The 72,089-nt window shown below is 31.3% G+C and overlaps 1 protein-coding gene across 1 annotated transcript; it reads left to right on the forward strand.

Annotated features, from left to right (window-relative positions):
- Window positions 1-1,348: 1,348 nt before the first annotated feature.
- Window positions 1,349-8,341, forward strand: LOC107453331 (chitin deacetylase 7). Its single transcript, XM_016070110.4, has 4 exons — window positions 1,349-1,415; window positions 1,725-1,940; window positions 3,869-4,202; window positions 7,422-8,341. The coding sequence occupies exons 1-4, from the start codon at window positions 1,352-1,354 to the stop codon at window positions 8,260-8,262; spliced, it is 1,455 nt and encodes a 484-aa protein (XP_015925596.4). The 5' UTR covers window positions 1,349-1,351; the 3' UTR covers window positions 8,263-8,341.
- The last annotated feature ends 63,748 nt before the right edge of the window (window positions 8,342-72,089 follow it).

Consider the following 72,089-nt stretch of genomic DNA (forward strand, 5'->3'; position numbering starts at 1 on the left):
GTGACCACTTTTATCTGCCTGCAGAAACGTCGAGGGTCTGCCGTTTAGGATCTCGTTAAGCTGTTCGAACGGTTAGAGCTCGACTCCACTCGCAAGTCGTCTGGCAATCAAAGAGAGAGATATCCCCTCTGGAGAGGATCAAAACTGTAAGGGCCGGACCATCGCCAATTGCCCATTGTGCAACTCTATATAGTGAGGCGTAAATAAATCACAACTACTAATTATACTACTGCTACAAAAATATTAAAGAAATGAGTGGCTCAGGCATTGAGGTCCAAACTACAGCAAATCAATACCCACAGGTTTAAGTTTCGAAATCCCTGAGAAGTCTGAGTGTTGACAAGTGAACCGTATACAGATGTATAGTTATAATAATGATAGGTCAAGGTCATCCTGGTTATTACATGAACCAGGTTTTAGGTCATCCAGGTTCAATACATCTCATTCAAACGACAATGAAGTTGGTTTTAGTTCAAAACTCGTATATCGTGGTCTAGTAAGCTGCAAATTTCTTCGTTTATATCAGGGAATGAACTAATGATCTGCGGTTGCATTTCGAGACTTTAGTATCCAAGCCATTGTGACCATATTTAAAGTTAACAAGAGAAGGTCGCAGGTTCGCGCATCTAATGTTAATGAAGAACCTTTACGTTTACCTACCTAAATTGAGAACTTACATCAGAGAAGTTATTTTGAATGATTTTGGAGCATGAATGTACGACTCGGTGTATTGAAATTTTAGATCTTAGAGTTTTAGTGTCTGATATTTTGAATGCTTTCTTCATTGAATTTTTTTCTCATTCAGTGCTTCACATGTTTTGATGGATAAAGTTTTTGTTCACCAAGATTAGTGCTGAAATTTAATTCCTCGTGCTAAAGGTTGAGTGTCTAACCGATTTTAGAGCCAGAAAAATCGATAGTTTTCTGGGTGACAGGGAAGCAGATTTGGAAAACTCGTGATTACTATCACCATCTGCTTTTTTTCTAGTGTAGTGTACGCATGTCTTCACATTATCATGAAGATAGATATAATTTTTAGGCTCGTGTGCTCAATTTAGGCTTATAGACCTTCGTCAATTCAGATAGAAATTTGTCAGATAGAACAATTCAGAGAGGGACATCATACATACACCCAGGGTTACGGTGGGATTCGAACCCGCTACCTTCACGCTTTGCACGGCATTTGGTGGGTGATACCGCTTGACCAGGGTGGTCTTGTGTCACTTGGCTACCGTGGTATCTCATAAGTGGATTTTGAATGCGTGACAACTCAACGATGCGTGACAACTCAATCTCTGATAAAACCTATATAAGTTCAAAATTTCCTCATTTTGACAGAAGAGTATTCAAAATGAAGACTGTTAAGTGTTTCGTTTTGCTGTGCAGTGTTTTATTTGGGATAATTACTGTCAATGGTAATGAATTTTAATATTTGATTTCGTTTGTTCCTTTCGTTTGAATTTATCTTACATTAGTTATTTCCATTTTTATTTATTATATATTATTTATTAATTATTATTTTTAATTGATAAATTAATTGAAAAAATCGCAATATAATTGCCGAAAAGCCTTGTGTGGCCTATTCCTCAAGGTCTAGCTGCAAGCTAGGCCATGTCCGGAAGGTCACGAATCCTCGAAGTAATATACAATTAGAGATGCAGTTAAAGGTCCTCTTGCAAAGGTCAGCAGGGAGAGTCTGAAATATTTTTTTCTCTATTTACTAGCTTCTAAGACTAGCGGCAGATTCAAGAAAAAGAACACTTTTGAGTGCCCTATGGAATATGGAGTGTTTGCTAATCCTACTGACTGTCGGAGATTCTATACCTGCAACGGAGATGTAGCTTACGATACCCCCTGTCCCACTCCTCTCTATTTCGATGACTCTAAGAAACTCTGCGTTTACAAGACTAAAGATCTGCAGTGTGGTCCCGTTCCAATGAGTAAGTAAAGATTCCATTCTTAACTTTTCTGTTTTTCAGTACTTCTAAAATTTTAATTTTTTATCAAAATTTTAAAGTTTGTTTTATCTTAATTAAAGCATTTATTAGCCATTTGTGGTCGAGTGTCTCTATGTTTTGTTTTTGCCCAGTAAAATGTTTACATTAATTTCAAAATTTAGATTAAATGTAACTTTATGGCTACTATGGTGAATAACTGAACTATTGATTAACTAGAGCAGGTAAACTCTAGATTTAGTACGTTTTTTTGTTTAGCTTTTTAAATTTTTCTGATATGTATATCATGACAAAGATCCGGAAGTTTTCATTAATGTCACCTAAACTAGTTTTGAATGCTTTTTATTCTCTTTAAGTAGCATCTAGTTTTTTTTTGTCTTTACATATATAAACATAAACACCTTAAGTGCTTAACAACTCTAAGATTTTTTGCTAAGCTGAATGAAAAATGTAAATTTCAGATATTTTTAGGAGGAAGCTAGCTATTAAAATTTTAAAGCACTTTTCGAATTTTTTTTAAAAACAAAACTATGAAATTCTGTTATTTAATGTAATAACAGGAAAAAGCGCTAGAGATGATATCTGAATCTATTGTGTTCATAAGGTTCTGTACGTTACTTTCCTGTCCTACCTCTACGTCCGGGATTCATGTTTTATTGTATTTTAGAGTTTTTTGACACTCTATAATGGAGATTATAAAGCTATATAGTAGCTTAAAGGAATATTACATTATATAGGAAGCTGTGTAATACTCAAATGGATTACAATCTAGTTAGTATTTCTTTAAGTATAAACTAATCAAATTAAACTTGTAGTAGATAGAAAAACTTTAGATTTTGTAGTGTCAGGTTCCACGCATTATTTAAAACTGTTAAATTATGGCTTCTGACATCGGAAATGTTTTACATTGCTGAAGAGTGATTTTTTTTTTGTATGCCTAATCTTTAAATTTTCAGCGCTGATTTGTAGGTTTAAGATACTAAGTAAAACTTGAAACACAAGCTGAAAGTTAAAGCTCCCCCACGAATTGTCGGTTGAATCCTAATTACTTTAAAATCAGTTTAACTCTATAGAAACAATTTGGTACACTGAATTTATAGCCCTAATTGACTATTCTTGATCACTCTCTTGACTGCTTAGCAAGAGCCTCCATTGAAGACAAACTACTGATCACAAGAATACTCTAATATTTATCATATTTGAAGGTATTCAGGATCAAACCTTTTTATATTCTGCGCAATAAGTTTCAATGAGAGCTTCTGCAAGAATCCAGATTCTAAACGTACAAAATCAGTTTTTTTTTCAATTTTCCTCTTAGCTTGTTGTCTGAAAAGCACAAACTTTAAAATTTTCAACCAACGAGGAACTTAAATTGTGAAGAAGGAACCAGTTTTACCCTCTGCTTGCGATGCTCAGCATGGTAAAGCTTGTCATTCTGGTTGTTCACTTTTGGAATCGGATGCAAAAATTTAAACTAGATGTCAACGAGTTTCTAGTTTTATCTTAAATTTGATTGGGTTATGGTAATTGTCTCTTTCCCTTTAAATGCATAGAAACTTTGTTTTTTAGACTAAATATTGACCGATCAGTTGTTCAACAGGAAAGTGTCTATGGAATGTAATTTTAGGCGTATATTTTTAGAGTGCATTTGTCTGGGCTACTTTGATTGCGACAAGACTTTGATTAAACTTCAATAACATTTAAATCGTTATCTTTGTAAAATATTGAATGAATTTAAGACATTTAATACCTAGAGCATAAACTTTCACATAAGTTTTAAAATAGAATCTACTTTAATTTGAATAACTATTGTTCGCATGAACTTCAGTTCTAAAATTACTTAGCTTTTATAGTTAAGGGCGAACGGTTATTTGAGCAAAGGAAATAGTTATATAAATCAATCTTATTTATAGCAACTCCAGTTCCTACAACTCCTGATCCTAATGCGTCTCCAAGCTGCGAGCCGCAATCCTGTCGCTTGCCAGACTGCTTCTGTAGCGAAGATGGTACTCTTATTCCTGGTAACTTCTTGCCGAAGGACACTCCTCAGATGATCATCCTGACATTTAGTGGAGCTTTGAACGTTCTGAACGCCGAACCTTTCAGCTTCCTATTGAACGAGACTAGACTGAACCCAAATGGATGTCCCATCAAAGCCACGTTCTTTGTTCCTCACGAGTATACCAGTTACTTCTACGTCCAAAAGTTGTATGGCCTTGGTCACGAGATTGCAGCTCAGACTATAACGTGAGTAATTAAGGCTTTTTTTGATCTGTTCCAGAGTTCAGTTGAGTCACCTGTAAGTTAAAATATTGGAGTTTATAAACGTGTAATATCATTTTGAGTTTTTGCTGCTTATTTAACCCGATAAGGATTACGTATACGGTTCATAGGTGCCATCACATGTGGATATTTATGGTAACTAAAGAGCAGACAATTTTGCAAAAGGTTGCTGTTGAGACTTTTAATAGCTCCAGACAAGCATTCATGGAATTTTGTTCTGTCAAATCCGCTGTCGAGGACTGGCTACTGCCCCCGCCCCAGCCAAAAACTGGAACATGGCGACAGAACCAGGATTCTTTCCTTTTCAAGACAAATTAACTTTCCTATAGCTCCTAGCTAGCGGTCACCTGAAATATCAAAATCTCTGTAGTGAACTTTTCCCCATTGTCCTAACTTTTCTGTTGTCCTTCATCAGGCCACGCTCAAACATATCTTCTCGGCAGAGAAGAAATCCAGTAGCCTTCTGCTTGTCATTGATATGCTTAAAGTTAACTGTTTATTCGACCTGGTCTGACTAATAAGGAATACACACGTGATTGCGCTGTTCTCCCTTCATCGCCCATGATATCACCCATAAAAAGAGCCTTTTTGTCTCTAGCGGCTGTAGATTACACGGACATGGTCTCAATACGGTTCTCTCGTATTAAGAATCCAAGCTCCTTAGTTCGTATAAACTCTGAGTTTGAGCCGCGATAGATCAGGGGATAGAGCGTTTGCCTTTAAATGAGGCCAACCGTGTTCGATTCCCAGTCTATACGAATTCCGCATCCGGCTTGCACAGACCACAGTGCTAACGTACAATATCCTCAGTGGTAGATGGTTCATGGGTTAGTCCCCTTGCCGTAGGCTAACAGTGGGAGGTTTTCGTGGTCTTCCTCTCCATGTAACGCAAATGTGGGTTGGTTCCATCAAAAAGTCCTTCACGAAGGCAAATTTCTCCCAATACTCGATCCAGGAGTTCTCTTGACTTCTGGATTGGGTTCGAAATTACTAGGTTACGGAGTTTAACATTAGCAGCCGTAAACTCATTAATTTAGACTGGCTGTTCACCGACGGTTATTAAAAAAAAAAAAAATCGGAGTTTGCTGTTGGAAGCCGCCCTCGTATCTTCGGTCCTGATGGGGGTTAAGTAAACTGATTTCATGATTAGGAGTCAATATATTCTATTTCATTCAAAGTTTCTGTTTATAACTTTACTTCGAAATATTTGGTGCGTAATGCCGTTTACATTATACAGAATGGAACCTTGCGGTTCATGTGCCATCATCAAAATCCAATTAATCTTTGTTTGAAGAACTTATTGAGAGCCGTGTGATTATAAGCCATGTCTATATATTGAGTCTGAAAGCTAAAGCCTTATTAAAGCTATGTAATTAGTGACAACTAAAGCTTTAAGGATTGATTTAAGAGACTTAGTTGCGATAGACAGTTATTTTGAGTTGCAAAGCTAAAATCAAAATTAACTAAATCTGTAATCCTCTTAAGATTTTCAATCAATCTGGAATTTTTGTAAGAATTTAATCTTTTTGGCTTTAAGTAAATGTTTGATTATTTTGCTTTCGTAAATTAACATTAAATAATCAAACTTAAAAATATAATTTTAAACGTGATTGTTACTGCTATTTATAAATACTGTTCAGATTATGATTAAGCTTCCTTTTGTATTAAGATTTTCGAAGTTTTAAGTCTTCGCTTCTTGACCAGTTTTATTAAAGAGTTCTTAAAATGTATAATCGTGATGATTTTAGGCGAAACGTTTGCATTGCGTATTTAGAATTTTCTTTTTCAACCGTTAATTAATTATAAGCAATACTTAGACAGATGAAGTAATATTTTAGTTATACTGCCTTAATCTTATATCAATTTTAATAGAGTGGATAAGATAACAAATACTTTGCTAGCTCCATGTATTTCAGAGCTTGGATATATCACATTCTGTAAAATGACAACCTCACTAGGTTTAAAATTAAAATGCAAGGGTAATCCAATATGTATTAAAGAAAAGGGACTTGTTCTTGGGCGTGCAATAAACTGCAAATTTCAAATATTACATAAACATGATTGCTTAAAATTACTTTTATTTGATAAATTTTTTATTACCAACTAAACTATTTTCCACAGAACCTAAACTAATCCACTATTGTAAGATTTCTTTTGTTTATGGGCTAACAAATTGACTGCGGAATTATTGTAACCAATGTATCTTTTTGAAGGTTAATTCGAATTTTATGAAAGAGAATCTGAAGTAGGAAGCAGATTTAAAGGTTCTATAACAATAGGTGCAAATTTCCTATTAATGAAATTTTGATTGCAAGATACGGTGATTTAATTTTAAATCTGAAAACTTCGAAATGACAAATTTTTTAATAGAGGCAAATTTAAATTTTCTCATTGTAAGAATCCGAATGAAAAATTGAATGAGGGAGTATCCAACTCAGAAGTATTACTAAGTCTAAGCTTTTTGTTCATTTAATGAAAAGAACCAGGCACTCTAGATATTTTGAGTTTCATCCTTGCTACTGTTTATTTTCATATCATTTAGTTTAGTATAAATTCTTTTGGATTTAGTAAGTTTTTCTAAACTCAAACAATTAAAAGAAAATTTGCGGAATTCTGGCTAATTTTAGAATACTGAAATTTCCTCTTTACTCTCTCGGCTAAGACTCTTTATTTGCCAAAATTTAAATTCTTATATACGGGTGAGGTAAATGAAAATTCTTTTAAACTAAATCTACATGTTTGTATGGATTTTTTCCGACAAATTTGAGTACATTGTTTAAAGTTTTATTTTGAAATTTTAAAGAATGCATACTGTCTTTCTTTGCATTTTCAAACCAAACTGAGCAATTCATTTTTATTTTGACTTTATTTTTAAAATTTTCATTTAGAAGTTCGATTTGAAAATAATTTTATAGGTAAGTTTATTTAAAGTCTTTTTTTTTTTTTTTTTTTTAAAAAGCTATAGCACTTGAACTTTCTGCTTAAAACAAAATATTCTGTGTAAATATAAAATTAAGCAGTCTTGAGTTGTCGGACTATCTAACTCCTAAACAAAAGAAACTTGAAATTTTTTGTTCATTGAGACTACAGGTATAAGGTCCTGTTATGCTTACAGATTTAAATTTGGATAAAATGGAGATTGCTGGAACTATTAATTTCAATAATTAAAATCTTTACTTTCAGAAATCGCCAACCCGAAGAATTCTGGCCTAAAGCTACACACGAAGAATGGGTCGAGGAGGTCATTGGTCAAAAAGAAATACTACGTACTTTTGCAAATGTCTCCAGAGAAGATGTACTCGGCATGCGTGCCCCTTTCCTGAAACCTGGTGGCAATAACATGTTGAGCATGATCTACGACTATGGTCTGGATTACGACTCTTCCTTGGCAGCGCCTTTGTCAGAAGTACCCTTGTGGCCTTACACTCTGGATTACCACTTACCACACAAATGCATATCCGAAAATTGCCCTACTAGATCTTTTCCTGGAATCTGGGAATTTCCCCTCAATACTTATTCGACAGCTGACGAAACTGGAGCTACTTGTGTCTTTCTGGATCAATGCGTCTTTCCTGACGATCCCGAAGTAATCTTCGAGTTTTTAAGTTTCAATTTCTTACGCCACTACACTACAAACAAGGCACCTTTTGTCATGAATTTCCACGTCAATTGGGTCACAGATGACAGCAAGGTGGCAGCTCTAGATGTCTTCTTGGATCATGTTATGGAAACTTACCCCGACGTTTGGTTCGTGACCATGCAGCAGGCTTTAGAATGGTTGCGCAACCCTGTTCAAGCTGAGCAAGCGAAGGTCTTTGAGGCCTGGAAGTGTCCCAGGACGAGGATGCCCAGTTGCAACATTCCTCGCACTTGCAGAGTCAAGTTAATGGAGGGTGCACGGGCTGACGTAAGGTATTTACAACTCTGTGGGAAGTGCCCCGAAAGATATCCTTGGTTGAATAACATCAGGGGTACGAAGGAAGGCAAAAGTGTGAAAGATTTGGTCCAAAAAACTACTACATAATCTTGTTCTGGAACTGAGTTCATTTGTTATTGTTATACTTAAGTTGAATAAATTTTAATAAACTTGTTTAGAGCTTTAAGTGTTTAGTTTCCTTCTGATGCTAAAACTCTAAGTATTGTGTAATATGGTATCGCTTCTAAATAAGTACTTTAGTTTTCGATCTGTCTACTAGATGACACCGAGCTTTGCATAACAAAAATTGCTGGATTTTTCATCAGAATTATTTTTGTAAACTATTGAAAATGTTTCTTAACATTATCCTTCTCCTAGTTCTCAAGTTATTCGCAGAAATTTTTAAAGCGATAGAATTGGAAAATTATGTTATTTTGAATTATGAAGTATTTGAAAATTAACCAGGGCGTGTTTCTAAATTGAAAGGCTATTCTAATTTCAGCTTATCGGCGTGCTTCGATTGACTATTTAAGAGTTTAACTTCCAATTTCTAAAATAAAGATTTTGGTATCTAAATTAAATCTTAAGCATGTTCAAAGGCCATTTAAGATTGCCATTTAAGTACTTTCATTATTGGAAATTGTTTAGAAATGATAAAATTTAATCGCCAAATTAAATGAAGATGAAATTTCTTTTTTTTTTTTTACAAGTTAGCCGATCCCTAGTTACTATTTGATTATCACTTGCAAAGTTTTTCTTGTTTTAAAAGTAGAAAAGAGGGATTATTTCATTTTCAAGGAACCAGTGACTCAAGCTAGAGTGGCGTGGTCTGTGATGTAATTTTTTAGAAGCGTTTAAGTGATCAAGAAGCGTCAATTTTTTGTATTTGACGGTTTTAACATTTTTGATCTGTATGAAATTTTAGCGAACAGGCTTTAATTAGCAAAAACTTTAAATCTCAAGATCTTTGAAGTACCTCTTGATAGTTTTCATTGCGCTTTGATCACTAGCGTAAAGCAGAACTTTGATAAAGTGATAACTCTACAGCTGATAAAGCTTTGACAACTCTACAAAAGCTTTCCGGATGATAAAATACTTGAATGAGAAAGTTAAAATAGATAATACTTTGCTAAAAATTTCATTCGCTTCGAAAATACTCTAATTGGAAATATAGCAGTCTACATGTTTCAACCGCTAAAAAAATACGCACCCATTCTTGAGCCTTGCCAGACTTTAATAAGAAACAAAAGTGATTTGAAATACAAAACGAAAGTTTCATGCGAAAAACTAACAAATGTGGGAAAACTGGAAAAACCATAGTAACTGAGAGAAAAAAAAATTAAAAAACAGCAGAAAAACCACAGTGGCAGTCTGGCATTTGTATATTTTTTAAGCTCAAGATTTTTTAGTTCTAATATCTTACCGCTTCAGTTTCTTAGTTTATTTAAGTCAAAATCAGTTCAGTTTATTTAATGGTTTGCCTTATTCAGCTTAAGATAAAATTGATTTTAGGTTGATCTCTACTGCATGGGTAGACCTGGAATCCTTTTGCTCAATGAATGCAAAGGTTAATGTTCGTCTATAAATTACACTTTGCATAGCAAAATTGGTAAAACATATAACTTAAAGCATTTATTACCCTCTGTACTTACAAGATAATGATATAAATAGTAATAACAAAATTTATGAATTAAATTTTTTCCAAAGCACCAAAGCTTGCTTGTAAGCCAAAGCTTTTTTCCAAAGCATATATATGCCTTATTCAGCTTAAGATAAAATTGATTTTAGGTTGATCTCGACTGCATGGGTAGACCTGGAATCCTTTTGCTCAATGAATACAAAGGTTAATGTTCGTCTATAAATTACACTTTGCATAGCAAAATTGGTAAAACATATAACTTAAAGCATTTATTACCCTCTGTACTTACAAGATAATGATATAAATAGTAATAACAAAATTTATGAATTAAATTTTTTCCAAAGCACGCGATTATGAAGCATAGATGGCAGCAATTTTCTTCATCAAAGAAGCTCTAAAATTATGTATATATATATATATATATATATATATATATATGTATGTGTATATATGTATATATATATGTGTGTGTATGTATATATACACAAGCATATATATATATGCCTGTGTATGTATATATATATCTGTATGTACGTATAACAATTTTACAACCTTTATTAACTACTTTTAATTCTCGCCAACAATACTCCTTTTACCTTCCTTTCTGAGAATCGAAAGTACTAAGTATTTCACTATTCTTAAATCCAATCTGAGATTTAAAGACAATACTAATTATTTCGCTAGTCAATCCAACCAGAGAATCAAAGATAAAACTATATATTTCCACTAATTTTGAAAAAGTGAATGAATCAACATTTTTCTGATATATATTGTTTTCAAAGATTTATCTTTAAAAAGACGATTAGGCATTATCTTTTTTAATAAGATTTGTTCAAGATTTTTCCAATTGCGTTTATCAAATCATATATCTACAACGAGGAGGAATCATATTACAATACTACTAATTTTCAATAATGACAATAATTAGTTTAACCATCGCTAAAGGTGATCAATAAAAATAATAAACCGTAATTAATATTTTTTCCTCCTGTTTTCATTTCAGCCTTTGAACACATTATTCTCTCAAAGGTAACATTTTCAAGAACTTGGCTTTCGAGACAGTTTTCGAACGAAAATAACAGATGGGAAAAGCTACCCCCGATTAATTGATTAACTTAGCCCCAAGGGCTTTTCAATTTTTATCGAAGGAGGAACAATAATAATTTAGTAGGGATTTTCATTTAGTTGGGATATATTTACTCAGCATATATCAATTCAACTGACCCTTCACCCAAATCTATGCATCTCTCACCAATAAGAAGAGAACTACAACTCACAAAAAAATAGACTACCCTAGATAACTTTCGCTCCCATGATTGGATCTTTACCTTCTCCAGGACTCTATCTTAATGGCTCGAACGGGTAACCTCAAATATGCTAATTAATTAGTGCAGACGATATTTTAAATTAATAATCAGACACAAAAACGTACTTTCTTTGAATAAATATACTTCTTTTACAACTTATTCAGATTTCTGACCCTCAAAATATAGGGGATAACTGGTAACAATAGCAATACTACGTATTATTAAAAATACGACTTTTTTTTAAAATTCTATTTCCCAGGAACGATTCGACTAATTTTGTAAATTTTGTAATTTTCCATTTAAAATTGCCTTCTTTAAATCGATGTAAGAATTTATGCACCTTACAATTCAAATTTGTTTAGGGAAATAGGGAATTTGATAGCATTTTCAATTAGCCATGGGTAGAAGCGTCTGCAATATATTCGTGAAATGTTTCTGCGGTCATCGATTCATTTCACGAATCACTTTTTTCAACGAAATCTATAGCAGGAACTGATTCTGTAATACCCCGAGAAATTCTTCAGTAAGGAAAAACTACCATACGAGGTACTTTTTTCCACTAGCTGAAATGTCGGCGAAAACTTTTTAAAACCTTATAATTTCTAGGGGCGAAGATTTTTCCTGTTTAACCCCTTAAAGATCGGTCAATTTTCAAGAAAACGGTCATAAAAGTGCCTATTTTGTCAAATACACGTATTTGATTAGTGCTGACATCTAGTTTAAAACAGACTAACTATCTACAATTACCTTAAAAATATCCTTTTACTGCGATATGGTGTGTAAAATGAAAAATAAAATGTTTTCCGGGCAAAAGAAATGAATTAGTTTTATTCTTATTGGCGCGTTACTGCTAAACACTCCAGCCCGGAAATTTCACGGGAGCGAGAAATAGAGGGCGAAATCTCACCCCGTCATTTTCACGGGTGCGAGAAGGAAGGGGTTAAGGTCAGTAATCAACTCCTGTTTCGTTCGCATTGTAGATGCGATCACTTTCTAAAACGATGTCAGGGCTACTTTCCTCTTCAAGATTCCTCTAGTTCTTTAAACCATACTAGAATATTATTCTCAGTAAGGGAGGTTTTGCCTTTTAATATCATCTTCGCATTGCGCTCAGTTATCAGTGGATGTCGTCTTAATGTCGTTATGTTCTTTTTCACCCGTAAGATTGTCTTTAAATGGATTTTTCCTACCCGTTTTCTTCATGACCTTTAAGACCTCATTAGGATAATAATTTAGCTAATTATTGTCACAAAAGCCAGCAAAGAAATGTTCCGTTCAAGTTTTCATTATTATATTTATTTAGTTTTCGATGAGTAAACATAGTTTATTAAGCTGTCTAACGTAGGATGTAAGTAACCAATACATTTATAAAGATAAATTATAATTCTTTTCATAAATTTAGCAATTACATTAGCATCTTGAAATGAAATTATATTAGGATTTATTCCTGCAACATTTAACAGAATATTAGGCGTCCTCTATATAGCAGAACTACTAAATATCTTAGAGCCATGTATAATCATATTTAACCGATACTGTTCATTCACTGGGAAATCTATTCCCAGTGAAGGATCATGCCTGTACCTTCACTGGTTAGAAGTTGTTTTTTGTATTTTTAACAGAATTTTGATGTATAATATGACTAAAGGTACAGGGAAATACAAATTTTTCGTTTATTTTCATTAACTTGGAAAAATTCCAGTAAAGGAACACTTGTTCATTCATTGGTTTTTCATCATTTGGTAATCCAGTTAATAAACACCCCCTAATCTAAGTACTTGCTTATGCTATGATGCTTAAAATAAATAAAAGGTAACTTCAATAACCATATTTTGAATTTTTTTTTACACTCTTAAAATAAAACTATTACATAAATAAATAATGAAACTACTACATACTATTAAATGCACTTTAAATGGATAACTACAAGCACTGACCATATAATTTTGTAAAATAAACAAGGTGGTGCACATGCACAGATGCTAATAAATTCAAAATTTTTTTCTGAGAAGGCTATATGACCAGGTAACCCAATGCAATGTTTGATGTCTTCCTATTGTTTGGTAGTATGCTACTGTTACCAATCAATCTAAGTAAAAACTTTTAAAATCCTATTTTTAAAAAAATATCTGTGAGATGTTCCTTCATTGGTTGGTTTACCCTACATATCTAAAATTTTTTAATCCAATCAAAAAGAAGATAACGGATTTTTAGCGTTATTTTTTTCAAAAAAATATTGATAGTTGTATTGACACTGATTTTTATGAGTTGAAAACGAGCCTTTCAATTTAATTAGCTGCATTGTATATCGATTTGAAAATGCGTAAATCCTTTCCATTTCCTCCATTAAGAAGTGAAAGTACCGTCATTCGGGCTACTTTGTGCAGCGGGGGCTACTTTGTGCAAATTCGAATCTGGCATTTTTCAAGTGCTGCTATTCAGTATTATGTTTATTTCACGTTAAAAATGTGTGGAATTTGAAGATAGAAGTCTCTTCTATTACTACAAACATTTTTTCGAATTTTAAAACAATCTCAGAGTGTGTTTCGTTCATCCAATGTCAACAATTTTCCGAGGACGTCGGATGTCGAAAAGTGTGCGTGGAAACTTTAGCTGTGAAATGCAAAGACGTTGATAAAAAAATTGTCGTAAGTGCAAAATTTTTTATTTATATATTAATAAACAATTATATCATGTTAGCGTTAAAAAAAATTTGAAAATTAATAACAAATAAATGGAAAATGAAAAAAAATGCATTTTGGGGCTACTTTGTGCAAAGTTTCATTCGTTTTTTTTTCGACAGAAAAATGGTCAGACGTTATAAAAAAAAATACCTGGAACGAGAAACTACCGTGATTACACTTTAGAAAAGCTGCAACAATGTTTGCAAGCAGTTGTTGGTGGTATGTCGATTGCAGAAGCTTCTCGGAAGTACAAAATCCACAGAAATACTATCTCTAATAAAATTCACAAGAAACACGTGAAACTTCCTGGTAAACTATTATTTTTCTTCTACAAAGATTTTTCTAATGACTTAATCAAACGATTTAACACATAAAAATATATTTTATAGGGCATCGGGTAATTTTGACAGAAACTGAAAAGCAAGTTCTGTCATGTTCATTCAAGGATGTTATGTTCAAATTTAACAATATTATAAATTTTAATGAATATGTAATAATTATTATTTTTAAAATTTCATCCATTTCAATGTTTAAAAATGTATATGGTTTTCTTTTGTTTAAACTCAAATGTTTTGAAATAAACATTCTTTTTAAGAAAAAAATTCTTCAAAAAAAGGGTTTTTTTAACGCTGAAAATTATTTTCAAACTAATATCTTTACATATCTTGATGTTTTTGTCTTTAAAAATGTCAACAATTAACTTTTTTAACAATTTTATATCAATATTTTACTAAAAACATGATTATTAAACTGAATTCCTATCGCTGCACAAAGTAGCCCCATTTGGGGGCTACTTTGTGCAAGGTATGTTTTGACTTTTTATTCGTAAATATTACATACAAATAATGCCAATATTTATCAAATTCACTCGTCTGAGTCCAGTTATGAATATAATATCGATAAATTTTACTAAAGTTTGAATTAACATAGTTTTTTTACATGTCAAAGTTCAAAAACTGCGAAATCCTGCACAAAATAGCCCCGAATGACGGTACAATGCTTCTAATAGAAGACAAAATATGACCAAACATGAATTCTGCCCAGTTCAACCATAAATGCTAGGTCTATAGTGTCGTTAAAAATAGTGTAAGTATAGCTTCAACTCAGAAAAGAAATGAATTCAATATATCTTTTTACAATTCAAGTTCTGATCCAGAAACTTCTGGAAATGTTTTCCCATTCCGTGAAAAATAGGAGGAAATTTATTATATTGAAGGAGAAAAATATTGCAGGATCTTTAAAGTACGCCAGAACGATTCCATTCGAATATCATATTTCATACTAAGGCTGTTGAAATAATATGTTCTCCTTCCAGGAAATATTTGCATAAAACTCTTCAAATACCTTCTTCAATATATTAGACATTTTCCCAGAATGCATTCCGTATTTCATATAAATAGAATGCGAACTGATTTAAGTAAGCTATCGGAACTTAATATTTTAAATGCACTGTTGGGCACATAAATTGATGGAAAAATACTTTTCGAATAAAGAAAAAAATAAGTTTCAAATAAAAAAAAACGTATATAAGCTCTAAAAAGGAAATGGAAACGTCAAGAATTTCAATATGTTGCTAGTTTGCTTTCTTCACATAGTTGAGTAACTGGACGAGACGTATTTAATAAAAAAAAAGACTAACATCTCGTTTTTTTTTTAGAAAAATGAATGAGGAAGAAAAAGTAAACAACTTAAGTATAGAAACGAAGCATTCTAAGCTATTTACACAAAAGCTTATTGAACCTAAAATTTTAATAATTTGGAATAAATTTTAATGTTATGAATAGATAGAAAAATATATCAAAGTAATGAAGAAGAAATGCTAAATAATTAAGAAGAAAAGCAAAACTAAGTCATTTACACGAAAGTTGATGCAGAATTAAAGTAATTGGGTATTTTTGTTCAAGAAGAAGATCACGGATACCCACACATGTGATCTGTGACTTCAGTGCTATCTGATCACTTAGAAGAAAAATGGCGTGTTAAAATTGAGCTAAATTTCACCATATAAGTTTGAATGTTAATGGTCTTCCTCTTTTACGTCTTTTACTTAACTTAGATTTACTATTTGTTTATGTATTTTACTGTAACCGTGGTATATTTTTGTTTCCTGTAACTGGCAACTTCAATGCATAATTAGTTTGTTTATGTTCAACATGGTTTGCTCTACTCCCGCTTCGTTTTAAGTAAGAAATATATAGTGAAAGAATCTTCGTGAAAGAATATAGAATGTGTTACTTAAGAGAATTGATACTTGACGGGCTTGGCTAACTCGAAATAGAATGGAAGAAACAGTTGCTAACATACACAAATGCCACATTTCAACAATCAATCAGGATCGAGATACCCACACTATGTCGCTTGCAAATATACCATTGTTTAAAAAATACGAATGTTCCAGTTTTGAGCAACAACTTCATCACTTTTGCTTTTATTTTCATTGCATTTGTCTTTCTATATTTGTTTTAGTTCGAATAAGCGTTTGGGAAAAAATACAACTTTTAAATTTCTTTTGTAAGAATTTTAACTCTCCATATAAGACGCAGAATTTAAACTCTTACTTAGCCTTTTAAGAATTATACTAATAGGATGTATTAAAAGTCTACTTCAAGAATTTAAGATTTTAGATTCCTAGTTACTAGGGCTGAAATTTTTTAAATTTAATGATTATATAGTAGGGTTTATCTGTTATTTTTATAATTTAGAATAATAGAAATGGGGTGAGTTAATTCTCTCGGACAATTGCTTCTTGGACATTTTAATTCTACTTTATCTTGCTTCATGAATATCTTTCTAATTAAACTTTCATGAAACTCTCTGGTTAAGTTTCTGATAACAGCTCCAGTTCATAAATTCTATACTTATTCTTCGATAGCGAAAGAAGAACAAAAATAACTAAACTCCCATTGTGGGAGAAAACTTAAATAGAAATTTATCGTTTGCAACCTTAGAATTAACAAAAGTTTATAAAGATAGAAGAGACTGCAGGTTATAAATCTTGAAAAAGAGCTTTTAGGGTTATTACCTAGAATTTTGTAACTAATAAAAGCTGACCAGATGATCAGAAACCACTTCCTTTTTCGGCTTTCGTTATTAGTCTCGAACCCGGAGCGCAGTTTTTGTTGTTAATGGAATTTTTCAACCTTATTTTTACGAGAAAAGTGGAGATATTTTCTAGCTTTTATGGCTGACGGCCGAGCGGTCTTAATATCGAATAAATTGCGCTGTTAAGAGATAATTTATGCTTCTTTGGTCGATCCTTTTTAGCCAATGAGTTCTGGAATATCTGATGGTGGCGAAGAAGTCGTCCTCGTAAATAATTCTGTATCTATCTCTGATAGTCTAGGATTTGCGTGGCTACACGGAAGCTGCTGATGATTTATTCTATGCTTTGTGCCTGATTTTGGAAAAGAATGTACCTTAAGCCTACTTTTGTGTCTCATAAATATGACATTTTATCCGAGTCTTTTATTATCTTATTACATTTTAGGATTATTTAAGGTTTTAATACTTTATTTTATTAAAACGAATTATTTTTATTCTTTGAAGTTGCAAATAAGAGGGGATATACATAGAAAACGTTTTTATTTAGCCTTGTAGAAAAGTGTAAAGTCTACGTATTTTTTCTGGAATAAGTTATTTTGGCTATTGCTGTGTCTTTATAACCGTGGAAAGTTTATATGAAATCATATAATGTGATATGAAATAAAAAGAATACGTATTAAAGCTGTTAGGAAACATGTTGAGCTGTTAATGCTGTTAAAATGTTATCGGTTTGATTTCTGAAAGTTACAAACGGGAAACAAAACTGCACTTAATACAATAATAGTTCCCTGCTTGATGGAAAAAGAATCTTATTTATACCGTAATCACGAAAACAACTAAATGTTATTTTGATTTTGGATATCCTTTCAGAGGGTTTAGCTTTTTTTAGGTTAATTCATGTTCCACTACCCAGAAGCATTCTAGTGACTTTCTCTTCTTTATTTTGTTCTACATTTCTTTAAATTTTGAGAAAGATACAATTTACTTATTTTATTTAATTGAGTACGGTTCTTGTGCCGTTAAACTCTACATTGATCAAATTTTGAACAAAATGAAACTATTGATCAAATTAGGATAGCTTCAAGAGTTTTTAAAATTTTTTAATAAAATTTTTTTCAAAAGTATTTATCGTTAAAAATTAAAAATAGGAATTACAAATAAATCTCGAATATTTCAAAATATTCCAAAAGTATCTTTTTTCTTCTATATTTGAAATGGATTCTATATTCACAGAAAAAAAGACGCGCGAAAATTAAAACGAATTTATTACAACAATATATGCGTACAAACTCAATTATTTTTTAGCATAATTGCCTTAAAGACTCAGTTCATTTAGTTTGCAATCTTTGCGTCAAAAATTCTTTCTTTCTATGATGTCCTCTTCATGTGAGACGTGGTGATATGAGTCTCTGCTTTTAAGTTTTTAGGTGATCTAAAAGTTTTGCATTTTCATGACGAAGTTTTAAGGAACAGACAGAGCTTCTTCAGCAATAAAGAGCATGAAGGTTTATCTTAACTACCTCACATTAATTGGTTTCACGTTTTTCTAAGAGAAGACTTTAAAGATTCTTATTGAATATCTTTTTTTTTAATGTTTAACAAATAGTTGAAGAAATAGCGATTCTGAATAATCATTTAATGAGTTAATAGAAAAGCATCTGAGAGTAGGAATTGGAAAGCAATTAGAACAACTATTTATTTAACAGTTTTTGAAGAGTTAATAGAATTTCATCCTGATAGATTTATGGAAAAACTAAGCAAACAGCATTTTTGAGTAATTATTGAATATTAAGAAACATTACAAATAATAAACATCGAAAACAAGAACAATCACACCTCTTGCCTTAACACGTTGAATGCCACGCTAATTTTACATGGCTTGCCCGTATGGCCAAAATGATTTTTGTGTGTTCTATATTGCAATAATTTCTTCTTACCATTTTAGAAACGATAATAATATAAAAAAAAAATTAAAAGCATTCAAAATTTACTCGAATTATGTGTTTCTAATAATCTTGACTTCACCGGTCATCGGTGGTCCCCGTGGCGCTACGAACAAACTCAGTGCCGGCCACCGGTGACCCCATGGCATTCAACGTGTTAATAGGCTACGACAACAAAAATAACCAATAATTAATAAAACATTATGAGAATACCATCATCATTACCCACCAATGGTACAGCACATAGCACCATTTTAGGGCCTTTTCTTGTAATGGCCATGGTAGGAATGTCACGATATTTTGACCCTGGTCAGATGGCGTGAATAGCGTCCGAGCTGGTACACTTCTTTTCAAATTTCTGCACCGAAACCAACAAGAGGATTTTGAGCCATGACAGATTTAACGGGCCGCGCACCTTGCTGCGTATACAAGCATACCAGTTGTTTTGTCTGCCACTGGGATCAAACTCACTACTCTCTGCTTTCCAACGAGCGGTGTGAGCGATGCCTTGACTGACTGCGCCATCGGAGCAGAGAATACCATCATTAGAGAGGTTTTTTGTAAAAAATTTGAACTAGGTATCTCAAAATATTAAAATTCTTTCGCAATATTTGCATCACAAAGCATAATGCAATAAAAGTCCGTTATAAGGACAATACATAAAAAGCAGAGTAGAGTCTGGTTTGATTTGACCCTACTCCGCCCCTATAGGTGGCATCTGGAGAATACTGAAGTCTCTCAAAATGCCCACCTGTGTCCTATCAGTACAAGAAGAGGAATAGATTGTGATGAACGAAGGAGGCCTTGAAATGAAGCAATCCCGAGTGTGACCATGAGTTGCATGGTTGTAAATGTACAGATGTCCTGTTTACAGAGCTGCAACGGAAAAATAATCCAGAATATAAATTTACAGATGATACATGGGGGAGGACAATAAAATCTGGAACAATTTATAACGCAGATGGGACAGCAGTTATAGCTAACTTGTCATTATAAGAAAATACACATACTTAATGTTAAAATGGCAATAAAATACTACTCGAGAATAATAAATTGCAGTAACTCTTTGCGTCATTCGCAACAGTGAGTGTTGATTTTAATAGTGAGCTGTCGACAAGGGAAATAAAGGGACATGTTAGATATGAGGTTCGACGATATTTTATTTGGGGGGCTACCAAAAAATAACTGATGGATTTTTGTTTTGTGAGAGGGAAGATGGCTGGAGGTCTGACAAACATTTGCATTATAAACACAAAAAGTAAAGATTTTATGATGGAAAAAAGAAAAATTTTGTTCGTTTTTTATTTCTCTGTAAGGTACCAGAAGAAAATAGAATTTTCTTACATTGTACATTTTTTTAAAATCTTTTGTTGACCTCTGACGAGTTAACTCGTCATTTCATATCCAAAATGTTTATTGAACGATGATGAGTTAACTTGTTATCAGTCAACATCTTTAGGGTATTCAGGGGAAATTATTATTAGGGTAATTAGGGGAAATAGGCATTTAGAATATTTTTCTTTACTTCCATGTTCAAAATAATAGCCGGCGACATAACATAGTTTCTGTATTAAAATGCTAAATCAAAGTGCTAAAGTGTAATTAAGTGCTAAAAAGGTTCACTCAAACAGCAGGAAAATGTAACTCTCGAAAGCCGATTTCTCTCAATAGTGGAAGATTGGAAATTTTTACTTCGATATAAACTTATAATATTTGTATATTTTGATTCAGCATTTTGATAATGAGTTGGAAACTTACCGTAATATCGGGTTGCATCGACTTGAGCTCGAGAAACGAATTTCATTCAAATCAAATGAACCATCTAATTACTGAAAAAAACTTATACTGCAATCAGAAACATAGCACGCACCAGAACATAAATCCAAATCTATAATGGTACTCGGAAAAAATAATCAGGGAAAATTGCTGTACTTAGTGGTATAGATATTTCTGGTAAAAGAAACGTAATTCTGGTAACAAAACCGAAATTTACGGTATTTGAACCATTTATATGGTAACGGTTTCCATTCATATGGCAACGGTTTACTGGAAATTCTGGTTAACAAAATTATAGTTTTTATTATAACACATTGAGTAAAAAAATACAATAATAATAATTTAAAGGTAAAATAAATGGTTTTTATGTCATTCTTCAAGGTATTATGATAAAAATACCACATTTAACAAACTTTACCACATAATCTAAAACTCTATTTTATTGTTAATTTGACCAAAATCATTATCAAAGAATGAAGAAACTTCGATAAAAGATCATCGAGCTTTTTGGTGTTCCATTAGAGAAAGAAACACGGCCTACTATATTCTGTTAGTTTCGATCATATAGTGTACATATTTAATAACGCTGTGGTGATATTGATTTTTAATAGCTTGTGGTAAATTACTTCACTCTTTTGAAACATATATCATCGTTGTTTTAAAGAGGAGGTTACCGGAATTGACACATGACTTAAAGCAACTCAAAATATTGAATTTAATTAATTAAGCCTCTTCGATTTTGGTAAGGGGGTAACAAAAGCCTTTTTCAATAAATAACGCCTGACTCAGTGTACAAACCGTTAGTGCATTAAGACTTAGCGATATTTTTATCTGTTTTAAACAAAAGGAATAGTTGGAAGAAGGATTAAGAATCCATTCTGTAACTTAATCTTCAGAGTGGAACAAATTCTGTGAAGCAGAAGAAAAAAGGAACAGTTAATTGCGTTTGCCAAAAGACCTAACGTGCGAATTGGAGATAAGACCTAGATAACGAGGTCCCTAAATTAAAACGGGATTGTTTGGTCCCGGAAAAAGAAACGCCGTAAAATTCCGGGAAAGAAAACTTTTCGTCTTTTAAGGAGGTGGACTTAAAAATAACTTAAGTAGATTCAAGGAAGGTTTGTTTTCCAGTTTTCGGTTTCACGAAAATCTGTTATTCAATGGAATTAAATGAAATGAAGATTTGATTTGATCATATTTCTTGGCGTCGCTTTTTGTTTTTGGTGTTAACAATAGACTTGTTAGTTTTGTTGACTTTTAGGAGAATAATTGAAAGGTTGAAATATTTTATGTTATTTTTAAAAAAAAGTTGACTGGTCATTCATTTAAAAGGACAAAACAAATGTCAATTGTTACATAAAGACTGATAATCATGATGTGGAAAAAAAGCAGACAAATTAAATTAGAAGAACTACCTATTTAAAATAGTAAATATCGTTAGCTCGTTATTTCATCAATGGAATGAAGATTGGAATTGATCATATATCTGATGTTTAATGAAGATTGGTGTTAATCTTGATGATGGAATGAAGATTGGAATGGATCATATATCTGATGTTTAATGAAGATTGGTGTTAATCTTGATGATGGAATGAAGATTGGAATTGATCATATATCTGATGTTTAATGAAGATTGGTGTTAATCTTGATGATGGAATGAAGATTGGAATGGATCATATATCTTGATGTTGCTGAAGTTTTTAGCGTTAACAACAAACTTGTTACTTGATTAAAAACTTTATTCACCTCATAATTATACAAATTGAAAATAACAGTCGACATGCCTCGAGCACTCAAAAATAGGAGCTCACTTTCAAGACTTGTCAGAATTTTAAGACAAGTCAAGACTTGTCTGGCAAGTTTTGAAAATGGGTGCCTGTTTTTGAGCACTTGAAGCAATGTCGATTGTTATTTCCATTACGCATATTTTTGAAGCGGATTAAGTTTTTAATCACGTAAAAACCAATTCAACTTCTTGCGATTATTTATTAAACAGACTTGTTAACTTTGTAGAATTTTATAATGATGATGAGAAGAGTGAAATATTTGTTAACTTAAAAAAAAGTTTGCTGACTGGTTTTAAATTCATTCAAAAAGGAGAAAACTAATGCCAATTGCGATTACAAAAGCAGATAGATAACCATGATATATTTAAATAAACATGTGGATAATTAAAATAATAAAAAGTTTAAAAAAAAACAGACTAATAAAGCTAGATTTACAAGAATCTTTGATTTAAAATAATTAACATCGTCAGCTCAATATTTCATGGAAGGAATGAGGATTTGAATTGATCGTATTTTTCCTGATTAAACTTTTGGCTTTATTTTATATCTTGAAGCAACACATTTGCTAGCTTTGGGTAGACTTTTATGAGGCTAATGTAAAGGGTATGTATTTTATATTCCTTAAAGAAAAAAAGTTAAATGCTTTGAACGTCATTAGAAAGAACGGGACAAATATCAATTAAAGCGCATAGATAGCCGGAGAACTATGATATGAATATTTTAAATTGAGTAAATTAAAAAATTTATTTAAAAACTAGACATATGATTTAGCTAAATAATATAATAGAAAACATAACGATAAAACTGTATAAATTAGTAAACACCGAAAGGTGCGATTTTCAAATTGCTAATTATTTGAGTAATGTTTGTCATTTTCTAATAAGTTAATAAGTTTTAATTTTATTAGAACAAAACAAATATCAATTGTTGCACATGGATAGTAAGATGACCATGATGTGGAAAAAATTACAAAAAACAAAAAATAATAATAATAATTAAGCTAAATATTATAAGTAACTCTGATAGAAGTTAGCAAACACCAAAAGATACAATATTTCATCGATGGATTTTCAAATTACTAACTAATTATTTGAGTAATATTTGTCATTTTTAATGGGGAAGTGTTTTTAAGTGTTGATAATAAACGACACTTAAGTGTTAACAATTAGTCTGTTTATTAATTAGTTTTTTAGATTCCATTTCCGATAAATGCGGTAGAGATATCAAAAAGAAGTTGGTGCATAACCTCGTAGCTTAATTTAAAATATAATTTAAAATTTATAAAAAAGATTAGCTGAATAACATAAATGGTTACTATAAAATATTTAGTTGAAAAATACGTTAAAAGATAATTTATCTGAACATATCGAAGCGTATTAACGTTTTATGCTAATCGAATAAAAGTCCAATATATTAGAATTTTTTTCTCTAAAACAATTAAAAGTCTAATGTTGTTAACAATTTATCTTTTTGTCGAGAAAAAGCGTACCGTACAGGGTGTTCCCTAATCACTATCATTAATACATATTTTTCACAAATCAATATTTCAGCTTGAAGGAAATGAAAGCTTTATCATAAAACTTTAAGAATTACTGTTAATGTAACATCATATTGTATTGCTGGAGGAAATTTAAGAAAAAGTGAATGAGGAGTATAATAAGCTCGTTTGGGACTTTTTTTACTGAAAGAAACTTTTTAATACACTCTTTGAATAAAAAGATTGAAAACTCGTTTTTCGGTAGGAAAGATGGAAAGTTTCGGTTTCGTAAGTGTTTAGTTGATCAGAAACATCTTCAAGTTTCGTACGGCAATCAAACTGGTCTTAATGTTTTTACTCCAAACTTTCTTAATAGTGATTCGTCGGACTTTGAGATGGTTATTGTTTTTTTTCTTAGCTTAACCTTCATTTCTCAAACCCAAATTGCGCTGATTTTAGACAGATTTTTTAAAAGAATTTTAATACAATCGAACCTAAACCTATCGTTTCCGTGTCTTTAGTTTTCCTGTATGTATCCTCTTGTTTCAATGGTATTGTCTCAAATGTTATTATTATAATGTTAAGAATACCCGTTTAGGTCATTTTTGAAATTAGCTACAAAAAAACGTAACAGAAGGCTTTGCGAGAAATCGAATGAGCGCACTCAAAATCTCTCTATACAAACTGTAGATGTAAGGGTAGGTTACATGCGACCACACTCCTCGTTTTTCCATATGTATCGTTAGTAATGAATGGTCCCTTGAAAGATGACCGATCGAGGTTCTACTGTATATATATATATATATATATATATATATATATATATATATATATATATATATATATATATATATATATATATATATATATATATATATATATATATATATATATATATATATATATATATATATATATATATATATATGTATATATAAGTTCAAAATGAAGATAAAACAAAGAAAAATTATAGACATATGAAAAAAAAGGGGGGGGGGAATAATAAATAAAAAAATAACAAACAACAGTTTAAAAAAAATGTTGCGGATATAATAGTGTTGGCTGATGAAAAGATTATATCTTCTTTTTCCGGTTTTTTTAAATAAAATTTCATCCTTTTTTTTCTTCTTTTCTTAAACTGTTGCTCGTTATTTTTTTACTTATTATTTCCCCCCTTTTTTCATATGTCTATAATTTTTCTTTGTTTTATATTCATTTTGAACTTATCTAATATGTTCTGTTTACTTGCAGCTTAAGCGCAATAAATGAAACTTATTGTTTTTCTTAACTTTCTTCATGTTTTCTTGTATTTATTTTTTAATTATATATGTTACCGGCAAAGTATGAAACGCCGGCATTGAATAGAATGACTAGGCATTGTATAGAATGCCTGACGTTTTTAGGCAAAGTATGAAATGTCAGAAGTATTACATACTTTGACTAGGCATTGTATAGAATGCCTAGGCATTCTACGCAATCCCGGATGCTATTTAGGCAAAGTATGAAATAAACGTCCTGATGAGGTTTTTATGCAAATGATGTGCATCTTACTGTGAATGAGCGAAATCGGTGGTTGTTGACTTTCACCGGTGAATGTTGACAATCACACAGTCGCTTTGGTGAATGTCCGAAATATTTATTACATCCGATTTGATATTAATTTATTCATGGATATAATTACATTTATTCGATATTTTAATATTTACTGATGATAGATTAGAAAAAGCATCAGTGTTTGGAGTATCGGGCAATATATATATATATATATATATATATATATATATATATATATATATATATATATATATATATATATATATATATATATATATATATATATATATATATATATATATATATATATATATATATATATATATATATATATATATATATATATATATATATATGTAACATAAAAAGCTTCAATTAATCTTTTTATGTTAGTTTCTCTGCTATAAAACTTCTTCCTAATTAATTATTCTATTTGAAATACTTTCTCACACTTTTAAAAGCCACATCCTGTTCTTAAATCTATTTTTGGCTCAAGTATGCATTTAATTAAGAGCAGGACATTTTTCCCTTTGCTTTTGTGTGGGAAACGTTCGATCTATTTCATAAACCAATAGCAACTACTAAGATTTCCCTCTTTCCCTAAATTAAGACATTTTACGGATTTTACTTTGCAAGATTTTCCCTAACATATAACCAAGGAGCGCAACTTTTCATGTGCACTTTTACTCATTCTCATGACTGCTCTTGTCTAATAATTAATAAATAAATTTTGTACCCTCCTTCCCGACCTATGACCTGTTTTAATCCTTCCACTCGGCAACGACGTTATAAGTCGCCAGGATTGTACGGTCGGGAAGGGGTGCAGTTCGTACGGTACATTAAAGTTATTAAACATCTCATTTGAAAATAAATAAATCAACTTCGGAAGAGGGTACATCAAAAATATGGAATAACTTCAAATCATTTTTTCAAATGGACATTTGGTAAATAAGCAGTCAAATTCTTCTTCAACTTAAGGCAATAATTAATTCACCCAGTATCTTCATCAAAAAAATAAACTCTTCAAAACTTTTTGTTTATTATAAATGATACCTACGCACAGTGGAACAAAACGATCATCGGTTTTCCATATGTCTATGCTGCATATTTTGTCTACGTTCCTGAGTCTACTAGAAAGCTGAGCTTCAATTTCCTTCCTTGGACTGAAAAGAATAACTGCATCGAATTCCTGATAATTAAAATGTTTTATTGAAACTCTATCCCTTTGAGAAAGCGTTGATTTTACCACTCTTAAGTGCTGAGCTGGATCTTATCGTCGATGAATTGTTTTCACACCCCGGAATAATTTACGATGGTCTCCTTAGATGTTCGACATTCAAAAGAAAAATAAGCTTCAATTTCTCCGTCACTATTGGTGTTAATTTACGATTCATCTTAACGAAGAAACAAATTTTTTCCCTAGCAGCTCTCGTCTTTGGTTTTGGAATTGTGTTCACGGAATTTCAACGCACTCTCATCTCTGATGTTGTGATTTTCAAAATATCTTGGACTAATTCGAACTTTTTCACGTATCCTTTGAGTTTATTTTTTTTTTTTTTACAATTCTCATAAAACAATTTCTTAAATGATTATGATTTTAATTTTTTCCCATATTTGATGTTTCTAAGTGAAACTACTTTTGATATATTAATCGTATTTACTGTTGAAATTTTTTTTTCTTGAAATTTTTATTTTTAGTGAATTGATTGTCATAGGAAATGTTTCGAGAAATTATTTTCAAATTTATTGTTTTATGTGTTACAGCTTCTATGATTTATTGATTAGTTTAATTTATGTTTTTGTTTTACAGTGATTAGGGTTTAAATGAAAATGCCATTTAAATTTTTTTTCTCTTCGTACTGCAACTACAATAATTATTGAGATTCACTTTTAATATATAAATGCAATTACGGTGTGGCAAAAATTAAATCAATGAATAAAATACTTGTTGTTAGAATTTAAATTGAAGTACAACCAGACATTAATGCTTTAGTTCAACGTTGGTAAATAGTTCATAGCTCAGTTCTAGCTCAGACATTTCCATAGACAAACGACATAAAGATAGGAAAATGATCAAACAAAAATTGAAAAGTATTAGTAACCAAATTCACTTCAAAAACACGTAAGAAATAGAAATAAAAATATTTGAATTCCCTAACAATTGTGACAAATTAAATTATCAATTAAGATCTCTGCACAAAAATTACTTTAAAAAATATCCAAACTAAAATTTTGAAAAGAAAAAAAAATATTTATGTCCAAGAAAAAAGAAAGAAAGAAAGATAGAAATGAAAAAAAAAAAAAAAAAAGGTAATTTGCAAATTAACCAAACTTGCACTTCAGATTAAAAATAAGGATAATAGCTAGATCAGTCAAAAATTAAAAACTGATTTACCTTAATACCATATTGAATTTGAAAGTTTGTTTTGGATTTTAATTAACGATTGTGTTAAACAGGTTGTAATGCAAAATCTGAGAAGATTGATCACCTTTTCTGATTATAAAAGCAATTTGTCTTTACATATTTCCTGAAATCCGGGTTAATAATTGCAATAAAAATACCAATAAAGAAAAAGTATAAACAATATAGAAAGTAGAAAGAAAAGAAAAATAAAAGAGTGAAAAGAAGAAATGTTATAGAAGGCAAATTTTGGACATAAAAAAAAAAAATAATAATAATAATTATAATAACAATTCAAATAGCAAAATTTAAAATTATCTTGTGTTTTCTAATATTCTTGAGACTAAATATGATAATGGTGCGTAACATTGTCAAAATCATGTTGACAGAATTGTGCAAATCCAAGAAAATTAATAAATTCCTAACTTCAGGTGATTTTGTAAACAAATTTTCAAATATTTTGCTATTAAAGTGACAAAAAATGAAAGGTAAATAAAGTGAAATAAAGACAATATTGAAATCTTGGACTTCAGAATAACAACCACTGTGTCATTTTTTTTATTTTGTTTTCAAACAAAGTAAACAATACTCAAGTCTAATTCCAGATTGAAATTTTTCCTGTAAAAATGTTTTTTGTGTTTTACATTTTAAATTACACATTTCTAACAAATGTTTATAAATTTTTGTCATCATGATTGAAGAGTTAACTTAAATAGTGTTTTTATGAAGAATACTTCTTATAGTGAAAAAGCTGTGTTGTGATTTTTAAACAAAAGATTTTTGAAACTGAAAAAATTGTTAAGTCAAAAAAAAAAAACTGTTGAAAATGAAAATTTTAAATTTGCTGATAATGCTACTACAGATTTTTGATTGTGTTAAAATTTTTACAATGAGAACATATGCAAATGTTTTATAAGTTATATTACTTTTATATAATGTTAACATTACGAATTTGATTTTTTTTTCCATTTTATTTGTACTTCTACCATAGGGAAGATTTTGCAAATGAATAATTTTGAAATTTTTGGTTTGTAATTAAACATTATTGGCGAGGGGGGATGTAACATAAAAAGCTTCAATTAATCTTTTTATGTTAGTTTCTCTGCTATAAAACTTCTTCCTAATTAATTATTCTATTTGAAATACTTTCTCACACTTTTAAAAGCCACATCCTGTTCTTAAATCTATTTTTGGCTCAAGTATGCATTTAATTAAGAGCAGGACATTTTTCCCTTTGCTTTTGTGTGGGAAACGTTCGATCTATTTCATAAACCAATAGCAACTACTAAGATTTCCCTCTTTCCCTAAATTAAGACATTTTACGGATTTTACTTTGCAAGATTTTCCCTAACATATAACCAAGGAGCGCAACTTTTCATGTGCACTTTTACTCATTCTCATGACTGCTCTTGTCTAATAATTAATAAATAAATTTTGTACCCTCCTTCCCGACCTATGACCTGTTTTAATCCTTCCACTCGGCAACGACGTTATATATATATATATATATATATATATATATATATATATATATATATATATATATATATAAATATATATATATATATATATATATATATATATATATATATATATATATATATATATATATATATATATATATATATATATATATATATATATATTCATAAAATGTGTGTGTGGCGTGTGTAAAAGATGATTATGGAGCACACTGCACTTGCTTTTTCATTATATTCCAAAAACAAATATCACGTTTTTGCTCAGGATTCTTTAAATCGTGGAATTCCCAGGAGAGCTTATTTTAAATTCAGAACATCCCATGAAAAGGAATATTCTGATATAAAAGGAAACATTCCCATAAGACTATGGGGAGGAAAAAAAACTTTATACTGAATATTTTTTGTGGATTGTTCAGCGTTCGCTTTCAAGGCGAAAATAAGCTGGTTCAACAACAAACAATGCCTTCTGGCACATAGAACAAAAAATAGAATAAAAATAGGAAAAGAACCTTCACTGCGTAGTGAATTTCAGCAACAGGGGGTGACAGCTATCTTTCAGTTCAACGGTTCCTGACTCGGCCACATCTATCAAACAGTCATTTCGCCTAGTCTTCGCGAATTCTATTTCATTCTATGTTCTTCGCTATTCCCAGAAAAGAACAATTTCGAAGGAACAAGGGAATGGGTTTTCTATCGATTGGATTCTATATGTGGGAGGAAAAACAAAGAACCCGAGTGACAAATATTTCATAAAAATATAAGGTTCTCTATACATTTTGAAAGAAGATTATGAAAATTTTTGTATGCTTTTAAAAAATATAATTTTTTAGTTTAAACAAAAAATTTAATCTTATCATTTGCTTTAATTGTTATAACTCATAGTCTAATTGAAACTCTAAAAAATAGCCATCACCATTTTTCATAATGGTCATGGCTATAACCTATGTGATATCTATAACTAGCATAACCCTGTATAATCGGTAAAATCTTTCGTATTTTCTAATCAGCCTTAATTTTCTTAAGCTTATTGCATAGCCCTTATACCTTCAGGATAATGGGAAGATATTTAATTTGATGATTTATTTCAAGTTTGCAATAAGTTCAGAATAGCGAAGGTTTGTTTCATTCATCTGGTAACGTTTTAATCAAAGCGATTTGTTTATTTATTATTTTTACAGGGAATTGGCAGCGACGATATCATGTTCTGCACATGTTTCAACATAATGCCGATATTTCGCACATCGAGTTTTTTTTTAAAAAAAATATCACTTTTAAGTGTTCATAATAGTACAGTGTTTAGTAATAAATTGTAAAATATAAGGGAAGAACAACAGCCCAATGAAACATCAAAGTATTAAACATTACAAAAGTTTTGAGCTATGTAATGAAATTATCTATCGGATGGGATAATTAAGAGACAAAGAAAGCAAAAACTGAAATGTTATTAGACCAGATATCATTAGAAGGAAGATAAGTAATTACGCATACCATCAACTTATCCTCTAACTTTTGCACATGTTTGTATAACCATAAGAATGAATGCTCTTATCAGGGTCTAAAGTTTTGACTCCTCAATATTATTTTTACTTTTTGAGTATTTCGAGAACTTTTTAAAATCGAAAAAATTTTCTACGCCATTATAAAATTCGTTTATCATAGATTATCCAACGCAAAAAATAAATTTCAGTAGATATTTATAATTTTTTATTATTTTATTTAATAATAGACGAAAAAAAGTTGAATTGTAAGGTATAAAATTTTTTACATCATTTTAATGTACCGTCCGATGGGGTGATTTTGTGCAACGAGGGGGGACTTTGTGCAAAATGTCATTTTTTCAATTTTTGCGTCGTGCAATCTAGGGGTATTTTTTTAAAGCTCGGTATCGACTCATTTGAGTTGTCAACATAACGAAGTAATGGTTTACTGAGAACTGGCAATGTAAACATTATAGTTCTTGGAAAATTGTGAGCTCAAGTTACAAACAGTTTCAAATTTTTTAACGTAGCAAAATCGGAGGCTGGAAAGTCTGCTCGGTTGAAGAAGTTCTAGTTATCCTGACCAGGAAGGTTAGTTATACTTTAAGAGTCCGATCAATTGAGATTACAAACCATACATTATTTTTTGTTTTTAATTACTATAATGTTAGTAATTGAAGAAATGACAGTTTGCACCAAGTCACCCCTCGTTGCCCAAAGTCACCCCATCTGACGGTATCTAATTTCACTTTGAAAAATATAAAATTTGAAGGAAATCGGTTGAATATTTCCTGAGAAATCAAATTTTAAATATTTGTGGTTCGATTTGTACTTACTTTTGTGTTTCTTTTTTTCTTTGCACACTGTACATATTCATAAGCAAATTAGTGTTTGAACAAAAAAATCTGCCGAGTCACTAGTGAAGACGGAGCAATGAAAAACTTTAAACATATTGTTTCGCGGAACATGGTTTGATACCCTGGAATGGCTTCAAATAAAACACCTTGCAACGCTGTCTTCTCATGGAATAAAACAGGTTTTGATGTTTTTAGTTTCATCTCCTTTAGCTATAATTCTTTAGATTTCGATAACGTTTTTGATATCCCATCACTTAAATATTAATTTGCGTCTCTTACTGGGTATATTTTAATTGACTTCTCTTTTCTGATAAGAATTTTAAAAATGCATATTCAGGGTGATGATTGCTGAACAATTCGGATACTTTTTACTAAGATAATTATTTTTATGAGTATTATCTGACATTATTGTATATGAATGCAAATATTTTTTTTTTAATGGCGGGCACTTGAGGGTTGTCCTATTGGCCACAGGAATGCCAGAACTGCTACTCTCTTCTCGTTAGCACCTGTGGCGAAGCCACGCAACACCTCCTAGAAAGAACAGGCCTCAGCACGGGTTACCATAAATATCCCTTAGTAGTCCAAACGTAATGACATATTTTGTATTTTCAACCACTGCGCAGCTTTGTACCCCTAACGTAATGACATCTTTCTTATTTTTCCTCTACTGCGCAGTTAACTTCGTCACATCGAACTACTAAATTGATCCGTGCTGAGGCCTTGTTACTTCTAGGAGGTGTTGAGCCACGGCGGTGGAGCAGCGTCTCTCACGTCATACAAAAACAAACCCGTTTATAGGGCGGGTCACATTCACACAATCACACACAAAGGAGAACACAGAGAGAGAGAGAGAGAGAGAGAGAAAGATCCATGCCCTGAGCAGGATTCGAACCCGCGACCAGCGGCTCCGTAGTCAGGCACGCTAACCACTCGGCCACCAGATCAGCTGATTGCAAATATGATCTGAAACAAAAGTGAGAATTATTTGATCATTTAATTACATATGTTTTGGAAATACATGTTTTGTGCAATAAATTATTCAAACGATACATTTTTACTATTGATTTTCGAAACAATAAACCTTTTATTTTGATTTAGATCTTATGCAAAAAGATTAATTCTTTTTTGAACAATAATCATTAATCTTCAAGATTTAAAACAGAAAAAATAATTTATTTTACATTATTATTTTGCGACTTCCAATAAGAAAACAAGCTACTGAAACAACTAAGCTGAATAATTTTTTTTTTATCTCTTCTTCTAGTTAGGAAAACGGTAACTGATTATTCCTAAAACTTCTAAACAGATTCAGTTAATGGTTCTAAAGGGAATAGTAAACTATTTTTAATGAGTATTATTTTTTTGTTTTATGTACATTTTTTGTAGTTAATACTCATTTTTCTAAAGTAAACTTTCGATATTTTATAATAGGAACACATTATGCAATATAAAAATAAAATAAAATTGTTTATTCTCTATTTCTATCCAATTTTTCTTTAAAAAAGTTTTTCAATGCATTATTTGTTTATTTATATAATAAATTTTTATATATTTTAAAGTTATGCTGCTTCCAATTGGGAAAATGGTGGAATTATTCAAATGCGTTCGAAACAATATTGTGTAACATTTGTTTTTTGATATTAATGTTTATGCTATTGATTTGTATCTGAAACGAAAAACTACAAGGTAAAAAGTAATTTTTGAATTTATCTTTTAATTTCGTTAGTTGTAGTACGGCGTAGCGTACTAAATTGCAAAATTTGCAATTGCGTAGTGGCAAAGCGGTATTGCCTGTATGAAAATTTGCTCCAATAAATTTGATACCTCAGTTTCCTATTTAACGAGATTCTGTTTTGATAACACTGGGTAACTATTTTTTTTTCATTTTCTGTTGCACGAAATTTTTTTAAATGGATCTTGGGCATTGCGTCACTGACTTCAAATTACAGTGCATGTTCTCCGTAAATCTGTAACTCTGCTATGCGTAACTGTAACAACTCTGCAACTTCTAACTAAGCAGCTCTGTTTATGTACGGAGAAGATTCACATTTGTTTTTAAAAATTCTACTTAATATAAAACGACATACGCAATAAGTGTCTTAGGGGCCGTTCAAAAAGTACGTACACAAAAATGGAGAAATTTTAAACCCCTCCCCCCCTTCGTACATTACCGTACATAAGGTCTTACTCCCCCTCCCCCCTTAGAGTACGTACATTTTATTAGTCTACCCCCCTTTTTCATAAAAATTAAAATAATTATGTTTTAAATAAAATTAAATATTTACTTAAGGAGGGTGTAGGATAAAGTCAAATTTAAATTTGGTGTATGTTTATAAAGTACGTACTTTGTATAATACCTCCCCCCCTCCCCATCGTACAAAACCGTACATAATAGCAAATCCCCTCCCCCCTTCGGGATGTACGTACTTTTTGAACGGCCCCTTACTAGAAAAAAAGTAATAATGCTTTAAAATTATTTACACTTGTAGTAAGCTTCGTTTGCGCTATTGTACTAAAATATTATTATTATTAGGATAGCATACATTTGCAAGCTTGTGTGTTCATTTTAGGCTCATAAGGCTTTGCCAAATTGAAGGACAGATAGCAAAATACAGAGAAGAACTGCGAGAAAATACATCCAGGGTAACAGCGAGATTTGAACCCGCTACCTCCACGTTTTGCATAGCATTTGGCGGGTGATACCACTAGGCTAGGGAGACTTCTTACACTAAACTAATGCGAATACATTGTAACAAATTTCTGCCCGACCAGCAGAGGGCGCTGTCATTATTTATTGGCTCAGGGGATAGAGCGTTTTCCTTCCAATGAGGTGAACCGGGTTCGAATCCCAGCGATAACTGGTCGATACGATTTCCGCGTCAGGCTTGTGCCGACTACTCTGCTGACGTAAAATATCCTCAGTACTAGATAGATCATGGATTAGAGCAACACCTCCTAGAAAAGAGTAAGCCTCTGCACGGGTTACCATAAATATCCTTTAGTAGTCCAAACGTAATGACATCTTTCTTATTTTTCATCAACTGCGCAGTTAACTTCGTCACATCGGACTACTAAATTGATCCGTGCTGAGGTCTTCCTTATTCTAGGAGGTGTTGGCTAGAGTCCCCGTGTCGTCTGGCTAACCGTGGGAGGTTTTCGTGGTTTTCCTCTCCTTGAAACTCAAATACGTGATAGTTCTATCCAAAAGTCTGCCCAAAATTTCTCCCAATACTTGATCCAGGAGTTCCCTTGTCTTCTAGATTGGGTTCAAAATTGCAAGGCTACGGAGTTGAACGTTTCTGAACGTAAACCCAAAAAGTTGGGTCGGATATTCAACGCCGGCTATATAAAAAAATAATTCTGATTATGTATCGCTTGTGCTGCAGTCAACGGATTGGTATGGAGGGCTTATTGGGAAGCCTAACAAATATCACACTATCATGTTGTTTGTTTTTATTGTTTGCAATTAATAAATTTGATTGTTATTAAAAAAAAGACTTTTATTCGATATACCATTTTCCCCTGTATCATTCTGCAATGTACATCAAGCATCATTAAAAGTATTTTAAAACCATTATGTCATATAGCGTTGTTACATGGAAAAGTATCGAACAAAAAGGCTGAAATGTTCTATTTGAAATACTGTTAGATTGGATTATTTAGTTTCCTGCCAGATTTAACTATAACCCTATTTCGAATTTCTTCAACGAAACTGGAGAAACTCCTAACGTGACTATATGTTCTGTTTCCAACTAATCTTACGCTTCTCCTTACAAATTCGCTAACGTATCTAGACGAATTCCATTGAAAATTCTACACCACCTTAAGGTAAAGGGATGCTTCCTAGATACAGGGTAGGAGAAAAAAAGAAAGAGAATTGTCTCATTCTTTTTCACCATTATGGGACAGATTCGAAGATAAACGACTCTTTGATGGGTTCTGACGAGAGCATGCTGCCAGCGTTGTGGACAGTAACTTTGTCAAGAATCTTCTCGGGTTACTTGCAGAAACTTTTTTTCCCCCTTCGACTATTTCGTCTTTTTACTGCCAGTCACCAATTTTATTTCACCTTTTTATCCAGTACAGGCTATTGAATCTCAGCATTGATTCTCAGTAAGGTTCACTTTTTTTTCGCATTCTTTTTGCGGCCTTCGAACACTTTTTATTTCGCCTTTTTGCGTTCTGGAAGAGAAAAAAGTTGCATCAGAGTTTAATTTTTTTCCGTTCATATTTTTGTCATAAAAGTTTGAAAATAAAAGAGAAAAAACGGGTTAGCGGTTAGAATTCTAACTCTTAAAAAAATTAAAAAGCTTTAAAATGCAAGACAAAGAACATGTATGCTCAAAATCTAATATATTAAGCGATACCAAAACTTTTAAATTTTCTGTTTAAATACGAATAAATATATTTTCCCCGGACCTCAATTTTCTTAAGTGCGAAGTTACAGTTACGAGAAAAAGAAATATTATTTTTTCAAGAGTTATTTCAGTTATAATTAAATTGGAATAACGGGAAAAGTTTTAATTTTTTCATCCATTCATATCACATTTTAGCTATATGAAAAGGATTAAAGATAAATCATTTTTCTATATCTTGCAAAATCTGTTGATTTTGGGACATAACTATACCACCAGTACATTTGAGACATAATTATAACAAATCATTAAATATTGAATAAAAAATTAGAAATATTAATTGTAGTCATTTATAATTGAACATATCTATTCAATCACTTATTTTACTCAGTAAAATATTGGTTAATAACAATAAATATTTAACAAAAAATCAGAAATATTGATTGCAGTCATATATAATTTGGAATATCAATTCCATTTCTTCTCTTAGTCATTATCATGTAAATAATAGCTATAAAGACTAATTCAAATTCATTCGAAAATATTTTAATATTTTATCTATGAACATGAGTATTAGACAGCTTTTTTTAGGCCATGTACAACTATATATATAAACAAGTCCTTACTTATTCACTGCTCCACTTCTCAATTCAAGACAAAAATAGTACTTTAAAGCTTGAGGAGCTCCATACCATAAGGCGTAGAGGTGAAGAAAATAAAATTCCGAAGTTTGGCGATTGTGTGGAGTAACTACCACTAAAAATATTAAATACCAATTCACTAGTATTTAAAACATGTTTATTTGATTCAATCTTGATGTACCTTTTGACAGATGAACGAAGACGTATCAATATTACACTCGCCATATTGGCTATTTCCGAACGAGATATGAACTCGCCAACATCGATGGATGGCCCACGTTAAACAGTTTATTTGCTCACAAAATAGCTCAAAAATCCGGTGAAGTAAATACAATTCTCCCGGCCAAAAAAAAATAATAATGAGGGAAAAATAATAATGAATAAATAAAAAAACAGCATTAATCAACTAGTGGTATATGTTAATTGAATTTTATCACCGATAAAAGTCTGGAAGGGGAGTAATGTGGCGTAACTACCACTATAAATATTAAATAACAATTCACTAGTATATAAGACATGTTAATTTGATTCTATATCTTGAAGTACCTTTTGATAGATGAAGGTTGTCGTAGTCGTTAATACTTTCCCTTGAACTGTATGGAACCCGTGTTTAAAAAAACTTCACTTTGTAAGTGATTGGGCACTCTAAGTGTGTCGTTTCAAATATTCAAAGATAGATGCTAACAGTTCTGGTGAGATAAAATATTCAGTCGTTCTTAGTATTTTTGTCCTCGATGAGATTTCTTTAGCGCACGAAAAATGTCAACTGCAGTGACTTTTTGAAAATCTCCTGATTGCAGCAAACTATGTCTAGAGTATTACATAACGATTCACATGCAAATGATTTGAAATTAAAAAATATATATATCAAAACTTAACTCAAAAAAGAGCGTTTGAGTTTCGCCGAACTAAGTAACTAAGAGCTAAGTGCTTTAAGAAGATATGGTATGAAGGTATGACCATGGAGCTTGACGAACTTGAACACCGTAGGAAACCCAAGGACAATTTACCATGAAGTGAAACAAGATTCAAATGTTGAAAGAGGCAATACTCAAAGCTTGGAATGGTTTATCCTGTGACCTATTTTTGATCAAAACCACATCGCATATCATTTTTGTGACTATTCAACGCCAATGAGAATTCACACTTTAATAAATATGATTATTAATGTGTGAATCATTTTTAGAATAGACATGAAACTTAAAATCCTATTATTTTTTGCTTTCCTATAAAAGTTTGCTTTAACGAAAAATTTTGTAGTTTCATGAAAATACGCTCTGAGTATCATTAAATGCTTATTAATGGATTAAAAACTTCATTCGCTTCAAAAATATACAATTTGGATATAACAGTCTACGTGTTTCAAGCGCTAAAAAACAGGCGCCGATTCTCAAGACTTTCCAAACCTGAATGAAAAGAAACAAAAGTGATTTGAAATATAAACCTAAAGTTGCCAATGAAAAGTGAAAAATTTAGGGTGAGAAAAGGGATTGAGATTCATTTTAATAAAATAAGATTCCACAGCATCAAGATGAGCTATTGTGACAGGTGTGAAAATAATTTGGACAATGTCGAAGTATTCAAATTAATTTTGAAATCACTTTGATAGTTAAAATCACCTTTATTTCTTCTCATTCAAGTCAGGTAATATTTAAAAATGGACGACTGTTTTTGAGCGCTTGAAACATGTCTACTGTTATTTCCAATTTGTATATTTTTGAAGCGAATGAAGTTTTTAATCAGGTAATATTTTACCGCTTCAGTTCCGGGATTATTTATTTAATAAATGTGCATGTTTTAAACAGTCCTTGATGTTATTTATATATTCTTCAAAAACACATTTTATTTTATTTCTTCATGACAAAATATGAAGTTGTCGTATAATTAAGCCCAAATGTGTATGAATGATACTGCTCCAAAGGTTTCAACATAGGACTCAAAATTGGATTCAAAATCTTTAATCTCCTAAATGTTAAAAAATATTTTTTCGCGTCTTTCTTCTTAACCATTGTCTATCAGAATCATGAATTTACGAAAATTCAAAAAAGTATAACCTTGAACCATGGTGGTTCAGGGGATAGAGCGCTCGCCTCCTAATGAGATGACCCGGGTTCGAGCCCCAGCGAAGGCTGGTCGATACGAAGTCCGCACCCTGCTCGAAACAACCACAGTGCTGACGTAAAATATCCTCAGTGGTAGACGGATCAATGGCTAGAGTCCCCTTGCCGTCAGGCTTACCGTGGTTACCAAGTGATGCAAATTTGGGTTAGTTCCATAAAAAAAGGGTTCCAGGAAGTCAAATTTCTCCCAATACTTGATCCAAGAGTTCCCTCGTCTTTTGAATAATGTTTAAAATCACAAGGCTTTGGAGTTGAACATTGGTAGACGCAAGCTCAAAATTGGGCTATTCAACGACGGTTATAAAATGAATAGAGGCTCAAACTTTCAAATATATCATAATTTAAGTATGTATAAACGAATAATATTAAAATATTTTGCATGTAGATAGTATGTAAATTTGGGTTAACGATATAAGTAGAGGGACCCCCGTCAGTTCTCTCCCTATAGGCCCCCGATATTTATGTCTGGCTCTGGGTACTACGGTACCCCCCCGTAATTTGAGAGTCATGAAAACGAATCTGTTGGAAAAAATGCATGATAGTTGAGGGAAAGTACTGTTTTGTTTCTGATTTCATGACTGCAAAATCCTATGTACAAATATTTTAGAATACTTGAAATGTTTTTTTTTGTTGAACCGTTGATATTCCACCTTAATACTTGACCTCCCAACCATTTGACCGGTTTTCGTGCTTCAGCGTGGAAAATACCAAAGTGATTTTCGAATATGGCTGGTCACAAGGCGACTAAAAACACACAGAAAGTCAATTATCCAGCAAAAAAAAAAAAAAAAAAGAAGCAAAAAACAAAAAATACAAAAACTATGGCGGTTCAGGGGACAGAGCGTTCGCCTCCCAATTGGGTTGAACCAGGTTCGAGCTCCATCAAAGAATCTACCACGAAGACTAATTTGTCCCAATCGAGGAGTTCCCTTGTCCTCTAGGTTGACTTTGAAATTTATAAAGGCTATGGAGTTGAATATTGTAGTCATAAACTCAAAATTGGGTTGGCCTTTCAAAGCTGGGCATAAAGCAAAATAAAATCACCCAGAAAAAAAATTTAAAAGTTTCTTTTATTGGGCGTTTTTTGAAGTCTTTAGTTTCTCATTCTCTTAATTTTCTCCGAAAATCCAGAAGGTTTTAATGGTTTCAATCTCGCCTTCTTCTTTGATTTGTATGGTTTTGATAACACCTTTGTCTTTCTTTCTTTAAAATTATTTGCTGCTTCCAGTGTGTACAAATGTTTACTTCTCTTTTTGACAATGTTTCTGAAAATAAATATTAAGAGCAGTGATGGCAGAACACCCTGCATTTAAAGACAGCGAAATAAGAAAATATACATTCAAATATTCAAATGTTTGCTATTTAATTTGAATTTTATGAAGATAGTAAAGATTTAGAGAAATAAGGAGTTCTAGGATTTACTATTTGCAATTTTTTAATGATCCCCGAAACTCTCATGCTAAAATCTTTTTAAAAGCGTGAGTAATTGCACATAACATAGATAAAGTTGCATAATTATTTTTTAAGAGATGTAAAAATTGTCAAATCTCGTAAGTGCCCTTTAATTTCAGTCCAGATAATGTACTAATACAAATCGGGATTTTGAGGTTAGATTTGAAAAACCGTAACATAATTATAAATTCCACGTCTTATTTTTTTTAAACACTTTTAACACTAGGGATTTTTTTCTTCATTTTAGCATTTTGCTTTTACTTTTTCTATCTATGAATGTTACGAAATAAAGTAAAGCAAATAAAATTTTCATTTCTTACATAAAATTCAAACTCGAAATTGTTAGCATTAAAATATAACTTAAATCAAAATTCTAGAGTTAAAATTGAACAAGAAATAGAATTTTTTAAAAAACAATATTTAATTATTTTTAATAAACAAATATCTGCCTGCTTGAATCATTTTAACGAAGAATTTATTTGGATACTAATGTTTAAAATAAAACGTTCAACAAATCTTTATACAGTGTTTTCCTGCACGACTTCAACCTTTTATAAATAATTGAAATAATAATCAGGCGAAAATGAAATATGTTCGTTCTCCTAGAGAAAGCTCCTGTTTAAAAATTCATCATTATTTGTGGAATGAATTTTAAAACAATAATTTATTTTCATTTCACTAAATTATTTATTTTCTTTGAATCAAAAGTAATTTGAATTTTAAATATTCCTATTTTTGATGTTTCAATGATTTTAATTTTTGATATTATTTTATATCTTGAAATAACACATGTGCTAGTTTTGTGTAGACTTTTATAGGGTTAATGAAAAGGATAAAGTATTTTGTATTCCTTAAAACAAAATAAAGCAAACACTTTTAACGTCATTAGAAAGAATTAAACAAATATCAATTGTAGCGCATAGATAGACATATAACCAGGCTATGAATATTTTAAATTGAGAAAATTAAAAAATCTATTTAAAAACTAGACAAATAATTAAGTTAGATAATATAAGTTCCGATTTTAATTAGTAAATACCGAAAGGTGCGATTTTCAAATTACTAATTGAGCAATGTTCATCTTTTTTTAAGTTAACAAGTTTTAACTTCATTAGGAAGAACAAAACAAATACCTTATATTTAAGATAATTCATTTCTGATTCATACCTTATATTTAAGATAATTCATTTCTGATATTATGAATAAAAAGTGTAGCTAAAATTACCAGAAAGTGGTAAAATTTAACATGCTTCGTGTTCTAGGGGAACATCAGAAAGCACAGTAATTTTTATCAAAGAGCTTTGGTCATGATTTTGGTGAAATTAACAATAAAATAATGGTTTTATAATTAGTGACACGATTTGGTAAATGGCGTAAAATTCGGAATTTTATCACGATATTTTAGAGCATGGCATAAAAATTTATTCAGTAAATTGGTTTTCAGTTCTGTACTTTTTTTTGCTTTTGTATTTATTTCATGGCAATAAGAACTTACTAATTTTGAAACCGAACTAATTTTGAAAACCGAATTTTTGGCGAACAGTTATCAAATGAATGGATGAATTCCCAAATGAATAGTTTAAATATTTTGGTTTCATAATCGGAATTATGATATATTTTAACTGGAAATTTTATTACCACACAGTACGGTAATTTTTTCAGAATTTTTTTCTCGGAATTTCACTAATTTTATATCCCGGTTGATCATGCTCCTTAATTATTGCAGACATATTAAGAAAATATGTAATGCATAATTTCTCAATTTAAAGCAAGAACCATTCATTAAGACAGCGTTAAATACAATTTGTTGAAATTAACATCAATTCCTATTTTGCCTGTCTTTCACCTATTTATCATTCCATGTAACAGAATACGGCTTAGTTTCAATCAAAACACCTTTTCCTATTTAATTTTTTTACTACTTCACATTGAAACTTTTTTGGTCTTCGAAATTAATTTGAACCTTGATAGGGAGCAGTGGTGGTTCAGGGAATAGAAGCGTTCGCCTTCCAAAGAGGCGAACCGGATTCGAATCCCAGCCATGGCTGGTCCATGCGAATTCGGCACCCGACTCACACAGACCACACTGCTGACGTAAAATATCCTCCAGTGGTAGACCATATCATCAGATTGTGGGTTAAATATATATATATATATATATATATATATATATATATATATATATCTATATATATCTATCTATCTATCTATCTATCTATCTATCTATATATATATATATATATATATATATATATATATATATATATATATATATATATATATAAACTGCTGTTTGTAGAAAATGCAACACCATGAAAGAATCATCAGAATCAAATGAAATTTAATGCAGAAGCGACTTGTACTGATACAAATAAATGATGAAATTTTCAAAACAAAAGAAACAAATTAAGCGTCCGAAATCAGTATTTGGTGCAGCCACCACGCGCTGCAATAAGTGCTGCTATACGACGTGGCATGGAGTCAAACAGATGTTGAATATCTGCTTGAGGAAGAGAATTCCATATCGCTTGTATGCGCAACCAAAGTTCGTCTTTGGAAACTGCAGGACGCGGATCACGAGTGAGACGCCGACCAACCATATCCCACACGTGCTCAATAGGCGACATATCCGGCGAATAAGCAGGCCAAGGAAGAAGTTGCATGCGTTGTGCTGAACAGAAGTCTCTAACAGTCCGCGCAACATGTGGGCGTGCATTATCCTGCTGAAAGATAGCTCCAGGGATGCCTTGAAGGAAAGGAACGACTTCGGGCTGTAGCACTTCACGGACGTATCTGTTGCTATTGAGATTACCCTCAATTCGTATCAAATTGGATCGTCCATGATACGAAATCGCACCCCAGACCATAACTCCGGGTGTTCGACCACTATGTCGTTCAATAATACACTCAGGAAGGCAACGTTGACCGGCATAACGTCTAACACGAACACGGCCATCATGGGTCCACAAATTGAAGCTTGATTCATCTGAAAAGACAACTTGGTGCCAATCAGCTCGCCAGTCTCTGTGCTCAAGAGCCCACTGCCGACGCAGCCGTCGCTGATCCGCCGTGAGGGGAATCCTGTATAATGGCACCCTTGCACGCAATCCACGGCGCAGCAGACGACGACGAATTGACGAAGCCGACAATTGTACACCTGTAGCAGTAGACCAATGTGCTGCCAGCTGCCTGGAGGAAGCTGTGCGATCATTCACCGCCATGCGGAGCAGGTGTCGATCATCGCGCTCTGACGTCACCTTCTGTCGTCCAGTGCCTGTTTTTCGAGTTGTTCGGTGCTCGTCGGTCCACTGCTTCCAAACTCGCATCACTGTGGAACTGTTCCGCTGCATACGAGCTGCTATTGCGCGATAGGAAAATCCTCCTTCTCGAAGGCCGATTATCCTCCCTCGTTCAAACTCCGTAAGTTGCTTGAATTTCTTATTCTTCCGTCGTGGAGGCATACTCAGGTCTCACTAAACGTTTGCCACTAACAAATAATCATAGACTATTTTCAACGTCCCGCTACAGCACTTTATTTATACGCTTTCAGCATCAATTCAGAGGGCGCTGCGCGCGCCGCGCACGCGCGATGGCTCTGAAACTTTATTAATTTGCATAATATCCTATAATTGACATTTGCTGCGAATTTCATTTGATTCTGATGATTCCTTCATGGTGTTGCATTTTCTACAAACAGCAGTTTATATATATATATATATATATATATATATATATATATATATATATATATATATATATATATATATATATATATATATATATATATATATATATATGCTCTCGATATCTCAAATTTGAAGAGACGCTAAAAAAATTCAAGATAGCGAGTTTTCGAGATAGCAAATTCGGAACTAAATATGTTCAAAAATTTAAAAAACAAAAGCTTGCTGTGGATAATGTGGGCTTAAGAACAGACAAATAACTTAAATATTTTAAGAGTTATTAAACCTTTTTAAAAATATCCAAATTGGCAACCTTTTTCCTACCAAAATGAAAATTATCAAAATTACAGAGCCTTATTCTCCATTTTTGCTAATTTTTATGAGTATTGTGCAACAATGCAGCATTGGAGTAAGTTCTTAAATACTAAAAAAATAGAACTACAAAAGCTTTTCATATTCACAAAATTCTGACTTTTCTCCATGTTGACGTTTTGCACCATTTTCAGAATAATCGTAGACAGCGCTTCCTTTAGATAGGCTAAACTTAACCTAACAGTCATGAGTAGCAGTTGCAAACTAACAGCAATTATAAAAATAGCACACATATGCGTAACATATAAGGGGCCGTTCAAAAAGTACGTACACAAAAATGGAGAAATTTTAACCCCTCACCCCCCCCCCTTCGTACATTACCGTACATAAGGTCTTACTCCCTAGAGTACGTACATTTTATTAGTCTACCCGCCCTTTTTCATAAAATAATTTATTCATTTAAATTATTTAAACAATAACACCCAACTTTATCTTTGAATCAATCAATAAAACAATCTTATCTGATCAACATAATAATTTCCTACAATCAATACAATTAATCTACAGTATTTTCCCAAGGACATTCCTAATGCAGCTCGAGAGACGCCAATTCAGCGTTACTCTTGTTTGCGACTGATGAAAAATTTAGATTATATTCATCAACTTTTTTTGAGAACTGATTTACTCATTCTAAAAAGTGCTAGCCGTGTGAAAAAAAATAAAAGAACAAACATATGCATAATGCATGTGTGGGACAAAGTCAAATTTAAATTTGGTGTATGCTTATAATGTACGTACTTTGTATAATATCTCCCCCCTCCCCATTGTACAAAACCGTACGAAAAAGCAAATCCCCTCCCCTTTGGGATGTACGAACCTTTTTGAACGACCCCTAACAGCATATAATGAGGTATTATTCGCAAAAAAACTTATTTCATATTACGACGGAGACTTCTAAAAACAGTCTTAGGAAATTTTAGCCTTGTTTTTAATTTTATTTCTTATTAAAATTTGTTCATAATGTAAATCATAATGTTTAATTTATAAACGTAGTAGACAGGGGCTATTATTTGCTTAGAGCAACCGAGAAGTAAATTTATAAATGAAGATATAGTAATCTCTAAATCATTTTAAGCAAAAAGAAATGCCTATATACGCAACTAACGACTATTTTATAGCGTTCATTACCGGTTTAACACTGTAGTTAAGTACTAACAATGATTTACGGAAGCGTAATTTTTAGACCTGTTACGATGTCTGTAGTCAGTATTTGCTTTTATCGTACCTTTAGAAATAGTGTCATTATTTAAAAAGTAAGACCATTTAATATTTTTATTGTATAATTCTTGAAAAAATACTTATAATTTGTCTATTGTTGAAAAAATGACTTATTATCAGTTATATTTCAGAAATTGTAACATAGGTTATTTTACTTTCATTTTCATTAAATATTTAATTAATATAACTATTAACTGTAATAAATATTAATTATTCGTTTTAAATGTAATAATAATTACTCATTATACATTAATGTTTATTAGATTTTGTATTTGATTGCAATATAAAGGAAAGGCCGTAAATATTAAGGATAAAAAAATTTTGTTAAAGATTCACAATATTAAGAAAAGCGAGGAAAACTGAGTTCTTGATTTAATTTCTAATTTGTATCCTTTTGTTATTGAAGCTTTTTTCTGAAATTCAGAATGTAAAGGTGATATTAATATGTAATTATAAAATTCTGTCAAAAAATATAGACGCGTTAGCTTTTGTATATTAATAATTAAGCGAAAAAGAAACGAAAAAGACATTGAAAAATGCTAATTCACAAGTGACGAAGGCGGGAAGGAAATCGTCAAAATTGATTGTTAAATGAAACTAGGGGTGTTTCTAATTTCCGCTTTTTAATTTCGTAAAACTGACTAGTTTTAATTTGATAGTTTTTATCTTTGCATGACTTAAATATTAATTTACGATTCTTAGAGTGAGACGGCTTATTTTTAACAAATATTCTAATATATGCATAGAGAGTAGCGTTTACGGAATAATATGTATATTTCGCTGTAGTTTTCCAAAAAAAAACAATACTTAATTAATTAAATACTATGAGATAAGTGTTCTGATTTGAATTTGCAAGTTTTGCGTGAAACATTCATGTTTTATATCGAACTATACATATTATTTATATGATATTTTAATATTTTTTTGATACTATATTTATTTGATATTTTAATATCGTCTGAGGATAGATTAGGAAACACATCAGTGGTCGGAGTACCGGTTAAATGCTTACTTGGCAGTGGCACTTAATCTTGAAAAAACATTGATGTAGGGCATACCGGGCAGTGGCACTGAACCTGGCAAGCATTCGCCGGGCGGTGTCACTTAATTAGACCTCGTATATATTTCGTATATTTATTAAAGCTATTAAATATGCCGAGGAGAAATTAATGTATTTACTATATATTTTCAATAATAATTCCAATAAATAATTTATCCACATAGTAGAACTGCAGATATCTGTTTATTTTTGCATATGTAACATATATGTTACATTAGTTAGTGTACTGCCTTCGATTTCGCGTCAATAACAAGTAGTGTTTATCACACACACCACAACTCTTATTATGTAATCAATCTAAATAATCTTCATCTATTCATTCCTACTTACCATTTCCAAGCGAGTCCAAGTCCTTGAACTCTGACTCCATACTCATCAAAGTTTTATAAACGAATCTCAGAAGCTGCCAACTCAATCCCCCTCTTATCCCCCAAAGTTAAGTGATCAGTTCGTATTAAGGTTTGGTACGGCCTTCTTAAGCGCGTCATCCCCAGAAATACTCTGCATTCTGGACTTAGGGTCCTAATTAGCACCATCTCTGTCTGATCAAGTCTCTCTGTCTAGAGGGAGGAGGAGAGATTCTAGAGAGGGAGGGACGATCAAAATCCTCTCCGTCCTCATTAGAAGCTGCTTACGAATTCGATTCATGGAATGGCCCTGATTTCTTTGATATCATCAAATTGGCTGAACTCTTAAGCTACTTTCTTTTTGTTATGGCTGTTAGGAAAGACGCCAAGCGCTTCCTCTTAATTTTCTGAGCGTGTTACAAATATTGTTCGACTCATTATGATATGAGTCATGCCTTGCTTTATAAAGGAAAAATACACTGTCGGAATTTTCCTTCTAAAATTATGGTAAAACAATTGGCTGCAGTCTGTCCATCTAAATAACCGTAAATTATATGGTAAAGAACATTTTTTACTTTGACGGTTTTGAAACTGTTTACAATTAATATGGTTAAAGAAAGCATGAATATTTCTATACAGTTTATTATCCATTTACAACTAGCATGGTTTAAAAACTGTAAAAAAGAAAGTTAACTGGGCATTGGAGCTTGGCCTTTCGTTAGGTAATGGGCATCAGAGTTGGGTTGTTGTTGAGTTGCGCTGTTGAAATATTGTGTTGTCAAAGGGAAACATTGTGGTGACAACTCTGGAACTCGAACTCCTATCCTGTTGCTCATAAGTTTAGCAGATTAGCCCCTCTCAATTATAATATGTACTCAGCTTTAAGAAACTAAGTGGCTTCATTAGGTGGGCCTAGTTGATGCTGTAAAATTCTGGCTGTTTTACCGGATTTTCTTACAGTTAACAGTTTGAATATCATCTTATTTATGGTAATTTGACTGTTTTGTTTGAATATAGTAGAATAACATTTAAGCAAATTGTTAATTAAGAAACTTTTCCAAGAAATTTCTAAAAGTGTAATATCGATTTTTTTAAATAGAGGATGTAAAACTGCATCAGAAAATTTGCTTATAACATGATTTTTTCACTACTTTCTTTGAAAAATAACTTTATATATTTGTTTAGTTAAATTTTTTTCAAAAACAATTAGATTTAACTAATAAATTTAGAAAATAATAAATTTAGGAAATTATACTGTAGGTAATAAATTCAGAAAATTACACAGGGTGATTCAGTACGGTGGTTACAAACTCACTAGGAAGATAAGGATTGAGAGTGGTATAGCGAACCATGAGCACGGCTATTATGAACTGGCTGATCATGCGCATTTGAATTGCTACTCTACAAAATTTGTTTTAATTTTAGGGCCATGGAAATCAAGTGGTAATTAAAATATCGTTTGCATTAATTAATTAGCATATTTAAAGTCTGTCCCTCGAATCATTAAGATTGAGTTCTAGATCTGGTCACTAGATCAAAAGTTGCTCAGGGTTGACTGTTTATTTTTTTGCGCACCGTGCAATGTTTCCGGCAAAAGGTTGCTATGATTTTCTCAGTCCTTACGATGTTTTCAACCTCTCCGCACCGTTTGTAACTGTTGCATTGAATCACCTTGCATAAACTTTGCAATAAAGTTTAAAATGAGAATTCTTCTTAGAATCCAATTGGTGAAATTTGCAGATAAAAACGGTCTCTGTATATTTATCTTAAAATTGCAATGAAATTTGTTATCTGGAAATCAAGGGGATATTTTAAGAAATAATAATAATACCAGGAATCAGTAAATTTTCTTCAGTTGCATTGAGTTGAATTTAAGGTGGATTTTATTGACTCAAGGTCCAGAATCAATTACACTACGCCAAACGTAAACGACATTAAACCCTTGAGGGCTTATTAAGATTGAACATTGTTGTCCTACTTATCGGAATTAATAAAAAAAATGTACTTTTTTTAAGCATAAAAGCATTATAACATTTAAATTCAATTTGTAAAACTAATTTTTGTAGTTAAAATAACTCCAAAGTCAATAAACACAAGTAAAAGTATTGCTTACTAATGTATAATCGGTACAGTTTTTGCTGTAGTGGCTGAAAGCAGACATACGACTGTTAGGTAGGTTGGTACTTTAATTTATGTTGCACTAGACACCAGGTGCTAGCACAATGGGCTATTGGCGACTGTCTGGGAAGCATCCCTGAGGATGATCCGATGACATGTCATCTCAATTTCAGTCCTATGCAGAAGGGCAGATGGCTCCTCCTCTTTGATAACCTGACAGCCTACGTGTGAAGTCGAACCCTTTACCGTCGAAAAGTTTAAAGACCGATACCGCGCACACTTGGTTTCAAAATTTTGATCAAAATGGTCTCCCGCCCGTTTACTGACCGCAGCCAGTGATGCTTGACTTCGGTGTTTTACTGGGAACGATATTTTACGATCATTCCGCTGCGGGGCAGACATAAGACTGGAATGTTTAAAAAATTTTAGTGGTCAGGAGTAGACTTACACTCACTTCTTCTTCAGAGGTGCGACAATTCTGGGAAGGGCCTTGGCCTTCTTGAGAAATCTTTTCCAAGCGTTTATTCGTTTAGTGACCATCCTCCAATTTTTTATTTTCAGAATGTAATAATAGAGGAATTGCAGTAATAAAAGGAAAAAAAGCGAAAAAAACTATTGTAATCTTCATAAAGCTCTTGCAAATTGTATTCTCAACGACATTTATTGATTAAGAAATCATTTGGTTTTATTTACTTCATTTATGAGGCTCAAAAGACCCCCAATGGCCGTTAAAGATAAGTCCAAAACCAGCTCTTATAGTGCGAAGGAAAAGAAAATCACTTTTTTTTAGCATCAAAACATTAAGAAAAAATAAAAAAACTGTTATCAATCAAGTTAAAGTAAAATTAAAGTTTTTCCTTTCAATTGTAATTTAATTTTTATAATTAGTAAGTTTTGTTTATTATCTTAAATTTATGAAATTTTACATTCATTATGTTCAAATTGTAATTATATTTCTTGTTAAGTTTTTGTGGTTATATGTTGAGTAAAAATATGTTTACCTGTTTTATTTTTTAATCTTTTCTGCTTCTCTTGATATTCATTAATTTTAATAACAAGTAAACGATAAAGAGATAGTTTTAGTTATAGACGATGTTACATCAAAAGTTGTACAGAAATCGTTCTCCACCTTCAATGCATTTCTTATGTCAGGAGTGTATGCATACTTCTTCTGCATTTGGGGAATCCAGAATTAAGAGAATTTCTTACTTTACCTAAATCTCGTAAAATTCTCTGTTCAGCTCTCTCGAAAAGGTTTTATCTTATTACGGTAATTCTACAAACCCCTCTGTCAAATTTTTCTATCTGAACGAATAAACGGCTACATCTGGAATAAAAAGAAATCAGAATGAGAAAAACCGCCAGCTTTAAAAATCCTTTCCACTTGATTCAAGAAATCCTTTATCGCTTAATATTGATCCCAATGAAATTCAGTTTGACAAGAAGATGAAGGTGGAATAACGACCTAGAACAGAAATTGGAAGAAGAGGAGGGGGATTGAGATGTTCGTCCTTATACCTTCCAGCTCCACCCTTCCCCCACTGAGGTCCATGATGAGAAATAAACGAAGTCGGATGTCCCTTGGGGGATGGTCGCCTGACATCCCACCGTTAGAAAGCCCCAAGACATAAAATCTTAAGAAATGTTGACAGGACTTCAGAATAAAATGGAGGCTGGAGTACAGAATAACTGCTCTTTGGAAAGTTGCTCGTTGAAGTTTCTTAAAAAGACTTGATGCACTCTCTTCATTTAAGGAGTAATTAGGGAAGATTTTATGAAGGCAAATAAAAGTGTTTTGTGTTTGAACTGAAGTTTATAGAGACAAGGAACTGTGGAAGTTAATGAGGGTCACAGTAAGATGGTAAGTTTATGGGTTTGAAACTGACACTGTGCAATCACTGATTTTTTTGTATTCCAATTTGAAAAGCTTTATAATTTTTTAAATTCTGTAATTGGACTGCTTAGCAATTGAAGTACTATATTATTAAATAAATGTTTTCATATTTGTTTAAAAATTGGAATTTATTATTAAAATAGTTAATAAGTTAGATTTGAAACAGTTCCATAGTTTCAAAAGATTCTGTCGGGTTATTTTTATGGGGGAAGCAATTCACGTGGCATGGTTTTCAAAGTTTTCTTAAAACTGATTTAAATTTTGTCTTAAGACTGAAAATTAACAGATATGCTTGTTTGTTTCTTCATAATTAATTGCTCAAGTACTGGGTACAAATAAGTTTCCGCCGTTTTCTATCAAAAATTGACAGTTCATTGTGAAAAAACGGTATATTATTTTTTATTCAAAGTATTGTCCATTACTTGACACTATTTTCCCCATCTTTCAGGCAGCATTCGGATAACACGTCGGAAGAATTCTTCATCTTTCGAGGATATCCACGAATCGAGCCATTCCTTCGTTTCTGATGTAAATTTCTGCTCAGACAGACCATGTCCCACTGACCGGAGTAGGTGATAATTTGAAAAAGGAAGGTCTGGCGAATACGGTGGGTGTGGTATGACTTCTCATTGAAGTGTTTCCAAACAGCAAAATCAATTTTCATGCAAAATCGACGCTCAACGCCTCTTGTCTTTAGTTCGTAGGAAACCCAACTTCTTTGTTTTTTGGTCATTCCCAACGATTTTAAACGATGTGAAATTGCTTGCTGAATCACTTGTAATGTAAGAGAAAGTTTTTTTAAAGCGTTTGGGGATTAATCTTCTTCCAATAATTCTTCCAATTTCTTGTCTCTATACAATTTCGACTTTCCTCTACGTTCTTTGCCTTCCACGCCAAACTTACCGTTTTTAAACTTCTGAAACCACTCACGGCAGCTTCTCCCAATTAAAGAAGCCTCACCAAAAGCTTATCCAAGTAATCGATGTTCCTCAGCTGCAGATTTCTGCAAATTAAAAAAGTATATCAAAAGTTCCCGCAAATGACACTTAAATGGCACGAAACTTGACATTTTTGCACGAAAACAATTACGTAATGCTAATGCGGAATCACAAATACTTTAAGGTTATATTGTTACCAGATGAACAATAAAACGTTTAACGCCATTCAATTTCTTCATAATCTTCTGGTAGTGTCATCTTATGACGAACGGCGGGAACTTATTTGTACGCTCAATAGTTTTCATAATTATTTGGAATTCCATAATTATTAATATTAGAACGTGTCAGTTAACACATGCAGAATCGCAACGAAATATTTGGAACTTCTTTGCGATGGAGTCTGGTAGAATTAATTAAAAATAATTTTCGTTGAATGATTGTTACTGATAAAGCATTAGAAGCGTTTTCAAATAAATTAAGATATTAATAAAAGTTAAGAATTTAAAGGACAACTTTGTTTGAGGAATCGCAATGTCAGGGGTACTGCATACTTGATGGTAATAAATGAAATAAACATTATAGGACTGAATTCACTAAAATTGTTACGATAACAGCGCTGTATTGGTAAAAAAATTTTTTATCTAAGGATGTTACTTGAGGTTTGGCATTTTATTAATATTTTGGGTCGTTTAAAAAAAAACCCTACACTTTTGATGTCCTATGAAAAATTACTGAAATGAAATTCCAAATAATACAGTAACTTTATATCCATAGAAATTAGTATTTTAAAATTTCTAAATTGCTATGTTCAAGTTTTCTTTGCCTCTTATTTTATTTCAATTCAATCAGCTGTTAATTGAAAATAATTTTCATTTATCTAGTTAAGAAAAATACACATTTAACATAGAGCCCAGTTTTAAAACTACCTCAAATAAAAATCAAACTGCTTAATGTTGTCCTAGGAATTTTTCTACTTCACCATAATTTTTGTATTAAATTAATGCTGATGAGTGGGGAAAAGATAAGTCCGGTTGTCTGGTTGGTCTATTTTTAGAAAAAAAGAGTCATTATGAAAATTATCATTATATTTTCAAAATGACTTTAAGAAAATAAAGGATGCTTTATTTACCTTTTTCTCTGTAGCTAGAATAATTGTTTTAATGTTCATTTGGTTTTTTTATGGTAAGATCAAATTACGTTTTTCATTTTTATATAAACATTCCTTCTTTTCAATTTAACATGCCAAAGTAAATTGACTTGCAGTTTTTCCCCCTTTGTTACCGATGGTAACTTTATTGATTGACTTCTAATATAGTATTTCATAAAATGTTAAGTTTACAAGAAGTATTGGCAGGTATCAAAACTTGTATGGCTAAAATTCAGCAATTTGCAATGCAAGAATATTTAAAAATTAGCATTACTATTAGCTTTCTCTTCCCTTACTTTTTTGCTCTTTGTTCATTATCTACCATTTTCAAAACTTTATTTCGCTAAATAATTTAACAAAAAAGAAAATTTTTGATTTACAATGTAAATTTGACTATAGTGTCAATTGTTTACTGTTTCAGTTAACTTAATTTTTTATTTAAGCACTGGTAACAGAGGAAAACATAATGCAGATTCAAGTTAAAGTCTTATTTTTTTTATCCTACGTTCCAACTTAGAAATTGAACTCACGTTTTAAGTTTTATGGACAAAAAAACATTTCAATTGCAGCAGATGAAATTTTTATAAGTAGTGAATCGAATAGTTATTTTTTTATGAATATACTTTCTAAATGCCTCTCCATTTTGAAAAGGACACATTTACCCTTTAATGGGACAGTTATTTTTATAAAATTAAAATATACATTTCGGTATTGAGATTCACTTATGAAAGGAATTTTTTCCCATAACAAATGCATTATAAGCGTTATTTTCTCTCCTACGTTAGAATTAAGCGATTTTTTTTAAAAATTTGGTAATTAAACTGTCTAATCAAGGTTCGTCTGATATATTTAAATTAATAACAAAAGAATATCTTCAAAATTATCCATGTCGTTACAAATTCGTAACAGTATGATTATGACAGAACACAAACACAAAATTGCAGTATGTAATTACAACAAATTGGCACATGGTTAATAACCTTATTCAAACATAATTTATAAAAATTGAAGTTACGAATACGCGGTTGTGCAAAATAAAATTGAAAAAAATGATAAAATAGTTTGCCATGGAAGTTTTAAAATTGGTGGTAAGTACACTTTCCATTTCCTCAGAAAGTCTTAAAGCGTTGATATCTAAGCAAGACATCAGACCTTCTCTGTCCAACACAGTCCTAAACAATGCTAACTGTTTGAATCACAAGTGCTGTTTTTCAAAAAAACATCTATGAAGTATAATGGAAACATAAAGAGGGGCTGAAAATTTAAAAATACACGAGCGAAATATTTTCAGAAGATGCATTTCAGGAGAATAAACTTGACACTCTTACCTCACCCCTAGGTATGGGAGGTAAACAACTTCGAAACTTTAACTAGCAACTCCGATTTTTCATTACAGATTTGCATTCTTCAGAAGAAGTACTTCTATTGGAGATGCATTTTTCGGTTCACAGATGGAGTATAAGTTGTTTAAAGATGAAGATATATCGTGATAGATGAAGATCGAGGAAATAAAGATAGATTTTTTTTATATTTTAAAAAAGCCTTTCTATATATGACAAACCCATTTCTCTGAGACAAAATTGACTGAATTTGGGAACAGGGATTTGATTTTGGCGTCATATCCTGTCAAACTCGCCTATTTTTATTTTTTCAATTTGAAATATTTCTCGAGATATCATGATTTAAACAATTTGCTTACCATTTTCTTTTTATGATTACAGTGTCTTCCATGAACCAACATTCAGATACATATAATTCAAATCGGTGGCATATTTTTTTCCGGATAATCTGTACCTTTAATGGTCAGTCAAAAAAGGTCAGACCGAGGTCATGTCAAAATCGTCCCTAACCCCCAGAGGTTGAGATAAGAATACTTCATAATTGATGATTTTGGTATTAGTGAATGCGTCTTTTCAAAATATTTTACACGGGTATTTTTAAATTTTTGATCCGATGTGTAATTTTTTCCGAGATATTTGCCCTTTATAATACCGATCAGGCATTCTTTATATTGGGATAACACAATTTGGCTGTAAGCAATGGCAAAACGTGTGAAGGTTATTTAATTTAGAGAAGGGGCATTACAGTTCTCTCATTCCTATATTTGGTTCTCCGTACCTTTCTCCATTTTTTTTGCAACCGACACAGTTTTTAGAACGATTTACTTTATTTATCGTGAAAAATTATCGCGAAATTACGAAGGGAAATTTTCAAAATGAAGATCAAACAGATTAATTACTTGCTTTGGGGTGGTTGCAACTATATCTAAGAGTTCTTTTGTCTTCTGGATTGGATTTAAAGTTACGAGGCAATGCAGTTGAACATTGATAGCTGTAAATCCAAAATTGGGTTGGCTGTTCTACACCAGTTAAAAAAAGTCTTACTAGGTAGATATAATTATAGAAATATTTATGACTTCTAAATATATTGTTTGAGCGTTTTACATATGTAAAATTTTCTAAATTAGCCAGACAGATTTCAAAAATATAAAATAGGAAGGAATTTAAAATAAAAGAAAGTAGGAAGGATTTTTAAGGTAATAAAAGAAGCAATTCTTGCTGCAAATTCATGCGGAGGGTTTAAATTTTCCTTCCCAGGATATAGAGATGAAATCAAATTTTTTTTGACAGATGGCTCTGTTGATAGCAAATCTGTGACCCTAAAAGTTACTAAATATCGTACCTCAATATGTCATATTATGACATGTTAATGCGGAAAATTGGAAAATAGTGGCAATGTGATTTAATTCATTAAGTGATTTCAAAAACTGATGATACGAATTTTAGTTATTTTTCTTTTGTTACGCCTGCAGCTCCATTTTTAAACTATAAACAAAACCCAAAATCAATCTTGAACAAAAAAAAAAAAAAAAATATGGCCTGTCACATGAATTTTCAAGAAATACCTTTTGCCTCAACTCTTTCCTTATTATAATTTTTTTTAGAAATGACTTGCAATATCTTGCTGTTGCTTGTTAGATTGCAACACAAAATAATAAATCAAATATTGTAATAAATTAAATAAAGCACAATGAGGTTATTAGTCAGCAAGATGTTTGCATCGCTTCCTTCTAATTGAGGAATAAAACAAACTGCACTATTAAATAAACAATATCATAACGTCGCAGCAATTAGTACCAAAATTTTACAAGTAACACAACACATAAAAAGTTCTTGTAGTTTCAATGCTATTAAATCTTACCTTAGTATGAGCTCAATTTCTTCGTACTAAATCTTTAGAGTGCAACTTGTGGTTCTCAAATACTTAAACCAACTCCACTAAACAAAACACTTCAATGACTTGAGTTTAAAAACATAAACTCGTTTCATTTAAATTTTTGAAAAGGAGTATACATCATCGTCACTAAATGCTTTTCAAAACCAAACATCCGTAAACAAAAGATTGTGTTCATAAACTCGATTTTTAAACTTACATTTAACGAACAATGTCCTCAAAAAATAAAGGTAAATTTTAGAATAATATAAATACGGCTCAATGAAATTTGAATAAAAGCTTTTAGCTGCGTCTAATTAGGAAGCAACAAATAAAAATTACGGAAAGAATTTAAATTTCTACAGAAGGGGGAAATAATTAATGGGATTTCGTTGAAAGTTCCTGATATAATATCACGAATATTTTTATGGAGGAACGCGTTCTCCTCAAAGAATGCACCGAACGCGAATTAAGGAATGTTTTTCTAATTTATTCTCTGCAAGCACTTCGCCACTTCTCGATACACAACGTTAGATGCGGTGGAGGCACTTGGAAAATATTTTTCTCTCATAAGAAAGGTATAAACAAAGCCTTCTTGTTTTAGAGGAATGAATTTTAAAATAATACTTCGTCTGTGCTTGTTATCTCATTTGTTTTAAATTTACGAACGCTTTTGCAGATACGCTTTCATTACTCTAACTTTTGTTTTAAATTATATAATGTCAAGGAAATTATTTTAAAAAAAACTAATTATAAGGACCATTTGATTTAATTACCTGAAAATTAGTGCAAAACTCTAAATTTAAGTAAAATAAATACAATAAATGTAGTTTAAATTTCTACTAGATTTATTTTTCAACTATTGAGTAGCAATTTATATTATTGATCGTATATTTGGTTATTGTTTTAACTTTTGTATAATCCAGATGGTATTGTATAATCCAGAGTGTTGAAATAAAGTATTTACAAAGTTTTCATCTAATTTCACTGTACACTTATGCACCTAGAGGTATGAAGATTGCAACCAAATGTTTACATTAATTTTATATTCCGTATTTATGTATGTATCTAAAATAAATAAAGCACTAAATGTTGTATCTCCAATATTAACTCCATATAATTATTTTTTCACTCGAAAAATATTGTTTGAACTAAACGTTTTAAACTAACAACCTTCATTTCATAAATTTCAAAAATACTCAAATCAAGCAAAAACTGCAACTAATTATTAGAAAGAGTATTTTTTGAGTAAGTAAAGCAAAATGTTTGAGAAAAGGAATTTTTTTTAAATATTAGAGCATTTCAGAAAAATTCTATATTTTCGATATTTTTACATTATTCATTCCGAAATATTTTGTAAAGATGTATACTGATCTTCTTATCTTGTAGGCTTAGAATCATGAAAAAAACTTTCTTTTTTTTTTTTTAGAATAATACTTATACAAACGACTTTCATCTTTTTAAGTAAATTTTCTTCTCCAAAAAAAAAGGTCAACTTAAGATTTTCTAGAGAGTTTTTTCATTGTTATTTTCTGTCCAAACTTTTTCTTACTAGATTCCATTGTTAACTTTATTATTTTTTTTCATCGCAAAGTAGACGATTTTTATTCTCTTTCTTGCTTTCTCAATTACACCTTAATTTGCATGTGTAGCAAAAATTTGTCTAATTTTTTGCACGATTTAAATGCAATCAAATCAATAGCAGTAACTGAAACTTGTTTAAAGCATCTTAAAAAAATATTTTATTATTTCATTATAATTATGCATTTATTTTCATTTCTATGCATTTTAAATTTTTATTCTTAACATTTTCTAACAATTTTGAAAAAAAGTGACACATCAAAATAGTAAAGTTCCATTAAAATCAATTCTTCTCTGTTTCCCTCGGCAGTCAAACAGGTTTTAACACCTTGTAAACTCTTTCTCTTTAATAAGGAATAGTCAAATACAGATAGTATTTTTTAAGTTTATTTTGCTCAAACGTCAATTTGCAACGCCCAAAGGAGAGAATTTCTTCTACTCTTTTTTAAATACGATTAAAAAGAGATGAAGGGTGCTTATTATAGAACACTCAATATATATATTCAAAATTTTTTTACCATCCACAGACACCATAAAACTTAATATTAAAAATGTTTTTTAATACTGTTGAAAAAGTATGATATATATTGTAATTCTTTCGAATGAGTTGTATTTTATGTATAAACCTTGCCAAATTATTGAAAGACTCCTAGAAATAGTGCATTTACTAATAATACATATTTTAAAATTCACAGACATTGAAACTCAAAGCCTAAACTTCAATATATTTTGTAATTCAATGTGTTTCCATGACTCATCGTTAAAAGAGAGATTTAAACAAACATTATTTGGGACTAGAAACGCCCTCTATGGATTATAGAAGTTTCTCTTCCTGTGGCTTCCTCAGAAGTGAGCACTCTTTTAGTGTGTAGTTTATCTCATTTTACTCTCCGAGCTCTGACAGTCATTTGATTTAACAATCCGTGTTTTGTCTCTTTGTAAGCTTTGTTAAGGGTTGTTAGAAATGCATTTGAGATAAAGAGGGAAAAAGAATTAGTAGTTTAAATTTTGTTCAGTTTATCAAATCCCCCTCAGGATACAGAATACAAACACACGAATTTCCAACAAAATAAAAAAAAATAATCAAAAAGTGTGAGGCTATGGATGTTTGTGTAATTCTCAAAAAATTAGACATATTTGCTTAAAATAAATAAAAACCTTAATGCATAAATTCTTGATTTTTAGTTTATTATTATTATTATTTTTCTGAAATTTTATTTTGAGTTTCCATGCTTGCAAACAAGAACAAAAGTTCTACCAAAAATCTTGTGCCTGAATTATAATCTTAATTTTATATATATTTTAATTTCCTAATTAAACGTGGTAATATCGGACAGAAATGGCGTGATGATTTTTTTAAACATGATAATGATAGTAGAACCAAGAAAATGAACGATGATGAAGTAATTACACATTACTTATTAATGAAGAGCTGTTCTTATTATTTATTTGGCACAATTTATTCAAGAGCTTTAGTTTTGCAAGGGAATTTATAAGGAGCTAATTTGTAAATTTTGTTTTCCCAAATAATAGCTAATATGCTAAATAATAGCAAAAGTGTTTACTCTCAATCAATTGAATTGCATCCATAAATGTTGAAAGTAAGTGTAAAACAGTTTGATTTCTAGATGCTTTGGTTTGAACACTTTTGTTCATGTATATTTGGTTGCTGTAACCTTCCATTGTTTCCGACTCAATGGTTGATCTCGAATAATAGCATTATGCCACATGTTACTGAATAAAGTTGATCTTTATTTTGATGGAAGGAACTTCTAAAAAGCATGTTTTGTTTAATCTAATACAAAACATGTTTTTTAGAAGTTCCTAAAGAAAACGGAGAGGACAACAAAGACAGATAAATAAAAAAATAGATATGTTCTAGTTTAATTATTTGTGTCGGTATATGTGTTTCATTTTTGTGCATGATTTCGGAGTGTTGTTCAATACCGATTTCTTAATTTCTTTAAACTTTTTTTCCAATTCGTGCGAAGATCGGGTATTCCAACGAATATCAGTCAACCGTTGCAGTCCTAACTTTCTATTTTTGACGAATTCAATGTCGTAAATTCATTCTTACGACAATGTCGTAAATTCATTCTTTGACGAATTCAATGTCGGAATCGTTCCAAGCCTGAACCACGGATAGAACGCCAAATTGCCATTTGGCGTCATTGTACTAGTCAATTGTCAAGATTGATGGCAACCTCCAAATACTGGTTGAATGGAAAGATGATAATTTTCAAGTTTTTCATAGAGAACGATCTGATAATTTTGACTAATATACAATTCGCCATCTTTCAATATTGAAATGGTAGAAGACTGTTAATTTTTCTTGTCTATTTCTAATAATAAAAATATAAAAATTGCATTTTTCATTGCAGCATTTACGGAATATATTGAGAAAAAAGAGAGAAAAGAAAAAAGAGAGAGAGAAAAAAAAGAGAGCCTTTTTCATGTTCGGAACAACAGGCAAAGCGACATGGCACGTCATCTTCTGGAGTCTTATCTTGAGGAAATCATGTGGCGAAAGTCCTACTGGAAAGGCAAGCTTTTTGATTTAATATTGAAAGCAATAGCGTAGATATGAAAGACACGAACTAAATGAGAATAATTCCAACTTGTCGTTATTCTTCGCGTCGTTTTAACAGCGGTAGCCGTGGAGATAAAGAAGCACCCAAAAAGATAATAATAAAGATAAGGAAGCACCCAAAAGTAGATAAAAGATAAAGATAAAGAAGCACCCAAAAGTAGATAAAAGATAAAGATAAAGAAGCACCCAAATGTGTATCACATTTAGCACAGAAATAATGCTAACAAATAAATTTAAGAAGAATAAATATAAGGATAAGTAAAAATGTTTAAATCAACAAATGGTTCACTTCACATTCTAACAAGACGCGTAATTTGTCTTCATTAATGCTTGACACTCTTAAAGAAAAAAGTGTTTTTTAAAATTAAAACTAAAAAAAATAATTAAATTATTATAAAGAACGTCGCTGCTTAAATAAAAAATAAAAGATAACCATATAAGTCCTCCTAACTAGTGATTAAGCTGACTATAACAGAGGGGCCCTGAATTAAGGGTACGAAGCGCTCTTGCGTTAGAGTGTCACATTTTTAATGCTTCTTTGTAAACAATTCCTAGATTTATTAAAAGTTTGGATCTTACGGAAATTCAATTTTTCCATATTCTAAATGAAGATTGTTTTAACTTTAATTATCATGTTATTCGTTATAAATTATCATGATTTTCAGATCTCTTTGGCTTTGTCATTTTTAACGTTGAGCAAATTTAGTTGTAAGTTATAACAAATAACAAACTTTAAGCAACAATATGAAGCAAACTTGTGTGCAAGCTTTAGCAAATGAAAATTATTATTATTCCGATTTTAGTTCCAAAAAACTTTATAATTTATTTTAACAAATTTAACTTTAATGATATTTTTTCCGTAACTTACTAATTGAAGTAATTTATTTTAGTACGAATTTGTTATTAGTGCATTAAAAAAAATTACACTGACTATATCTTTGGAGCAAAAATAACAAAATGAAATAATTTTAACTCGATTCAGCAGAAGAATATACAGCTCTACTTCTTTGTAAAATTTTAATTTATCGGTTTGAAAATTACGACAGCGCCATCTAGTTAAGAGACACTGAAAACACACACTGGTTATGGCAGTTGCAGTTACGCTTGGGGGCAAAGTTGAAGTGAGAAGAATCAATAAGATTTTTTGCCCTCAAGTTAAATATTTTAAATATATTAAAAACTAAATACCTTGATAGTTGTTTCCTGTGTTTAAAAGTTTTCAAATTCTCTAAAATAAGTGTTCAAAGCATAAAGTTTAGGATTTGATTTAATAAGGACAGTTACAGCTTTTAAGCTTTTTCAAATAATGGAATGTTATAATTCTTTCGTTGTCTAAATTACAGTGTGTGTAATATGTGAACGGAATTGTAGACAAAAAATTTTCACATTCATGGCTGACTGACTTAGTTGATATATTTTTTTATCCATAAGCATAAAATTACTCGTTATCTGATACTGAACAGATCTTAAAAAAAACATAAGAATAACGTGACCATTATTGTCTTAATGATGCATAACTAATGCTTTAATTTTAAGGTCCGAATGTCCAAAATTTAAGGTTAAGAGAAAATTAACCTTAACCTGTGGTCTTATTCAGAGTCACGAGCTGAGATGAAAAGTGCGGTCAAAACAACCAGAATATGATAAAATTTGCCGCATTTCTAGATCTAAGTATATCTATATATATCTATATCTATATCTATCTATCTATCTATCTATATATATATATATATATATATATATATATATATATATATATATATATATATATATATATGTGTGTGTGTGTGTGTGTACAGAAAGCACTCTTTTTTGCGGATATAATCGTTTGGGCTGATGAGAAGATTATATCTTTCACTTTCCGGTTTTTGTTAAAAAATTTCATTCTTTTTTTTATTTTTATTTATTTTTTTTAATTTGTTGTTTGTCTTTGTTTTCATTATTATTTCCTTCTCCTCCCCTTTTGTATTTGTCTATAATTTTCCTTGTATTTATCTTCATTTTGAGCTTATCTAATGAGTTCTGTTTACTTGCAGCTTATGCGCAATAAATGAAACTTATTGTTTTTCTTAACTTTCTCCGTGTTTTCTTGAATTTATTTATTTTGTTGTATATATATATATATATATATATATATATATATATATATATATATATACAGGGTGTCTCAGTTAAGCGTTTCAGAACTTCTAAGAGGGGTAGGGGGCATCCTGACGACTCGAAATGATAAAGCAATGTGGGGTCGGAAATGCTTTCCTGAAGCGGTGCACAGACGCACCATAAAGAAAAGAGACCGTAAGTGAAAAATCGCTATAATAATACATTGAAAAAATTATATGGTACATGGGCCAAAGTAAGTGTTCGAAGTTTCTGCCCCCGGCTACAATGTACACCTCACATCTCCGGCGCATGGACATTTGAACATTCTGCAATACTCCAGGCATATCACGCAGGCAGCTACTGCGATTCTTGCAACCACCATTATCAACAGGGGTGTTATAAACCAGTGTTTTCATTTGACACCAAAAGTCAAAACATGATAGGTCGGGTGACCGAGGAGGCCATACAATTTTTTCAATGTATTATTATAGCGATTTTTCACTTACGGTCTCCTTTCTTTATGGTGCTTCTGTGTACGTCACCGCTTCAGGAAAGCATTTCCGAACCCACATTGCTATATGATTTCGAGTCGTCAGGATACCCCCTACCCCTCTTAGAAGTTCTGAAACGCTTAACTGAGACACCCTGTATATATATTGCATACGTATTTTGAAATTAGTATGTATGTCAAAGAGTTTATGTATACAAACATATTGAAAAACAAACAATATTTTTTTCACCAAATACATGTTCCATTAAAGCAGGTTCCTTGTGAAAGTCATGTTGGATAACCTAAAATAAAAATTTCTCTTTCAAAAGCATTTCTTCTGACTAAAGGTTTATTCAGAGTTTAAGGAGATCAATTAGAGTTTTTAATTTATTTTTGTTCGTATTGTTGTCATTTGTTCGTCTAGACAATTCGTAATTTAAAACATTAGTCTCATGTTGTATATGTTTATAAAATAAAAATAAATTGATGCAAATTAATTTACTATAATCGTAATATATAATGCAATAGCTTGATTGAATTTTTAAAACCAGTAATATTTAGTTTGCTCCATAAACTTTGATTAAATGTAGTGGGTAATCATAAAATAATATTTTCCTAATTAATATTTTTAACGCAAATAATAACTACGACTGCACGACAATATTTAAATTTTTTTATCGTCTCATTTTCATTATCTTTTAATTAACATTATGTTAATGTAATTAACTGAAAAGCTATGTAATCTAACTTCTTATGGATCAACAATGTCTTATTTTTATTCAGGAAGTTATAGGGCACTTTTAATTATAGAAAAGTAATTAAATAATTGGTACATTGCTGCCATGTGCACGTGTCGTATGAGTGGGGCCACAGGAACACTGGTCCAAGAAAAATAAAGAGTCCTGGATTCTTCACAGCTAATCATTTATTTGTCACCATTCAACAAAAAAACATCTTCATTGGAAAGAGGAGCACTGGATCACCTCGTGTATTTCCTATCCGGGAACACGTGTCTCCTTCTCTGCATGCTCGGCTGGTTATATCTCAAAAATAAATATATATATATAAAATTTGTTATATCCTAATTACCAGATTCGCATAAGATGCGCAACCTTAGTAATTTGCAGACAATCATAAAGTTCAGAAAAACGAGCACGCAGAGAAGGAAAGAGAATCTTACCAAATTTCTCGATCACCAACACAGAGCGTAAAAACACTTCGAATACTTGAATGATAGCGTCCATCCGGGGAACCGGCTTGGCGTAACACTCGGTTGTAGTTAAGATAAACTAGGTGCAAGGCACCGTTAAAATTAATGCTTTTAAATTTAGAGGAGAGCCAAACTGTATCAAATTTGGGTGGATTGTGATAGCATCATCACAATAATTTTTAATCAACTTGCGATCGCATTTGTTTTGTTGTGAGGGGCATTCATTTCATTTCAAGCAGTATTTTTACCCCTTGTTCGTCTAGATAGAGAGCTCAAACTTTAACTAGAGCTTTGTGCTGGTAATTATCAATCATTTTCAAAATTCTAAATGCGGAAATTATCACCAAATACAATTTATCAGCCATAAAAAAATTATACTGTTCTCAGATATAAACAAAATAGGATTTTTGTCTTTCTTGCTTTACTATGTTTTGGTTATTCAGATTTCAAGTTTGTACTGTTGTACTGATCACGTTTGTACTATTATAAAATATTAACTGCAAGTTATTATGGATTTATAAGCAATTGAAACTTTGAGTAAGAAAATTAGTTGTTTCGTTTTTGAGTGTAAAAGGCTTGTTCAAAAAGAATGCAAGTGAGTCGTTCAAAAAAAAAAAAAAAAAAAAAAAAAAAAAGCATTTATTGGTCTGATTGGTTCAATGCGTTAATGTGCATTCAGATCTTCATGATGCTCATATGCAGGATGATCTTCACAATATTCAGATAGCAGGATGTCAGAAAAATGGAGTAGCATGACTTCTCCTTACAATTCTTCTCTTATTTTCAGATTATCTACAATAATCACTTTAATGGCTCATTTTTGTTCTTGTGTTTTACGTCTGTATAGATAAGCAAGAATGTAGTATACTTGGTGATATAAATGAAAACAATGGCTGGAGAAGGAGATTTAACATCGAACTGTATAAGATTTATAAACAACCTGATATTATTAAATACACAAAATAAATAGAATGAATTGGATGGCCCACGTGTTTCGAATGGGTGATGACAATACAATAAAAAAGATGCTTCTTTTTAGATCCACTGGAACAAGAAAGCAGGGAAGGCCGCTGTTGAGATGGGCTGACTCAGTGAAGTCTGATTTTCTTGCAATTAAGAGAAAGAATTGGAGATCAAAGATAAATCGGAAGTCGTTATGGAAACATCTTCAGAGGAAGGCATTGGCTCACATTGGGCTGTCTGGCTTACTATGATGACGACGATAAGCAAAAAAATCACAGAAAAATCTGACTACTAGAGTTCCGTTACACGTGTCACATTTTTTTTCAGTAGTAATTCATATTTTTCACTTCCTTAAAAAAATGTATCTTAAAATCAGTAGACTTTGTTTGCATTTCGTTAAGCAGTTATATCAAAGTGCCACTTTTTAAAAGAAAAAAATTTAAATTGATTGATTTTGAGTTATTTCGTATTCGGATTTCGTTTAAATTACCGTTAACCGGATGAATTTCGAAGTATTTTTTATGAATAAATTGAAACAAAAATTGATTGGTGTCCCTATTTTTTATAATCTTTGATCCAAATTTTATTTGACCTGAAGAAAAGCACTATTGAAATTTTAAAAAAATAGTGCGCTAATGAACACAGACAGGTAATGTGACTTCCCAAACTTTATTATTAAGAATTATGGTAACAATAGCTTACAGTTAAACAAAGTTATGAATCTCCCATGATTGTGAAAGGTTTTCTAATTGATTCAAAGACATTGAAATGCCAAAAAGGCCTCTTATCTTTAACTGAATTGCTGTTAATAGCACATTAGTTAATTTTTTAAATTATCTTGAGGGTAAAACTGCCTGACACCTAAAGAAAATATTCTCTCTAAATAAATCTGATTAATCGCATAGAATTAAAAACGTTCTTCGATCCAACAGAGCAAACATTATTATCAGTGGAACATAACAAACTCCAATCATAGATGAGCTCTTGTACATATAACTAACAGTTCAAGAAATACCAACCAACTTTTAATTTCCTAAATTTTACTCACCTTGAATAAATTATACTTTGAGACTAGTGAGTTAATCAACATAAACTCGCTGCAATGTGACTTTACAAATTCAGGTGATAAAAGTCATGGATACAATTAAACGAAACTACGTCTTCTCCTTAATAAAGTTGAGATAGGTTAGAACTGATTTAAAGACAATGAAATATCAAAAGGTATCTTATCTTTAACTGAATAACTGTTAATGGCATCTAAGTTAATTTTCCCATTTGTCTTGAGGGTAAAAATGTCTAACGCCTAAAGCAAATCTTCACTCCGAATAAAGCTGATTAACTGCAATACCTTTTCCTCGATCCAACAAAGCAGACATTACTTTCTGTGAAACAAAACAAACAACAATCCTCGATGGGCAAACAAGTTAATAAATGAAATGAGCGCTCAGGCAGAGCTATTGGCTGTCTTCTTTCTACTTCTACGCCAAAGACAATCTGTAAGGCTTTCCCTTACCTGGCACTTCTTTCGCCATTTGTTGTTCTACAGACTTTCTCTCTCGCAGAATGGCGTCTCCATTCTTTGGATATTGCGGGGTATCTCCTGGAATGAACAGCTCCATTTTTTTCTTTATTTGTTACCTCATTGTCCACGAACGTGTGAAGGAAGAATTGCTCCAGGTTCATTATTTGGTTTCTTTGCCCTCATAGAAAAGGAATGGGTGAGAATGTTGGCAGCTGTTGCCAATATGTTTGTCTTCTCATTCTCAAATAGTTTTTGTTCTTTGAAACCTTAAAAATACTTATCTGTTTTGAAATTGGGGATTTAGAGTGATGATTGAAAGTAATGGCTAATGTTTAACTACAAAAAAACGGCGATTAAGGGTGGGATTTAGTGTGACATTACAAAACAAGTGGGCTCCACACCCTGCTCGCTGACGCTACCCGAATCCAGAAATTGCATTACAGTCTTATGTGATTTGTGTTGCAAACCATGCTCGTTCGCTCGGTACTAAGTTACACACCCGTTTGAAATTGTTTCAGGCTTAGAATCTTAGGAATTTAAATCCATAAAAATCTTTCAAACTTATTATTCGTTAAAAAATTAAAATTTTTAGTCAATAATAAGTCATTGATATAAAAAGAGATTGAATTGAAATAAATGACTCGCAGAAAAAAGAAGCAATAATTATTCTTTTCGAAAACAATTACTACTGAAGTTTCCCCAACTTTGTTAAAATATGCATAAGCCTAATTAAAGCATAAAATAGAACACTTTATTTGATGGTATGATTTTTTAACCTTAAAATTCTTCCCAACTTACAGATCAGCTTGCAGTTTTGTGCAGTTTGTTTCAGCTTTTTCGTTGTCCATGCGTGCGAGACAATATATATATATATATATATATATATATATATATATATATATATATATATATATATATATATATATATATATATATATATATATATATTGCGGGAAAATCCCACTCAACCGCTGCCTTCCCCTCTTTCTTGTTCCAGTCGGTCTAAAAAGCAGCATCTTTTTTATTGTATTGTCATCATTCATTCGAATCATGTGGGCCATCCAATTCATTCTATTTATTTTTATGTATTTAATAATATCAGGCTGCTTATGTATATCTTTATATAATATAAGAAGAGAGTGAAATAATAACACATAGCCAATCACAGAACACTTGCGGTTAGTAACGCACAAAACAGCCAATTAAAATTGAGAACGCATGTGTGTGAAAAGGATTTTTATTTTATTTTGAGTATGTCTAATAATGATGTCAGAGTTTTCCAGTGTTGTTCATGCATTTCTATAGGCTTAAAAATCACGAGGGAGGATCCAGTTTTAAATTTAGTAGAAAAACAAATATTGCGAAGAAATCATCGGGGTGGGTGAGCGGCAGCGAACAGGGTGTGTAACGTGGAATGAGTGGTAACGAACAGTGTTCATACATATATATATATATATATATATATATATATATATGTTACACTTTGAAAGCCTAAACATTGTAAGTTCGTAGTGTGGCCGGTGCTTCTTGAAAAAGATACAGGAAAATGCAGGAATCATAATATAATTTTATTAAAGTAAGGGCCAGAGCCCCAGAATGAAAACCTTACATGCTGGTGGATAGGTATAGAATAGCACATTTGACCTTGGAAAGAGGGTTTTTATATCTTTCTGGACAATATATTTAAATGTTAATAGGTCTCAGTAGCGTGGGACTGATCAATTTCCCAAGCTGCTAAAGCCACATCATCACATTTTTTGAGATAATTAGATCAATATTATTACTTTCTTGTGGGACAGGTTTTTAAACGTTTGCGCGTTAGATAAATGCTCTATTTAAGGATTATATTTAATATATAATTGTTTTAACATTACATAATATTCCCCCCCTCTGAAGAAAGGTCTGATCAATATGCTAGCCTATTGGTCAGAACTTCCCCCTTCACGCGATTTCAAATTAAAATTTATTATTTTTGGTATATTGTCCAATATTATACATTTATAAGTAAAGTATTACAACAATAACATTTATATAAATGTAACTAAATATTTCTGCATAACTTTGAATAACAATAATTAATAACTTTATAATAATTAATAATGATTATGTACATTTTTCCTGTTGAAAAGAATAAAAAATATCAAAACAAATCTAGAATATCTAAAACAAAATATACCATGACATATATAAAATAAAAATAAATCAAACCAAACTTTCACAACTTGTGATAAGTTCTTCTCTTGAAATAAACTGGATCCATTGTTCAGACGTATAGTTTGCTAAACTTATTGAATTATTCGTCCATGTAAGAAGAGGAAAAGAATGTTTGCAGTCTTTATCATCATTGTTTCATTCTTAAAACAATTATTATTCATGAAGTCATTTAAATTCACTTATCATTTACCCAGTTTTTCTTACTTTCTCATTAGTAATTATGTATTTTCACAAATATTGTGTAGAATTATTCACAACATATGACATACACTTGAAGAAATCAATACAAATAAAATAATACAAGTAATACAAATAATATAAGCAATCTAGTTTAAAATGTTTACTTTTCCACATAATAATTAAATTCTTCGATAGCATAAAAATTTACATACAAAGTGCATTATAAATCTTTGTAGAAAATGATATGCTTTATTCCAAAATAATAAAAATATAAGCGTTATCCATTGATAACAATTGATAGTCTAAGTTGGGTAAAATATTCCAAACTAGACGGAAAAAAATAGGGTTTTAAGTTTGTTTACTCATGCTTGATCCTTAATTGAGGAGAAAACATCAGTAAAGAAACATTCTATGTGAGGAGTCCCACGGTTCAAAAAACCATTTCTATATATTTCATTTGCAAAATAAAATTTAGGAAATTTATCTAAATTTTCCGAAGTAACTCTCAAACATCATGTAATAAAAAATTCAGACATAGATGCATTAAAAAAAATAACGGGACTCCAAAAATAGGGGCAGAAAATAAAAATGAAAAATATATGAAAATACCAGCATTGAAAAGCTATTGTGAATTTTTTACATACAATTGAAACTGTTGACTTGGATAAAATTTCCTTAATTTGTTTACATGTACTATTTCTGATTCTTTCTTAGTGAGAAAATTAGGTAAATCAATTTCAAATGACACCTCAGATAATTTCTTTAAAATTTTGTATGGACCAGAATATGGTGAACTTAATTTCCTTGTGTTAGGATAATGGAATTCTTCGTAAATTACTAAATCATTAACTTTAAAATTAGGTTCCAAAAAATGAGTGTCATAACGAATTTTGGTTTTCTTAAAAAACTCTTGGGTATTTTGAGCAGCTATTTTTCGTGCTTCATCAACTGGAGGATAAATATTTTGATTTACAAGAGAATTACAAGGTAATTTTCTATACATTAAATAAGCAGGAGGAAATTGAGTTACAGAATGAGGGGTGTCTATAAAGGCGCATGTTATTACTTTTGTAATGTTTCCTATTTTAACACTTACCTTTTGGAGGTTTCCTTTGATATTTCCTTGAAATTGCGAAATTAAAATCCTAGTAGAGTTCAAATGTTTTTTTGATTGTCCTATAAAATGTTTCGGAATTATAGTGATGTTGGATCCTGTGTCCAATATAGTTAGTAAATTCTTACTGTTCACTAGCGATGTCACACATAAATAGTCATTTGATGGACAGCTGTTGTTATTGCTGGGCTGCGGAGGCTGGGAATCATGCTGAGGTACTCATAGCGATTAAAAGAATTCTCAAACCTTGGCTGCTGCATTCTGTACCGATGCTGGGGAATCCACTGCCTTGGCTGCTCCATTCTGTACCGATGCTGGGGAGTAGGTCTGTTCTTCAATTTCTATGCATTCATTTACGTAGAAGGAGAATAAGTCTTTTTTCAGGTATTCAGATATGTTATTTATTTTCCAGTTTTCTTCCAAATGTAGAATTTCACATTTTTTATTGAAATACTTGATCCAGTTGGGGAAATTATTTTTATCCTCACACGGAGAAATATTAACGCGTGCTGGAGCATCCACCTGTTTTTCTTCTGAATCAGACATTATTCTTTTAATTTTTCTGTTTCTTAATTCCAAAGTCATCAAAATAAAGTTCTAATCGGTGATTAAAGCGAGAAGAAGACAAAACAAAGAGAGAAATAACAGTCCTCGTTCTTCTTAACCACACCCACGCATTCGAATTTCTAATCCAAGGTTACGAATCATTTAAGAAGCGAAAGTCGATTATCAAAAGATGTATTCCATTATTAAATTAAATATCATTTTCAGTTTTCAATAATAATTTTTCGCGACAGGAAACTATCACTGCCGACTTATCTGTTACACTTTGAAAGCCTAAACATTGTAAGTTCGTAGTGTGGCCGGTGCTTCTTGAAAAAGATACAGGAAAATGCAGGAATCATAATATAATTTTATTAAAGTAAGGGCCAGAGCCCCAGAATGAAAACCTTACATGCTGGTGGATAGGTATAGAATAGCACATTTGACCTTGGAAAGAGGGTTTTTATATCTTTCTGGACAATATATTTAAATGTTAATAGGTCTCAGTAGCGTGGGACTGATCAATTTCCCAAGCTGCTAAAGCCACATCATCACATTTTTTGAGATAATTAGATCAATATTATTACTTTCTTGTGGGACAGGTTTTTAAACGTTTGCGCGTTGGATAAATGCTCTATTTAAGGATTATATTTAATATATAATTGTTTTAACATTACATATATATATATATATATATATATATATATATATATATATATATATATATATATATATATATATATATATATATATATATATATATATATATATATATATATATATATATATATATAATCTTTTTTGTGTCATTAGCATTATATATATATATATATATATATATATATATATATATATATATATATATATATATATATATATATATATATATATATATATATATATATATATATATATATATATATATATATAATGCTAATGACACAAAAAAGATTAAATATCATCTTCATAAATACAATAAGCTATATTTTTTATTGATTTAAGATCATCATAACTGCAATATAATTTAGATTTATTTTTCATTCATTCCATCGGGAAAGGTAACAATAAATTTGTGTGAAACAAAATCTAATTTTGCAACTGACTGAATTGTGGTAAAAATATGTTAAAAGAAACTTTTACTAATTTTTTTATACATAAAAAATTTCCATTCTCTGCCTTCACGCATCTTGGATAAAAGCATCTAACCATGAACAAGAACACTCAGCCTTTGATAGAAACGTCGCCTATTTTGGATCCCGACAGATAACGTGCTCGAAGTCTAGAAAATCAGTTTTTATCAGGATGTTGGAACTGTATTCAAACCTATGTTCGATTAAGAGGTTGATCATATCGCTTTTAAGAGTATTTTATTACCTGTATTCACACTATATCAACTAAATATCATGAAAAAGAATCTAGTTATCTAATACAATGCGCAAAA

The sequence above is a fragment of the Parasteatoda tepidariorum genome, chromosome 2 (assembly GCF_982258835.1).
Source record: "Parasteatoda tepidariorum strain Cologne lab strain chromosome 2, Ptep-v5.0, whole genome shotgun sequence".
In the NCBI taxonomy this organism is placed as follows: Eukaryota; Metazoa; Arthropoda; class Arachnida; order Araneae; family Theridiidae; genus Parasteatoda; species Parasteatoda tepidariorum.

Coding starts and splice junctions, on each gene's coding strand:
- LOC107453331 (XM_016070110.4), top strand. CDS start 1,352: ATGAAGACTGTTAAGTGTTTCGTTTTGCTGTGCAGTGTTTTATTTGGG. Junction 1,416..1,724: donor TGGGATAATTACTGTCAATG/GTAATGAATTTT, acceptor TCTATTTACTAG/CTTCTAAGACTAGCGGCAGA. Junction 4,203..7,421: donor ATTGCAGCTCAGACTATAAC/GTGAGTAATTAA, acceptor CTTTACTTTCAG/AAATCGCCAACCCGAAGAAT.